Genomic DNA, 72,089 nt, shown 5'->3' with positions numbered 1-72,089 from the left:
TAAGTCGGAGAACTGGGTTTGATTCCCTGCTTCTCCACAAGAGCAGAAGCCTCTTATCTGAAGAATTGGGTTTGTTTTCCCTGCTCCTCCACAAGAAGCCTGCTTGAGCTACTCACAATTCTCTTCAATTCTCTCGGCCTCGCCTACCTCACAAGATGCCTGTTGTGGAGACGAGAAGAGATTGGCGATTGTAAGCCACTTTGAGCCTCCTTACAGGAGAGAAAAGTGGGGTATAAAAAACAACTCTTCTTCTTCTGATTCTTGAATAATTTTGATTGTGTATTTTGTGTGTGTGCGTTTTGTACAAAGACAAGTTTTCTTTTGCAAATTAAGACAAAAGGGGAGATGTGTAGTAGTCATCCTGGAAATACACCACTAAGACACATGGCTGAAAAGGAAATGAATCTTACCTAGCAAACACAAGACAGACAATTGAGGCAGTTCATCCCCTAAAAATGTAAAACTGTCTTACACTGAATCAGCTATTGGTTCATCTAATGCAGTGTGGCCTTCTCTTACTGGCGCCAACTCTCAGGCAAAGAAAGGGATTTCCCAATATCTGATACCTGAGGCCCCTCTAGGGTTGTCAGCAACCTGGAAAAAAAATACTGTGCCCCTTGAACCAAATGTTTAATGGGCTGTTATTTGCCTCTATGCCTTGTCAAGCTTCAACTCCACACGTCCAGCCTCTGTTAAAGCAACAAGACATTTTTTCTCCAGTTTGTTGGCAACTCTGGCCCCTTCTGCACATGCAGAATAATCCACTTTCAATCCACTTTCAATCCACTTTGAAGCTGAATTTTGCTGTGCGGAATAGCAAAATCTACTTCCAAACCATTGTGAAAGTGGATTGAATGTGCCTTATTCTGCATGTGCGGAAGGGGCCTCTATCCTTCCGCATATGCAGAATACTGCACATTCAATCCACTTTCACAATGTTTTCAAAGTGGATTTTGCTATTCTGCACAGTAAAATCCAGCTTCTAAGTGGATTGAAAGTGGATTGAAAGTGCATTATTCAGCATGTGCGGTAGGGGCCAACGCTTATCCTTTACAAGAGGCCATGGCTTTTGAGAACTGTTTTACAAATAAAAATCTTAGGCCCCCCTCCCTTCTACATATAGAAGCTGCCTTAAATCAAATGAGCCTTGATGTTTCTTGCTCTGTCCTGACATCCACTGAGTCCAGTGATTGACCAGGTGGGCTTCTCTATCCTGTTAGAGCACTGTGACCACATAAGCTTCTGCAGCATATGTTGTGTTTGAGAGGTGACCCAAGACGTATACCCAGGCATACACAATTCTTCCCTTTTGGGGGGAGGAGGGGAATCTCAGGCTAAGCTGTCGGTCAGGGGTGGCCAACCTATGGTGCTCCAGATGTTCATGGACTACAATTCCCATCAGCCCCTGCCAGCATGGCCAGCTGCCAGGGGCTGATGGGGATTGTAGCCCATGAACATCTGGAGCACCATAGGTTGGCCACCCCTACTGTAGGTGAGTATAAATAACAGAGTTGAACTTACTTATAGCTGTTGTTCATTGAATGTCTTCTGTAAAGGCATGCATAGGCCTGCACCTTTGCAGGACTGCACAGAAGACTCAAAAATGAAAAACAGTGTTGCACTTATAAGGTGATGCTTACTTTTACATAATTGCTTTTCAAAATTTGCTCTAGTTCAAATCCTGTCTCTTTCTTATCTTTCTCAAATATGTCTTTTAATTGTCTGTACAGCCACTGGTTGCATTTCCTTCCTTTTAATATCATCTTCTCCTGGGGTTTCAATTTACAGTCTTTCTTTTGTTCTGCAATTCACATTTACTTAAACCAATTATGTGAGATATTAAATTGTTTCTTCAATCAGGTTTAATCTGTGGAAACCCAAAGGGGTATTTTTGAATATCTCTTATGTTTATAGGTGTTCCATATGCTCAGTATGGCCCTTCTTATCACATGATCCTTAAATTGCTTATTTACCTTATCCTTGCCAAACTATAAGTAACCGTGCCAACTATATCTTGTATTTGTACCATCTAAATTTAATAATCTTTCATTTTTAAGGTTATCCAATTCTTAAGCCAAACTATACATGAAGCTTCAAAATATATTTTTTAATTAGGCAGTGACAAGCCATCTCTTTCTTTAGAGTCACATAATTTAACCCTTGGGGGTTTTTTTGCCCTACCACACAAAATCTGCAAAGTCTTTCTGCCATTGCGTAAATGGGTAACTTGTATCTATTATAGGTAAATAGGTATAGAATGTTTGAAAAGATGTTCATTTCTATTACTGATATTCTTCCTAAGACGGACAGTTTTAAATTACCCCAATTTTGTAGCTTACCTTTTATTTATTTACATGTTTTTACATAATTATTTGCATACAGAGTTGTATTTCTATCAGACATTTCTATACCCAAATACTTGACTCTTATAACAATCTGAAAGCCAATGTTTCTTTTGAAACTCATTTGAGTATTTGATCCTTATTCTTAACAATTACTTTTGATTTCTCTTCATTTATATTCAATCCAGCAACTTCTCCATTTTTAAAAAGTTTTTGCATTACACTATCAATACTTCCTAGTAAATCCTCAAATAAATTGCCTGCATAAGCTCTTAATGTGTGATATATGATGACCCCATTGGGTTCTCAATGCAAGAGATGTTCAGAGATGGTTTGTCATTGCCCGGCTGCTTCTCATAATTGTGGTATTCCTTGGAGGTCTCCCATCCAAATACTAGCCAGGGCCAACCCTGCTTAGACTTGGGCTATGCAGGTGAGGGCACTTTTGGAACAGGACATTTTAATGTTACTAGACATTAAAGTAAGACTTGAATTTGCTAAGGATGCTACACTCTTTAACGTTGGTTCCAGTGAAATCAAATCAAATCAAAGACCCTTTAATGGCATTTTACAAATAATATAAGGAGAATATAAAAATCCATGTGTAGATTAAAAGATTGTTTACAACAAGGGAGCAGCTTATGTCTTTGGCTTGATGGTAGAATAGGTGTAGTGGGATCTGTCAGCCATTATGGTAGGTAGAAAATAAGCCACCCTAGAGTTTATTGTTTCCTTCCTGTCCATCAACAGAAGCTTCACCCGATCCTTGTCTGAAAGACCATTCTGATTTTCAAGCAGTTGTCCAAGGATAGGTGTTCGGACTTCTTTGTGTAAGGGGCAGTGAAGAATAATATGGATGAGTGTATCCAGTTTGTTGACATCACAAGAACACAATTGGGCAGAATATGGAGTTTGTGGAAAAATCTCCCTAGGGTGACTGTGGAAGGGAAGACATTTAGTCTTGCTAGGGAGAACGCTCTGCAGGTTCCAGAAAACAGCTCCTGGTAGAAGTGATTATTTATTTGCTTACTTCATTTGTACCCTGCTGCCTTTTTCCCCAGCGGGTACCCAAATCAGCTTACATCTTTCTCCACTCCTCCATTTTATCCCCACAACAACCCTGTGACATAAATTAAGCTGAGAGTGTGTGACTGGCCCAAGGTCACCATGGGAGCGTCCATGGCACAAGCCATGAGCCTGGATCTCCCAGAGACTAATCCAAGGCGGATTCTGCATGGACCAAAAACAGTGGTGTAAAATGGTTTAAAACGGTGTAAAAGGACTCACACCATTTTCACACTGTTGTCATGCTGCTGTTTTTGGCCCATGCGGAATCCGGCCAACACTCTTAATTGCCATACCATAGTGGCTCTCCAAATTTTATTATTTTATTTCAAATTTCAAATTTTCCTTTAAACCATTCAGAGAAAAAAACAAACCAAGACACTCCCAGCAATTATTGCAAATTAAATCAGCAATAATGTGTTTAGGGGAATGCAATGCAATTCTACAGACAAGAGTTTTGGAAAGCAGCAATTATTCAGGTGACAAACTTTTTCTGGTGTATTATTCATACTACAGATGCTAAACATGGAGTGACAGAAAGCAGTTCAGCAAGGAAGCTCAGTAGCTGTGGGACAAAACAGACAGTAATAACTTTTAGAAACCTGCAAGCTTCACCTACTTGTTTCTGAAATGAGAAACAGACATTACCCAAGCAGCCATAATTTGCTAAATTCAACTAGGAAACTCTACAAATGAAAGGCTATGAATGAGCATAGACAGTGCACAAGTATATTGCCTGACATGGAAGAATGTACTCTCTCTGCTTCCGTTCCACAGGTCAGTGTACAATGATCTGTATGCCATAATCAGAGAGGAAGGGTCATCACAAAGGTCATAGGTTTTGAAGGGTGCTACTTCAAAGACATTTATCTCCTTTACAAGACCATTAAGCCTCTGGTAATGGTCTATTGTCTTTCATCATCTCAACCTCTTCACCTGCTTGTTTACTTTTACCCTAACTTCAAAATGCAAGGGAGAGCATAAGCAGGTGCTTGCCGGCGCATGTCTGAATGCCCAAACACACCGCATTATTTTAATGAAAGCTATTCAAAATAATTGATTGGGACTGATTTAGTGTTTTATCCTCAGGCAATTTAAGCATGCTAGAATAATATGGCAATACGTTCAAAATGTGCTGAATAACTCACATTCTTATGAGAGCGTACTTATATTGTGCTGAATAACTCACATTCTTATGAGAGCGTACTTATATTGTGTTGTAGGGTACAAAGAACATCACATACATTATCTACATAATTCATGAGATCAAGCCGTAAAGCATTTTGATGGAATTACACCCACTTTGCAGATTGGGGAGCTGTGGATGGGAGAGAGTGGTTGCTTAAGTTCATCTGATGTGGTCATGACAGAATCAAATCAGAGACTTTTTGAAATACAGACTTTTCATCACCACTCTGCACTGGTTCTCTGTTTCAGATCCACAACCTGTCAGATCAGCTCATGTTCTGTTCATCAGTCCCTAAACAAGGTATCATTTTTTTCATCCATCATCCATCTGTTAGCAAGATGGTCAAACTCATTTAGGTTAATTTTTGCACATTCAAATAGTATGGTGTAATTGGTAGTGTTTCACATGTATGTGTTCTCAGACAAACCTGATAAAAGTTATTGCTCCCCTCCTCTCCCACAGACCTGTTCCCATCGCATGCCACTTGGCAATCAGTTGTATAAATAACTGAGCATATCAGTTAGCCAGTCATTATTTTAAAAAAAAAACCACAAGACAGACAGCATGAAGACAAGTCATGTTCTGACAACAGGTCATGTCTTGCATGAGCCCAGGTTAGTCACCAAGTTCATTATGGAATTCCACATGGAGTTCAGCAGCAGAGCAGTGTCAGGGTTAGTAACTGATTCATAACTGATGCATCCATCCAAGCATGTGATCAGGGAGGAATAAGGAGCAGAATGCAATCACAGTTGGAGAACCAAGAAAGATTGAAGAACGCAAAGAGCAGAGGATAAACCTTCCTAAACAGCAATATCTCCAGACCAGGAGTGTTGACTCTTATGGGGGTGGTTCATCCCCTTCTGAAGAGGCACTTCCTAGATCCTATGATCCTGCACAATTATCATCCAGAAGCCAGAGTCCCCTTCTTAGGGAAGGTACCGGAAACAGTGGTGGCTGCCCAACTCCAGACATACCTGGAAGAAGCTAATTATTTAGATCCATCAATCCATTTTCAGATAGAGTTTTGGCACAAAAACAACCTTGGTCTCCCTGATGTATGGCTGTACCTGGAGAGGGTCAGGGGGAATGCCTCTCTGTTGATTCTCCTGGATCTCTTCACAGCTGGATCTCTCAGCGGCTCTTGATACCATCAACCATGGTTTCCTCTGGAGCTGCTCTGTAGATTCTGTCTGGGGGCACTGTTCTTCAGTGGCTCTCATCCTTTCTCCGGGACAGACTCCAGAGAGTGGCAGTGGGAGATTCATGCTCCCAGCCCTGGGAGATTCATTGTGGGGTGCTTCCAGGCATGGTGCTGTTCCCCTGCTATTTAATATCTGTATGAAACCACTGAGTGAGGTCATCAGGGGGTTTGGAGTTGGGTGCCATCAGTATGCTGATAACACCCAGCTCTGTCTCTCTATTGAATAGAGTCTATTCCATGCTAAATGAATCCTGCAGCCAGAATGGAGTCAAGAAACCCGAAGAACCTCACCAAGAGTGAAGTGTAAAGCTTGTAACAATACATATATATGTATGTATGTATTTTACCTCAGCTGCGTTGTTTTACAAGTTTTGTATGTCAATATATTTAATTTTCAACATGGCCCCCCATCTGCGGATACTGAAATCTAGAGAGTTTAACCAGGGGCAAACAAGATATATCTTAATTCAAACCTGAAAAAAAGAATACATTGTTCTTAGTTAGCAAAATTAATTACTATTTTTTCTCAGTGGTGAGAAAAATGACTTTTCAAAAATAAAAGGATTTCCCTGTTTTGAAAGCACTGCTCTGAATAGACTTTCCTCACTTTCCTGATTGACTAGTCACTCCGGTGGCCACAGCGGGTCACATGCCCTCACCTTCAATCAGTTTGGTATGCCCTCAATGATGTCGGCATGTAACCCAATGCCTGTGGTTAGCACTGCTCAGTCACATACCCAATATAATCCCTGATTGGCTGGGACAACTATAGATCAAATCAAGAGAGAAAATATGATGTTGAAGTAGCAGCTATAGACTGGAGAAGCAGTGAACAGACACAAGGACATTTTGAGCTAAAGGAATCTTTAGGGAAATATTTCTGCAACCTTGATACCCTGTTTCTCCGAAAATAAGACAGTGTCTTATATTAATTTTTGCTCCCAAAGATGTGCTACGTCTTATTTTCAGGGGATGTCTTATTTTTCCATGAAGAAGAATTCACATTTATTGTTGAACAAAAAGATGAACATTTATGATATACTGTACAGTCGTTGTCATCACAAACCAGTCTGTGGGGGTGGGGCCAGGTGAGGCAGGAAGGGGGAGGGGTTTGGGGGCGCACATGCTTCCAAACAAAAACTTTGCTACCGGTACGTCTTACTTTCGGGGGATGCCTTCTATTTAGCACTTCAGCAAAACCTCTGGTATGTTTTATTTTCACGGGATGTCTTATTTTCAGAGAAACAAGGTAAGTACTATTTTCCCTTCCTCCCGCTGACACAGATGAACATTCAATACAACCCATCTTATCAGCACTAGAGCACTTTTCAGTGTCAAAGGCTACAGTCCTAAGTACACTTACAAGGGAGTAAATCCCATTGAACTTAACTGGGCTTACTTCTGAGGACTGCACTATAAGTGGTTTAACAATATTGTCTCCTACTGAAGATAAGGCTGAGAACCAGTGGTTTGCCTGGGGTCCAGCCAATAAGTTCAGAAGACAATTGTACCTGATATCCCTATGTCCAAACCAACCTCCATGTCCTCACACAGGCATAACAATCACTGCGTATGCAATTTCAAAGACATTTTTTCCCAAGAGTAAGCTGCACTAAATAGTATGGGCCATATTTCTGAGTAGACCTGCTCAGATAGACCTTGTGAATATGCTGAGGAACCTCACAGTGTGGAAATGATCCATACATTTTTCAATAGATCCTTTTCCCTTGACATAGAAGCAATTATTTTTCAGATTGATATCCCATTTTTCCTCCAAGGACGTCAGGGAAGTATACATGGGGATTTCTCATTTTATCTTCATAATGACTAAGCTCTCTGAATGTTGTCCATACAGGGCTTAAACACAGATCTCCCCCAGTGGCTAAGCCACAAGGGGGAGGGGGGGTGCGCCGTACACCAGGCGCACACTTGGGGGCGTGGAAAATTGCCCCCAGGCCCCTCCCCTTTTTTCCTCCCCCCTTTTCAGGCTGCAAAATGCCTGTTCACAGTAAAAACGCCCTGAGGAACTACAGTTCCCCGGAGACCTTGGGGCTCACAAGATCTCCTGGAAAGTATAGTTCTCATCAAGCCGTTTTTACTGAGAACAGACCTTTTGCATCCTGAAAACGTTCTCAAAAAGGAAAGGAACTCAGGTAAGTGTGGGAAGAGGGGTGCCGTGGCGGGGGCGGAAAATATAAAATGCGCACTGGGCGCACTTTGGCCCAGCTATGCCTCTGATCTCCCCTGTTCAAATCCAAAATGCTACTCTCTGCACTAAGTTGGGTCAGGCTTTCTATGGTCTGCTTTCTAGGCAGACAAATAAATAGAAAGCTTTGACATTGCACTTACTGCTTTCGTTAAGATACTGTTCCTTTTAGCCTCAATTCTTTACCCATATATTTTTGCTATTTTCCCCAGGGCTGGGCACTGAGGGAGGGGGGGGGGGCGGTGAGTGAACAGGCATGCCTAGCTAAGGGATGTTTAGTTCTGGAATTTGGCCCCTCCCCAAGTTGGACAAACCTCAGCTCTGAGTCATTTATTCACTGCTTTTTTCTCCCTTTCTAATTAGGACCTGCCACATGCTGCTTGTATCAGAAAGCAGAGAAAGTTACTAGCCTGGAATTGCTGCGTCTGGTATTAGACACCTGCTAGCAACAGTTGTTTTTATTAATTGCTATTCATGTGCCTCATTCAATACCATTGGTAGCCAAATATAAAGGTCTGAAAGATGAAACATTGTCTAGTACTACAAGTCTCTGGAGCCTACCATAGGTGGTTTTAGCTGTGGGGCAACTGGGGCAGTTTCCCAAGCCCCGACTCGGAGGCCCCCACACAGGAGAGAGGGGTAACTTCCACACAACTTTGACTGGCAACATCTCTCCAGAATCTTAGGCAGAGATGTTTTTGCTTCACCTACTATCTGATCCTTTTAACGGAAGATGCAGGAAACTGAACCTTGGGCCATTTGCATGCTGAGCCACAGACCCGCCCTGACTCTGTGTGAACAAAGAAAAAGCAAGCCCATGTGTGTGCAGGACTACTGAGTGAGTCTACTGAGATTAGTGTTAGTCTGTAAGCAGGCATTACAATGTTGGTGCTCCTGCCCTGTGTACCGAGATAGGGAAGTGCCTTCTCTTCGCCACCACATCCTCCTCCACCCATCTGGCCATGACTTGCCTGGCCTTGTACCTCCTTGGTTGCAGCCCCTGGGTGGGCTACGATCCACACAACCCTCATGATAAAGATGCTCGCCATTTTGTGTGACTGAAATAATGTGGATGGTTTCCTGCTTTAATGAATGCAAACACATCTCTTCAAAAATCTGTGTTTCCCAAAATATATACATTTTCCTATTCATGCAAAATGTCAAATAAAGAGATTTGGAGGGTCACTCATATTACAGCCTCCTGGTACAAGAGGCAGGAGTGCTAAGATTGTAACTGTTGAAAAGGATTATGGTCTACTCTGGCAACAACTTTCCAGAGTCTATGGCAGCAATCTTTCACATCACATACCTTTTTTTTTTAGCAGAAAACTTTGGTTCTACATGCAAAGCAGATGCTTTACTGCTGATCTAAAGCACTACCCTGAAAGTGGCCAGAAAGTGGTTGAAGATCTACATTTTGTGATGTTGAAAGACTGTGGACTTTTTCTGGAATGGGAACCTACATGTTTGTAAAGAATATATTAGTCCACTTCCCTATGTAGGATCAGGCTATACCCTCCTTATGAATACCAGACATACAGGAAGGGATATAAAAGGAGCATTCTGATAATACAGATACAGCTTGGTCAGCTTTATTTAGACAATCACATTGCAAAGACACTTCTTCATTGCTTGAGCTTGTATCATGGGTTGTAAACCAAGTCAGCTTCCAGACTGCATTGTGAGTTTGAAGGACACAATTTATTAGCCAATATATAAAGCAGGTTTAAGGACACAGAAGATCATTCAAACATCAAGCTTGTTCATCAATACTGAATAAGCAATTGTCAACTCTAAAAGAAACTCTTCTTCAAGATGTACATCCTAGATTATATTACCGTGTTTCCCCGAAAATAAGACAGTGTCTTATATTAATTTTTGCTCCCAAAGATGCACTATGTCTTATTTTCAGGGGGTGTCTTATTTTTCTGTGTTCTGTTCATCGGGCATGCTTCCAAACAAAAACTTTGCTACGTCTTACTTTCAGGGGATGCCTTATATTTCGCACTTCAGCAAAACCTCTACTACGTCTTATTTTCTGGGGATGTCTTCTATTCGGGGAAACAGTGTAATTGCGATGTGCTCTGTGTGGGGCTGCCCTTGAAGATGATCTGGAAGTTACAGTTGATAAAGGATTCTGGCTGCAGCCATAATTACTGGAGTGGGTCATAGGAACTATATAATGCTAGTCTTGTTTCATCTATACTGGTTCCCAATTTGCTTCCAGGCTCAATTCAGTGTATCAATGTTGACCTTTAAATCCCTATATGGCTTTGAGCCAGCATATCACCTTCTCCCATATGCACCTACCCATCCACTTCATTATTCTTTAGAGGCCACTGCTTTGGGTGTCTCTGCCATTTCGGGCAACCCAATAAATGGTTTCCTCAGTTGGGGCACCAAAGTTTAGGAATTCCCTCACTTTTAGAACTCCCTGTTTCCCTCTACTGTTGTCTTCCACCAGCAGGTGAAAACTTCTTTTCCTCCTTGGTTGTGTTGCTATATGTGTTGTATGTCTACATGTTTTAATAGAATCGTTTCAATATTTTATATATACCTAATTTTAAATTTTGTATTAAGTTTTTTAATGTTTTGATTTTTGCTGCCTCGGGGACCGTATTTGTGTAGAAAGGAAGCAGGATAGAAGTGTTTTAATTAAATACATATACAAATAACAAGTCTAGCTGACAAATACTGTTGTATTTCCTTGGAACAAGCTAGCTTCATTTAGCCAAAGAGAATCCTTTTTAGGGGACCCCAAACCCAGAATACTGATATCAAGAATCCACGGAAGAAATACTCTCTGTCGAGAAGTTTTGTAAAAGATAAATGTTGCAATTCATACCAGGGCCATGCAAGAAGGAAAGAAGTGATTTAGCAGGACAGAAAACTGAGTTATGATAAATGAAAATTTGTGGGACTTGAAGGGTAAGATCCTCTTTTGGCGTCTTCAAATCACCGCTAAGTAGTTATGCAATTTATTTATTACAGATGGAATGAGATTTGGGATTTTTCTTTGTTATGCCTGTTTTGGCTCTTACTAGCCAACTGATTCTGCTATTAAATACCAAGGTTGAGCTTTTATTGTAAGTGATATGAATGTAAGGCAATTTATATGCACCCAGACTACATGGATGCCATGAAAGAACTTCCTTATGTGGGCACTCCATGGAGATGATGTATCTTTTTAAAGACTTATATATCCCATGTGACAGCAGTGAATGGGCAGCAGCCATGAATGGCCCAGAACATGTCCACGCTGGTGAGCAGATGTTGCATGCATGTGGACTAACAGCTTTTCAAATGTTACATCTCCCAAACAAATACGTTCTTTTAGTCAACCTCTGTTTTGCCAGTTACATCTAATTTGGCCATTGGCTGCTCCCCAGCAACATGCATACACTTCTTGACAGTAAATAAACAGCACTGAGATCTGATTCCTTTGTTCTAGTTTTCTAAGCACGATGTTAACTGGTGCAACCAAAATAATCATAAAACTGGAACAGTAAACCATATGGGTGGCATTATACAGCTTTGCAATTCATGAGTAACATTGTTTACTTTAGGAAAATCTGAAGTGGATTATTCAGACTCTGTGTTTGTTCCCTGGTGCATTTTAAGTTTGCTTTCATTGACTTTTGCAATAGATTTTCCAATTTAATTGTCTAAAATACTTAGGGCAAATACTACTTCTAGCCTCTGTGCTACCTCCCCATCCCTCCTTCATCATCCAGTTAAATGGAAACGTTGTCTTTCTGGTACATAGGAAAAGTGGAAGAAGTAGAAAAGGACAGAAATAGGGCACATTGCCACCTGTACAATCACAAGGGCTGTATTCTATTAAGAACCAACACTTGGGATCTGAATCCAAATCAGCCCATGAAGCTTACTAAGAGGTTGATCTTCCAAAGATTTGGCACAAGGCAAATAACTGAGGGAAGGTGGCCCAGTTCTGAGACAGCTCTACGCCCAATGTTAACTCATCAAAACTAAAAAAAAAACAAAACCCAAGGGGAGGCAAAGCAGGACCTCCAAATGCAGTCTTAACAGTTAAGTTATCCTAGGGATAGGAGTAGATCATCCCATTTCCAGCCTGGGTAAGGACACTGAATTGGGCCTGGAAGCAAAATGGCAACCATGAAGTACCAGTTAATTGTCCTGTTCTGCACTGACTGATGTTTCTAAAAATTTGATAAATAAATAAAAGCTAATCAAAGAAAAACTTGCCAGGAATCTACTTGTGAAACTCTCTAACATGGAAGTGGACATGGCATTCTCCATTCTAGGCTTCCAGAAGCAGGCAAAACCCCTTGTTTCCAGGATCTCTCAAATAGTTTAGTTTTTTTGGTTTGTTTTTTAAAAAAACTTGAGTTTTGGTCTTCAATTCCTTGTTTTGATGTTCGTTTTTTGTCTTTGTTTACATTCTGCTGTAAATGCTCAGAGAGCCAAGCCTTTGTCTGGAGCAAAGCTTATTGTTTATTAATCACACAGGTCCCTGTCTGAGGAAAGGGCATCCCGTGCATCTTCTTTCTTTTTTGCCTAAACTGTTGCTGATTGCCTCCAGATCAAAGAGGACACATTCTGCTCCTCAAACTGAGGAGTTTCTCAATAGGAAATGCCTTTTAGTCTTGGATACATGGGTGGGTGGGTAAGACAACTCCCCTGCCCCCTCCCTCCTAGCTTGTTTTACACCCAGAAAACCATGTGCAGCACACTGAGGTAAAATGGAGCCTCGTGGATTTGGCCTGCGCATCAAGCAGATAAAATATGGAATGTGCCACAGAAACATGAAGGGTCACTTTAAACCAGGCTGAGGAAGCTGAACATGTATTTACGACTGTTCTTTCTAATCACGGATACATTTGGATATATTTAGCATTGGAGGCTTATTGGCAAACATGTTCACAACAAGACTCAACTTGAGTGGAGATACAATGACAAAAATGAACCAGGCGTCTCCTTCTCAGCCTCTCTAGCCGAGTACAAATACTTTCCTTCTCCTCTTCCTTCATCCCCCTCCCTTCCCATATGCCCTTGTCTGTGGCATAAAATATGAATATTTTCATATATGAATTTACTCACATAAAAAAAAAAAAATCTTTCTTATATTGCAGTCTTTCCCCCAGATTCTGTCCACTAAAATCAGTACAGATTTTCTCCCTGATTTCAACAGAGGTGCGTCTTGGATAAACTAGCTTTAACCAAATTTGTTTTCATGATGCACAAGCATGTATATGCTAAATATGTGTTGACTAAAGAGAACGTTATGTAATGGTTAATTTAATACTGTTTGTAGAGACACACACACACACACACACACACGACACCGTACACCTTCTTATCACTGTGAGGCAGATTTTTCCACCTTTTCCTTGGGACTGAGTAGTCTTTCTGGTAGCATGTGATGATTTCAGGCCACAGTTCTAATATTGTCCCACCCTAAGGAGTAGAATGACTTTTTTCCCCAAACCAATTCCCTTACAAATGGCACTGTAGAATTGAGGCAAGTTCAAACAAATTAAAAGGAAAAGTTATTCAACAAACAAAGATGGAATTATGAAGAAAATCAGCAGATGAAAATCAGGCAGGAGTAAGTACCGTATGTACTCGTGTATAAGTCGACCTGCATATAAGTTGAGGCACCTAATTTTACCACAAAAATCTGGGAAAACTTATTGACTCACGTATAAGTCGAGGATGGAAAATGCAGCCGCTACTGGTAAGCCCTGATTCTCCATATAAATCCACTCAGAAGGGGGGGGGGGGTGATTTGGGTGCCTGTAAGGGGAGGAATGTTTATGTTAGCAGCACCAACATTTCAGAGTATCTTTAGGAGACCCCCTCCCCCCGATGATACCACCCAGGTTTGGTGAAGGTTGGTTCAGGGGGTCCAAAGTTATGGACCCTCAAAAGGGTAGCCCCATCTACTATTAGCTTCCATTGGAAATAATGAGGGATGGGAGCACCACTTTGCAGATCCATAACTTTGGACTCCCTGAACCAAACATCACCAAACCTGGCTGGTATCAGCAAGAGATTATCCTGATGATACCACCCAGGCTTAGTGAAGTTTGGTTCAAGGGATCCAAAGTTATGGACCCTCAAAATGTACTCCCATCTACTATTAGCTCCCATTGGAAACAATGGGGGCATCCCTTTTGGGGGTCCATAACTTTGGACCCCCTGAACCAAACTTTACCAAACCTGGCTGGTATCATCAGAAGTGTCACCTGATGATATCCCGAACTTTTGGTGCCACTAGCCTAAAAACTGCGCCCCCTGGAGGCTGACAAAATAAAAACCCTAAAATATTTTTTAAAATACACCTCACTCGCATATAAGTTGAGGGGGGCTTTTTCAGCACAAAAAATGTGCTGAAAAAGTCGACTTATATGCGAGTATATATGGTATATACAATCTTAGGTTTCTGTCACAGGCACAGGATTTTATCAAGCTTTCTTAGTTTCTTGGATATATTTCTCATGAAGGTGCAGTTTTATCTTGAGTTACTCTTAGGTGGTACTGACTTATAGATTCAAAGAGACTCTGGGTTCTTTTCGCATCTTTTCGCATCTTTTTATTTCTTGACAGACATCTTGCACACACCTGACTGCCCACAGTGCAAATAAAAAATATCCCTATGTCCCTTTGCCATAATTGCATGTTTCTGCAAAAAAAAATCCAACCCCAATATTTCAATTTTTCTTTTCAAAATTTCACTTCTTTGCCTCTTTTCCCAATTGTAAGTGGAAAACTTGTGTTTTTCTGATGTGGGACGAGTTCTACAAGAACATGCAGTGTGATTTTCTGTACCCAAGCAATGACATGGGAAAAGACTAGTGTTGATACAAAAAAGAACAGCAATGCTGCAGGGCAAAGAAGCAGTTCACGAGAGGGATGGTTTGTTTGTTGGAAGGCTCCATGGCAAAAGAATAAAAATACAGGCTTGAAATAAAGAAAAATGGGCTATAGGAATAAAAAAAGTTTACTGTAGACAGCAGAAGATGTAGTCTCACTGAGGTTTAACAGTACGTGAAATCTGATGACATTGGTGGGAAACAAATTTACTGGGTGGGAACTGTGTCAGACAGAATGATGGACAAGATGAACCAAGATCTGCTCCATCAGGACACCGTTTACATTCTTATGTTCAAACTTCTCTAGCTGGCAAACCAGATAACAGATAACGCATTTAAATGTGTTTTTAGTTGATGAAATAGCATGGAGAAAAGTTCTAATAATCACCAGTGACATCATGGCCAATAGCCAGTTTGTCCATAGCACTTGTTCCAAACTGAAATAAACGAACTGGGGAAAAGCAAGGGATTGCAGGATCCCTGGGGCACAACTTTCCTAGCAGTTCAACTGCTAGGAAAATGTGATTTCTTGCAACAAATGTGCCATTTTTATAATGAGAGAGACTACATGCAGTTGTGCAGCCCCATGCAAGGGCTGGGCGGCGGGCGCTTAGCTGTGGCACTGTGACCACTCCAGGCCACCGCTCCCATGAAGGCTTTCTGGTGGCATGGGGAGGCTGGCAGTGCGAAAAGCCTCATTGCTACCGGGAAGCACCTTTTGGGCTTAATGGACTTACGTCACCTTATTGTAAGTCTCAGGCCTGGGCTGCTGGCTCCTCCCCCAGTCATGCCCTGCTATGCCAGTGGCAGCAACGGAAGCACAGGGATGATGGCGCCATGTCTGGTGTTACATCCCACTGCCAGGGAGGGCCATGACGGCCACATGCTGGTGCATTACCCCAGGAAGGGTGTCAGCCACATGCTGCACTCACCAGCAAATTCACCCTCCACCCTTTTGGATAAGGTTGATACTCAAGCAACCACGATAGCAGGATATGGTTTGGATCCCTTCAACAACCAAACAACCATGTGGTTATAGTGAAATAAGACAAGGATCGGGAGTTTCCTCAAATGCAACACAAGGTTGTTGTTACAGTTATGCCTTTAAAAAGGTCATCTTGCATTCACATGGATGTTATGTCCAATAATAATTTGTGGGTGTGGGTGGATGTGTTTGCATAATATTTGTAAGGATGTCATCTTACATTCAGAGTTGTCTTCCTTTTCAATAAATATGTACTTATCACAGGACATGCTGTTTATATGATACTCTGGCTTTCATGTACAGTCAATAGCTTTGTTGTCTTGCAGTGAACCCTCTGTGTGGACCCATGCGTCTATGCCACCAAAACAGAGCTCTTGACTGAACTGTCAAAAATGGGAAAGTCAGTAGGATTCATCTCAGTTGGATCAATAAGGTTCCTGCTTGAGTGGGTTGTAGGTTAAGTACAGTAGTGGCCCTTTATCTTACAGGGAAACTTCCCAGTGGGCAGCCAGCAGCAAGCTAAACCAAACCCATGGATTCTCAGTTCAGACCCAGCTAGCAATGCTGATGGTGGGCATTGACTACTGCCATCATTGTCGCTAGCCAGGCTTGAGTGACAGACCCCTGCAAGCATGCCAGCCACACTGGAGCTCCTTGGCTCAGCTTGTTCCTTGGCTAAGCCCAATTTTAATGTCTCCCTCTACCCCTGCTTAAGCAACTGGTGAAATTCTGCTCAGACGCTAAAGTGCTTTTGTACACGTACACTAGTATTAGCCCAGGGCTGACCTGCATCTGAACTGCCAAGCAAAAGGTGCTTTTCTGCAAGGAATCAAAAGTTCGCCACAAACCTGCCTCAAGACAAAAGCAGAGCGACGTTTTGCATGGGCAGATGAAAAGCGAATGCGGCTCATCTTTGTCACAGAGATTCTTCTCGGAGTGTGGTGCACTTCATGACAGTGGGAGGCGGGTAAGGTAAGATGACTGGGGCTGTCATGGAAGAGTGCTGTAAGCAAACAACATTCTCTGGGGCTATTCAGGAGGACTCAGGTTCCTTGCATGACTTTTGTACTTCGCTCCTTTCTGCTTGCTGCCTGACAGAGCTTACAAGGCTAAAAGATCAAGTTAAAAAACTGCTCTCCTAATACACCATGCCGAAGAGATAGGTGACCCTTGACTCCCGCCCATTAAGGTAGTTGCTCGGCTTTTCACTTTTTAATCTAACCACTTCTCTAGGACCTTTGGGAGGATCCAGTTATTAAACATACAAAAATCCTTTCTCAACTACTTTTCTGCTTTGCAATGCCAAAAGCCTGTTTGGAAGAAACTGAGTGTTCTTTTTTCTCCTGTGTGGGAAAGGTAACATTTTTTCTTTAAAAAAAATCCTTTTTGGGATTATTAAATTAATGGAAATAGGAATAGCTACAAAGGAAAAAATATTGAATTTCAGTAGGGCACCAGGAAATCTCAATCTACAAAAATCTCAATGCCTTATTCACACATTTCTTCTCCCACCAAAAAGGTATGAAATTGCAGGAATCAGGCAACTGGGCCCACGTGGGGAGTTGCTTCATATGAACTGTTATCCATAAGGTGGAGAGTTGTGAACACACTGAGCTAATGAAATGCACTAATGAAATGCTGGCTGGTAAATGCATCAGAAGATAAACCAAGTTCACCTTATTGTAGTATCTTATTAGGAGCATAGGTTAGGTGTAATTTGTTCCCTCCTTAGCATACTGTTAGGGAGTGTAGGTTAGATAGGTGTAGCCAGCTCCTCTTTGGAATAAACTGGGTAGTACTGTTAGATTTATTTTTACAGCAGTTATAGCTTAGTGTAGAGTAGTTCTTAACACTATTGTTATGTGTTAATATAGTGTTAATGAATTGATTTATATTGTTAAAATGATATTAATGTGTTGATATATATTGATATATTGTTATTGTATTGTTTTAATGCATTGATATATTGTTAATGTATTGATGTAGTATGGATTTAGTATTGATATGTACTGATATGTATTGATGTAGTGCTGCTGTTATTGTTATTGACTAATTGCTAGGTCTGATATGTTTAAGTCGCCATCTGTAATTTGTTTCTTATTTTATAGTTCTTATGTATTTTATTGGTATTTAGTCTGTTTAATGTATACTTTGTGTTATGCTATTTGCCGCCCTGAGCTCTACGGGGATGGGTGGGGTATAAATAGAAAAATACAATACAATACAAATACAATTAAAAACATTTAATGTTTTAAGGTCCCAGTGAAGTATGGGGCCCAATCCACAGAGGGCAAGACCCACTAAAATGATAACTTCCTGTTTGAATGGATCTGTAATGACTGTATTTTTAAATAGTTCTGCCTTCTGCAGGTTGTTAAATGTTTGGCAGGTTTGTACATTAGAGGAATCTCTTTGTAAGTCTCTTAGCCAATAACATTTGCCACACATCTTCATTTCTGTTGTGCAATTTCACTGACTTCTAAATGGTTTTCATACCAAAAAAGGCCTGACCCCTGGATTCCAAGTGACAAGTGAAATGTACTAATGGGGCATTTTAAGAGTTCCACTGCTACAGATATATCTTTCCACACACTGTTTGTAGGTCATAAGTATGAACATGTAATCTCTCAAAAACTACATTCTCTAAACAAGGCCATAAATTAAGTAGGTCAATGCATACCGTGAAAAGGCGACATTATATATCTGTAGCAGAGATCTGAAAGAATATTCTTTGAAGAAGTTGTTGATTTTATAGAAAATAGAACTTGGCAGATTTCTGCAACAAAGTCTTGGGTCCTCAATCATTCTTTAGTTTAACGTATGGAGTATGAGAATAACACAGAGCTAAATTTCATTTTTCCCTCCTTCACTTATAAATATGTGTCTTACCAAAGTGGATCCTGTAAGAGCACCCAAAATTAACAGTAACTGGCATTACTGGGGGAAAGTATTTCTTCTTCCAATAATCGTTTGAAAAAAAATATTTTCCAACTGTCTTCTTTCTTTTAGCATAGGCAACATTAGAAAGTTTTACCATATTCAAAACATCCCACACTTCATAATACCAAAGAGAGATGCTACTTTTCTTCCAACAATTACATAGGATTTTGGCTGTCATTAATAAATCCATGTTCATTTGGAAATCATCTGCTGATACCAAAGACCAAGTAACAAGAATTTATTCTTAACAAAGCCAGACACTCACTGGCGTAATGCCCATTGGGCAAGGTGGGCAGCTGCCCAGGGCATCACCTTGTGGGGGGGCATCAAAATGCTGGGTTCGTTTTTGGGTATTTTAGTGGTTTTCCATTTTTGGCCTGCAGGGGGCGCTGTTTTGGGCTAGCGGCACCAAAATTCCAGGAGACTGTCCTTATGCTACTCTCCAAGTTTGGTGAGGTTTGGTTCAGGGAGTCCAAAGTTATGGACTCCCAAAGGGGGTGCCCCTATCCCCCATTGTTTCCAATGGGAGCTAATAGGAGATGGGGGCTACAGTTTTGAGGGTCCATAATTTTGGCCCCCCTGAACCAAACTGCACCAAACTTGGGAGGTATCATTAGGGAAGTCTCCTGATGAGACCCTGAAAGTTTTGAGACTGTGCCTTCAGAAATGTGCCCCCCACAGCCTGCAACCCCCATTGACAGCAATGCAGAAAACTCAATGCAGAACAAAGATTCTTGGGCAAATTTCTAGGATGTTCCTGCAGGGGGTGCATTTTTGGATGTATCGGCACCAAAATTTCAGGGTATTATCTGGAGATGATGGCACCCCCCAAATTTGGTGCAGTCTGGTTCAGGGGGGCCAAAGTTATGGACCCTCAAAACTGTAGCCCCCATCTCCTATTAGCTCCCATTGGAAACAATAGGGGATAGGGGCACCCCCTTTGGGAGCCCATAACTTTGGACTCCTTGAACCAAACTTTACCAAACATGGGGAGTAGCATAAGGACAGTCTCCTGATGATATGCTGAAATTTTGGTGCTGATATGTCTAAAAATGCACCCCCTGCAGGCCCCAATGTCCTGGTGCAAAAAAAATTTGGTCGTGGTGGAGTGGCCGCCCATGGGGGGGGGGGCATCCAACTCAGGTTTTGCCCAGGGCTACAGTTTGCCCAGGGTTGCCTCGTTACGCCCCTGCAGACACTGGTTTAGGAAAGTCTCACACATGCAAGGCACTTGACCCTTCAATAGGCCCCTCCCTCAATACTGCCATATTTTCACCATCATTGCTGCAAGCTTCTACTACTACTCCACTATTTCTGCCATCCCTCTCTTGCCACAGTGAAGCTATAACCAAGGAGGAAGTGGCAGCTGTAACTCTTTTTCCACACTGCCATTCCAGCTCAGTTCCTCAGTCTCTCTTGGCCTGGGGGGAAGGTCAGGTGAGCAAGTGAGGAACAGATGGAGTGAGGACTCTTGTGGTAGATTCTCAATCAGGGCTTGTAGCGTAGTACTCTCAGTACTCTTAGTACCAGGTTCAGTATTAAATCTGCCTGGAAATAACACCATTGGCTGGGGGAATCATTTGTCTTCCACACCTCTGGAAAGGTCAGGGATTTATTTATTTGTCACATTTTCATCCCACCCTTTCTCTAACAAGTTTGGGGTAGCTAGCACCATTCTCCCTCATCCTTTTAATCTCAAAAACACTCATTTGGAATAGATTAGACTAAGGCTGTTTCCGCACGGGCAGAAAATGACGGCCTGGAGCACGGGGGGCGCAGCTGCAGCGCAGCCGCGCCGCCCTCGCGCCGCCCGGCTGGCCCGCAGCTGGCGTATTCCCAGAACGCTGGGAAGCGTTCTTTTTGGGAATACGCCGCCGTGAAGCCGCTGCCGAGCGAACAGCGGCTTCACGCCGCCTCCCGCACCCGGCACTTACCTTGTCCCTGGGCCTCCGGCGCGTCGCCGAGGCCTGGGGACACGCCCCCCTGGCCTGCTTTCGAGCAGGCGGCTGGAGCCAGGGGCGTATCCCAGGAGGCTCGATGATGTGCCGGAGGCCCAGGAATACGCCAATCGACCGACCGGCGCTCCACGGCGCCGGCGTCCCGCCTCTTCCCGGGACCGTCCGTGCAGACGGTCCCAGCGTCTTCGGGTCGGCGCGAAATGCACCGACCCAGCTGTTTCCGCCGCCGTGCGGAAACGGCCTAAGAGACAATGACTAATCTGAAGTCAGCCAGTGAATTTCCATGGCAGAGTGGGAATTCAAATTTGGATCTTCCAGCTTCATACTCTTCACCACAATCACTATTTAACAGGGTACTTTAAGTATTAAACAATGAAGAAATTAAATAATGGTTTCAGCAGAAAATAAGGTTTGTTGAAATATACTTTTCTTTTTCTCATAAAAGGCTAAGTGCGGTGGTTAAGAGTAGGTGGAATCTAATCTGAAGAAAAGGGTTTGATTCCCCACTCTTTTACATGAGTGGCAGACTCTTATTTGGTGAAATGGATTTGTTTCCCCTCTCCTCCACATGAAGCCTGCTGGGTGATCGTGGGCTAGTCACAGTTCTTTAGAACACTCTCAGCCTCACCTGTCTCACAACCTGTCTGTTGTGGGGAGAGGAAGGGGGAAAGAGTTTGTAAGCCATCTTGGACCCCTTAAATATAAACTCCACTTATTTTCCTTCCTCCTGCCCCCATCTAATCACAGTGCACCTGTGCAGATTCTTCTTAAATTGCAGTACACAGAAGAACTGTAAATCTATCTAGGGTGCTATAATAATCAAAATCCTCTCATACATCGGTTAAGTAAAATGTAATAAATGAGGGCGTGCCATCTTCAAGGGGTTTTCCTGTGGGGATTTTGGATGTGATCTCTGCATACTGTTCCTGAAAAGTAGACTCCAGATGAATAGCTGCATACTGGTAACTGGGGTGAGGTTTCCTCAGTTGTCTGCACAAACAAGAACACACCCAGACACTGGAGAAGTGCATGTGCTTTACTAAAAGATTTGGGTTTTTACTGGAAACAAATCAGAATTAATCTTCTTTATGGGAGGCGATTTGGATTCATAAATATGAACATGTGTTCTCATGTTTTTGATGCAAGAATTATGAAAGGGCAAAATAGGATCACAGGGCAGGCAGGTTATATTTTCCTTCATTTATTTAAAACACTTTTATGCCACCTTTCTACCCTATCAGGGTCCCTAAGGTAGCAAACATAAATATATTAAACATTTGAACAGTTAAAAAATACATATAACATTAGAATTCAATTAAAACAATACTGGGGAAGGGCCAATAACTGTTACTGGGGGTATGCTGAATAAAATAAAATAAAAACTTCAACTGCAGGCAGAAGACACTGATGGGAGAGACAGACAAATCTCCCTAGGAAGGGAGTTTCATATTTTTGGTACCAAGACCCTTTCTTGGGTTGCTGCTTGTCCAGTCTCAGATGGTGGTTGCAACACAGAGTCTCCAATGATAATTGAAGTGACTGGATAGGTTTATATCAGAGAAGGGAGAAGTAGATTACTTCTCTGAACAGGAGATTTTCAGTTAGCAGTAAATCCCACAAATACTCTTGCACGGAACCTGATATGAACTCCTCTTCTAGTGATAGATTGTTCAAGAAAATACATCACTCAGAGCAGAAATTAAATGTGCAAGGAAACTGGATGAGACAACATATAAACTATGCCTGAGCCATAAATTTATTTATTAAAATATTTATACCCAACTTTTTATCTTGGCTCAAGGCTCAAGGCTGAGTTCCCAGAGAAGGGATGTAAAATTCATGTGTTGGATCCATCTCTGACCAGTCTGATAATGTGAATATATGCTGCTGTTGCCAATCTCATCTCTTTTCCATATTTGTATGTTAAAGATGAAAAGAGGACCACATCTTGTTGCAAACTGAGCTTAAAAGAGCCAACACAATGTAATGGATCAAGTGTCTGGGAGACACAAGAGCTGACTCCCCAATCTGCTATAGAAGGCTACTGGGTAACTTTGGGCCAGTTACTGTCTCTCTCAACCTAACCAATCTCAGATGGCTGTTGTGAAAAGGGTTTACACCGTTTTCACACCACTGTTTTTGGCCCATACGGAATCCACCTTAAAGGTAGAAACAAAGCATTAAGTTAGTTCTGTTCTGCTTTGGGGGGAAACAGATCTCTTTTTCTTCTTTATATTCCACTTTGATTTGCCTCTCTCTCCTTTTGATATTCCTTAAATCTTGATGTCCAGAACTCCAAAACTGAAAAGAACTTTTATGTAACTTACAATGGAACAGAATAGAAACCCATTATTTCAAAGCCTGTGCTGAACCAGAATCTCTGTGACTTTGTATTTTAGCTATTCATAAAATTCTTGTCATAAGTATCTTTGTGACCTCAGGAGGGGATTTTGTTTTATTGTCATGCCAACTATTTTTTTTTTGCTGTCAAGGCACAGCAGACTTATGGTGAACCCATGGGGTTTCCAAGGCAACATGTCCAGAGATGGTTTGCCATTGCTTGCCTTTACTTCATGACCCTGGATTTCCTTGGTGGCCTCCCATCCAAATACTAACCAGGGCCTACCCTGCCTCGGTTCTGAGATCTGACAACATTGGGGTAACTTGGGCTATCCAAGTCAGGGCATAGCAAGTCTAGAAGAGATGACATATTCCCCCTCCCCCTCCCATTTTACAAGCAGGAGGAGAGAAGGCCAAGAGGCTGTTAAATGAAGCCCATATCCCTTCTGATTTTTGCTTATCCTGCTTCTCATCTCTCATTGACGTTATATCTCTCTTCCCCACTGTGTGATGTCTCCCCTCACTGCTGACATTATTTATTTAAATGTTTTAATCATGCTTTTTCAACAAACTGTTTCCAAGGCAGATTACAGAGAACCAATAAAAACAGAACTAAAACTCAGACTCGCAATAAAAGAACAAAAACAGCAGTACAAGGAACAGGAAAGCATAAAAATAGTAAGCAGCACCACAATAAGAGCCTGCAGAACCTTTATGAAGTTGAATTGCAAATTTCGAGGTGTAGGGACCTATCTTTTTGTTAACTGAGCGGTGCAATTCTTCATGTACAACAGACCCATATAAATATATAAAAGATTCCACGTGGGAAATATTTGGCTGCAGCAGGCTATAAACACAGGTGGATCTTGTGTGTCCAACTGCAGCTCTCTATTCACTAAACCAGAATGATTCCAGCTTTGCTCCACCTCCCACCCCCACACACACCTTGCCAGATTTCCTGCAAGCTTCGTGTGAGCATCTTCAGCTAGAAACAGTTAATGGATATGAGTATGTAAGGATAAATATTTAGCTTTCTGTGCTACTAGAGGGCAACCGGTCTAAGTACATTTTCCATTGATTCAGTCAGTTTGGAAAAGACATCACAGGAAGTGTTTGTATCCTATGTCATCCTATCACAGGGCTTCAAATGACTTTATGCAAGAAAAGTACCCTCCTTCTCCCCCACCACCACCAAAAATAAGACAATAAAGCACTGTACAGTGTAACAGAAAACAACAGTTAACATTTCATGGAATCAAGTTATTTTTGGATCTGAGGCTGATAATCAATTTGGGGAGCAGTCTGGCAAGTATCCGATGCAAACGTATCCAACATTTTGTAGCCAACTGGGAGCAGTCAAGAAATGCAGATAACTTAAAGTGCACTATCAATGAACCATTCATGAACTCAGATAGTGCCCTGCTTGTGTACAAAGTAGACACAGGCGAACTTTTCTGCCTGTCATTCTGGATTCTTTTTTTAATGAGCAGTTGTGAATCATGCTTATACAGTGTGTCAGATACGGGGAAGAGAGCCCCATGTATTGTACCAATCGACATAAAGTCTATTTAAGAGAGAAATTCACTGAAACACAGGAAGGACCCTGGCTATCATTCCATCTGCAAATAACTGAATTCCATCCAAATGATAATCTGAACCCTTCACATAATTCAATCCATTAAAAACTAAAACATTGAAAGTCAAGCCGCAATTGGGCTGCTATTTGAAACAGCTGCGAGAGCAGAGTCTCCCCTCCTTTTGCTTTTAAAATTAATCTAAGCTTTGTGACTTGCTAGAGGTTGACAGCCTGGACCCTTTCCAGGGTTATACCATGGCTCAAGAAAGGCCCTTTTAAAGACTGAAATGCCTGCAGATTTGATCCTGCGCTCGTAACCTCCAAAGAAAACCGCAGGCATGTCACTAGCCAATCTTATCTGAATGTGTATTTCCCTTGTTGCATTGCATGTATTTGTTTGGTAAATACGGCATTCATAAGAACATGAGGCTAAAGAAAAATGGGCATAATTGGGTTAAAGCAGAAGGCCATCAGGGCATAAGTCTCATCCTAACAGCAAGCAAAACCAGATGTTTTAAAGGAAGTCTCAAACACTCCAAGATTTATGGGAAGAGCCTCACTCTGCTCTGGACTTGTGACAGGACTCAAAAACCATAGAATGGGAAAAACCTCAGGATGCAAAATTTTGGCAATGCACCTGTGTGTGTGTGTCTATGTGTGTGTGTGTGTGCGTGTAAAGTGCCATCAAGTCACAGCCAACTTACAGAGGTAGTTTGTCATTGCCTTCCTCTGCATAGCACCCCTGGTATTCCTGGGTGGTGTCCCATCCAAATACTAACTAGGCTCATTCTGCTAAGCTTCTGAGGTCTGACAAGCCTTAGCTAGCCCAGGCTATGCAGGTTAAGGTAATGCACAAATAGACTACCCAAAACCAGAAGACTATAAATGAACTCAGGACCGAACTACAAGTCTGGGTTTTTCGCAAATTGGGTTCAGGTTCTCCACAGCCGTACAACAGCTGCAGGGAATGGCTTTTGTCACTCTGGCAGGAGGGCATCTTGATCGTTGGGTTATTCCCGCTGGCTACTCAGGGAGGCAGGGCTAAACTCATTATTTTCCTTTCTCCCCCATGAGAAACCTTAGAGTTCAGTGTTGTGTCCTGCCTAGGTAGGGAGTGCAGAAGAGAAAGATACCTCCTCAGAAGCCTTATGTCCTTCTGCCCTAACTATAAAAATCTCACCCTTAATCTAAATTCCTCTCAATCTTTCAGCTCCTTCAACCCCTTTTTCCCTTCACACATCTTCACATATTTTCCTTTGATCCTCCCCGCCCCCCCCCCCCCCGGAGGTCTTTGTTGAGTTCAAAGAACACAGTGGGGACTGATTCCTCTCAAAGAAGGATGTATACATACCTGATGCTGATATCCTCAGCCGCTGCAGGGAAGCATCCTGAGCACGAAAACAGCAGAGAGGAGAAAGATGCAGGACAAAGCAATGGCATGACGACAAAAGTGCCAAACTGCACAGTCAGAAAATGGTGCGAAAAGTGCTTCAGGAGGAACACAGGCCCGAACGGTCGCCAGTTCAGTCAAGAGTGGCTACAGTGATGAGCCTGTCCCCTCAGAGGACACCTGTCCAGCCCAGATGCCAACATCAGAGCTACAGAGGTAATGTACAGCTCCCCCACCCACCCCCTCAACCCCCCCCACACACACACACACACACTGGGGCTGTAGGTGGGCTGATATCTTGCTCATCCAAATTAGTGGAGGTGGTTAGACAGGCCTCAAGGGAACAGCGACAGCAAGCTGAAGGGCACTCTTCGACATATTCGACAAGGGAGTCCTATCACTCCCCAGCAAGATCCCCCCTGAATGTCTTCACGGCAAAGTCCAGACCAGGAAAGGGACAAACACTTTTTATAGGACGATTCCCATCAGTGGCCCACCAAAGGAGCCAAAAAGGACCTGTTTGTCCACACTAGCCACCATTCAGGCAATGAGACATCCTCTTAATTGTCAGACAATGCAAGAGAGAAAGGGGCATTTTCCTCTGAGAAGGAACCCATTGTAGAAGAGCAACAAAGCCACCTTTTTAACAGGGGGATGACTACCAGTCTTTATTGGTTAAGGCCATTACAGCACTGGACCTTTTTGGGGAGCCTGACCTGGAAGAGGATTCGAAAGGGGGCAGATCCCATCCAAAAGGGATCAAGGAATTCTTTTTTAGTCTATCTTTGAGAGAGAGAAATCAGTTCTCTTCCCAGAGTATTTCAAGACGCTAGTGAAGGCAGAACAGGCCAAGTCATTATTTAACAGGCAGTTTTCTAACACTACAAAAAAGCTGTACTCCTCAGCCCCGCAAGCCATGGAAATGCTGCAGGCTCTCAGAGGATGGTCTAGGGAACACTGAAGATTTCTAAGATAGAAAAGTAGACTATGTTTCAAGAAAGGCTGATGAGGCCACAGCAGTGACCATTAGAGTAGTGGCAGTCACAGTCTTGACTTCTAGAGCTCCATTGTGTATGCCAGGAATTCATCCGTGTACTTATTTCCTGTCCATCACTGAAGTCCCTGATTGAGCCTGCTAATTCCCAATGTCAACAAAAGAGCATTGGAAGGAACCAACAGATGCCTCCTCTGACACTATAGTAATCAACCTCTACTCCAAATCCATTGTGAGATTACCTATCTCTTCCAAGGTGGAAGATTATTTGGAGGTAGACTGGACAAGATCCTGGTGGAGACCACAGAGAAGGCCATGACTAAAAATCCACAGAAGGACAACAGGAAGGCCTTTTCCCTTCACTTCTTTCACCCCATCATACGCTGCCACAGTCCAGAAAAAATCATCAGACCAGAAGGAACCCTCACGGTGAGTATCCAAAGTTCTGTTTTTGAAATAAAAGAGAATCTAAACAGACACAGAATGTCTATCTCTCTACTTTTATTTATTATTCTAAATAAAAATGTATTATTTAAATGTCCCTTGCCTTCTCCCATTTCTGGAAATGCAGTAATATGTCTAACCCACTTATACAAGGTTTAAAAGTTCCCAAAGAAACACAGACTTTTTTACACTCCCATCTAATGTGGGAGGCCAGATCCACCACTGAAGGCAGTGTGGGGCAGTGGCAGAGGATTTGCCCTCCACAGGGCACTTACCCCAGTAGAAGAGTGGGTCCAGGGTCCACAGGCGGGTGGCTGCTGCAGCCCTCCACAGCAGTTGAATGCACTGCATAGCACCACCACTGGACCAGCATCCCTCCACCCCCAGGCACCCCCAGAGTAGTGGGGGTGTTGTGGGGTGTGTGGCTGAGGGAGGAGCCAACATTAGTTTGCTTCCATCCAGTCATTGCTCCACCTACACTAGCACACAGGGCTGTAGACTTACGCCCCCAGTCAAGGCCAGTGGGGGCTTTTCTGTGGCCGGGATGCATTGCTGTGTTTCCTGCCTCCCCATGCTGCCAGAAAGCCCCCTTGGGAATGGCAGGGTAGCACCACTGCAGACTGCATCGATATGCCCAGCCTTGCGGATGCATCTGTGTGCCCAGCCCAGTGCAAGTAAAAAAGTTTGTACCCATATACAGCGTAGGGCTGGGGCTTTCAGGACTTTCCCCAGTGGTCTTAATGGCCAACCCAACCCTACCAACTACTTTGGAGAAAGAGAAATATAAAACTGTACTGAATACATTTCGCTGGACATACTTTTTCTTAAACCACCATTAATGCTGATATTGGAAATGACAACCATATGAAGCTGTGCCTTCCATTCAAATATTCAACATATGTATAATGAAAATTAAGGGACAGAACATGAGAGGTTACTGAAACGTGATTTTTTAAAACATACTTTTTTGCAAAAGTTACTTTATCATGTTAGTTTATTAATTTAAAAAAATTGTTAACCTGTAAGAAGATATAGTATTTACATATGTAAGTTAAATTTGATAATTTAATTATAAATGAGAATGTCTATAAGCTTCCACGTAACAAGGAGTCCTTATTCATTCAGTATCCACACCTCCATGTAACCACAGAATTATTCATTTTCCTTGCTATACAATTTTTGCAAGAACAAAACCAGCTGCTGAAATATGTCCATAATTATTGACACATTAACGCCTTGTGAATTAACAACATTAACACCTACCAAATCATCTTTTTACACCCATTAATAGAGGAAAGTGGGGTTATAACAGTTAGTACAGTAAAACAACATGCAGTTACCAGCTTACTTGCTTCCTGATCTGAGAAGTTTGTTAAGAACGTTAAAGTGGCTGGCAAAATGAAGAAAGAATTATTCTGTCTTCACAGTAGTCAGGGGACTCTTGCTAAAACAATGCAACTTTCTGGATCATAAATGCCCCCAGGGGTGCTATTTGCCCAGTTCAGGAAACCACGAGTACACATACAGCCAGTGGTGGGATTCAGCAGGTTTGCACCACTTTGGCAGAACCGGTTATTAAAATGGTGCTTGTAAACAACCAATTGTAAAATTATTTGAACACCACCACCAGAACCTGTTGTTAAATTATTTGAATCCCACCACTGCCCCAGGGGTGCTGCTTGCCCAATTCAGGAAACCTACATACACCCACAAGTACACATACAGCCCCCAATTGTTGCAGACTACAAGCTCTTCACTCATCCTCTACAGCAGTGGTGGCGAACCTTTGGCACTCCAGATGTTATGGACTACAATTCCCATCAGCCCCTGCCAGCATGGCCAATTGGCCATCCTGGCAGGGGCTGATGGGAATTGTAGTCCATAACATCTGGAGTGCCAAAGGTTCGCCACCACGGCTCTACAGCCTAAAATGCTCCATATATCTGCTCCTGGAACTACCAGGAATAGAATGGTATGGATTAAGACATTTATTGCAGGAATGGGGAATAGGCAAAAATAAATAGATAGATAGATAGATAAAAGCAAACTTCTCTACACACAAAAAATGCTACATCAGGTGTCCCAGCATTTTGGAGCCTGTGTCCCTTCGTAAAATTCTGAGAACATCTTCAGGATACCAGCCACAGATGCAGGTGAAACGTCAGGAGAAAATGCTACTGGAACACAGCCATACAGCCCGGAAACCCCACAACACCCCTGTGAACCTGATTCTTTGTCATTTTATCCTTAGAACCACCCTGTGTTGGGCTACATGCACAAGGTGACCCAATAAACTGCAAAACAGATAAGATCTGTACTAGGTCTCCCTGTTCCTAGCTGGCTGCTAGATGGAAGGAAATGCCACCTGTTTGCCCCAGAGGTTAGGAGCTTTCCCACTTCCTCCTATAATCTGCTGTTTGCCTCAGTGCAGTGACACACAATGCACCACAATGAACTTATGAATCTTCTCAATAATTTTTTTCAGAGATCTGTCATGTTGGTCTGCAGTAAAACAGCTAGAATCACGTTTGATGGCACCTTAGAGACTATCAAGATTTTCTGGGTATAGACTTTCAAGAGTCAAAGTTTCATCAGATCTGGTATCAGATGAGGAGAGTTTTGACTCTCAAATACCCATACCTTGAAAATCTTGTTGGTCCCTAAGATGCTATTGAACTCAATTCTAGCTTTTCAATAGAAATTAGGAATCTAGCCATCTTGACTATACTAAACTGACTTAAATCACTATTTCTGAATGCTTTCTTGTTTCACTGAAGAAAAATAATTTGCTTTATTTGTCTTTCTGAATTCTATTTAGCAGATCCTACAAGGCTTCCCAGATTTTTCTAGCGAGCGGAAAGTTTATTGGGTAATCCATGGAGGTCTCTCAGGGCCTTGCAACTTGAAGGCAGAGCTTATGAAATAAAATGAAGTCACCTCACATTAATAAAGTTACCTTACCATCATTAAGGTTTTGCCACTTTCATGTTTATACAAAAGAGAGTCTATGCAGATTAGTTGATTGATGTTATTATCTGAAACTATACTTCCTTTCCAACAAATAATCACTTTCTCAAGTCATATGTTTAACTGGAGGCAGTAGAACATCCAACATTGAATGTGGGAAGTTGGTGGAGCTCCATTCTGAGTTTGATGTTTTATTTCATAAAAATATAAATATGACTAATAAATATCACAGTTCTTACCAGCTAAACCTTCCCATAAATTGTATCTTATCAACTAAAAACATTAACCACTTGCTGACTGTAGAGGAAATAGTAATTTGCATGAGCAAATTAGAAATGTTTACTCTAATTATTTAAGAACCTTGTTTGTTCCTCATTATCGTAGGCTTTTTACAAAAGCAAGGTTAAATGTATTCCCTTCTGAATATCTGAGTGGTAGATTCAAAGGTGTTCCATTCTCACTTAGAGTGTGTCCCTGTAACTTTCATTCTTTTAGACTGTAAATTGTACCATCTTGAGTGCCCCAGTAAGGATTTTTTCCCCTATTGTCTAACTGGAGAGGAAGCTCAGCTCCGTCCCGTGTACACTTTCTGTTAGAAGATAAAAGTGGCAGGATTTCATTGGAGGTAGCAAAAAAATTTGATGGAGGTATTTAGATTAAAAAAACCAGGGAACCTTGGATGCTGATTCTTACTGTAAATTGTTTTGTATAAATAGTTTGTCTCTTGTGTAAGTTTATAATATTTTATCGGCTGTTCGGCTATTCAACTGGTATTGTATTTCAGATTTGTACAAGGTTATTTTTTACTGGTTTAGGTCAATAGACTATAACAAATAGTTCAGTAATGTGTGTGCAGTTTTCAATGGCTAATGTTTTACATGTATCAAGAGGAGCTATGTATGGCTGGGAAGCTCCTGGTGTGTGCAGATATAACATCTGGGAAGATCTTTGGTGACAAGGTCCACACATTTCCGCAAAAGCAAGGACTTCCTATACATGCAGTCACCACAGTGTCCAACAAAAGCCGTGCTTAGATTTGTGCAAACTGGTCAGTGAATTTTTCAGAGGTTTCGTTTCGCATAGCGAAGCAGGACAGTCATGAAAGTCATATTCATTATCCTAAGCAGACAACATGGCAACCACATCTATTTTGCTACATGATTGGTAGCACAAGGTGCTGAAGCACATTGGTTTTTTTGGCCTCTCAGTACATGCAAATATAACGTCTGGAAGGACTATATTCAAGTGTGAGTCATCATCTGTAAAGCAGACATTGTTCAGCACTTCCAGAGCTCTCAGAAGCAGTTTAACTGTACTATGAAAAGATGGTTGACAAAAGTGTAATGGTTCCCAAATTGAGCAACATGCATTCTAAGTACCTCAGGCACTATGGCCATTGTTTCAAGAAGCCAGTACAACTGGAAAAAAGAAACACTGAGGAATATAGCTGTGGCTGAGAGTTTCCTGTCTCAAAAATGAGGAGCGCTGAATGAAACTTATCCAGAAAACAAAACCAACCCAAACTCCATAAAACAATCATAACAACAAACACATCTTAATAACACCTCAAATCATGTCAGAAATTCCTGTCTGTTTTCTCTAATTGTTTTAGGAACCATTGCCCATTTACAGCATGCAGTTATTGGGATATTTGCACAGAATATCACTTTAAGGCCAATTGTTTGGGGGTGACATTATATGTTTTGTTCCATCCGTCTTTGAGAAAACAACTTGCAAAAGGCATATAAATGGCTCTTGTCTCAAACACTAGCTTAAAGGCTGATTTACATTACTATTTTTAATATAACTTGTCTGATGAAGTAACTGTGAGTGATTTTTTAGAGAAATATCAGGGAAAGGAAACAGGTTGTCAGAACCTACAGAAAAAATATCTTGACGTGTCACTAAATATCATAAAAGTTCATAAAAATTCTAAAAATGAAGTTATACTGGAGAGGAAATGACACAATCTGGACTTTTGGTGACGGTACTCACTGGTAAAAAGTATTGGCACCTTTTGTGGGGGAGGTTCACAATTCCTGGTGGCAGAATTGTGGGAAATCAATGCAATGAGATGACAGACAGACAGACAGACAGACAGACAGACAGACAGACAGACAGACAGACAGACAGACAGACAGACAGACAGACAGACAGACAGACAGACAGACAGACAGATAGATAGATAGATAGATAGATAGATAGATAGATAGATAGATAGATAGATAGATAGATAGATAGATATGCACCTTTTAAAGCAAAAAAAGCACTAGACACAATCAATAGAAGCAGCATTTCTATAGGTTGTGGACTGTTAGTTCACATAATACAATGATTTGCACACCAAACATACAAGGTAGGTCATCATTATTACTTCCATACTGTAGATAGGAACTGAGGAGAGAAAGGGAGCAAGTTTTCCCAAGGTACCCTAGAGAGCTTATCTCTCAGATAACATTTGAACTAGGGATTGCAAAGATGCATTAATAGTAAAACTTGAAAAAAACCATCAGGTAAATCCACTGGAAAGGCTGCCTCTGTTTCCCCTATCATTCAATAAAATAGACACAGAATGTGATTGCAAAGTGCCATAGCATCAAATACACATTTTTTAAAAGTGGAAGGTCAGAGAACTTTAATTCCTAGCTACAGCCAATTCCACAGCTCCTATTTAAATGTCCAAATGCTAAAAATGTGCACTTCATGTCAAAAGATATAGCACTTCATAATGCGAGTTATTCCCATAAAGTTAAAATGAAGCAGCACACCAATCACAAACATTGCACGTCATAGCTGTATATTGACATTGGCAGAGTCAAACTAGTCCATCAGAAGAAACAGGGGGGAAACTGATGACATCACTAAGCCTTCACCCTTACACAGTGACCCACATCAAAGGCATTTTAATCACTGCCCAGAGGAATGGACATTCTAGAACATGAAATGAATCATATTTCAAAGTCCTCAGAGGTCAGACACAGCTTCTGGCAAATCCAGAGGAGAGACGTGATGTGGACAACCGCTCTTTACTGGCAACCCCAGAGAGACTGTAATACTGACAATTCTCATGAAGGACTGCCCCAAAGGGGTTAACCAGAGTCCTTCATGATGACTGATTAATGAGATGTGATCAATGGCTCCCCAGAGATACCAATACATAGATTATCTTACTGTTAACATGCCCAACCAAGAAGAAAATTTGTTATAAGAATCCTTAGTTAAAAATGGGTTAGGGCAGCATGAACGCTCGAGCTGATTTCTTAACTATGCTAGCAGTGTATGGCCTCAGGAGCTTTCTGTGAAATGGAGAGCAGTAGAGCACAAGAGGTGGGGGTGGGGAGGTGGGACAGAAACTTGCTTTGCCTTCATACAACATAATGGGAGAACCCTGTTCCTACAAGTCCTTGTATTCTTAATCTAGCATTTGCACATTGATAATCTCAACATAAAAGAGAAGACATATGTACATTACAAAAAAATACACTTGGTTGGCTTCTATGGATTTGTCCCACCAGCTGTAGCATCTTCCTCCAAACCAAGGTGTCTTTCCTGAAGCAAGAGGTTCTGAGGGATTATTTCATCATAGAGCATGAGAAATCAGTCAAGATTGTCATAGTCTGGAAAGCAACATCAGTTCCCCCAGAGGTGAGGAATAACCTCTTTCATCCCCAAAGCATGATGATGACAAGTGCTGTCAAGTCACAACTGACTTACGGTGATACCTCAAGAAGTTTTCAAGGCTAAATATGAGCAGAGGTGGTTTGCCATTGTTTTCCTCTGCTTGTCTCCCATCCAAACTCTAGTCAACCCTGCTTAGCTTCCAAGGTCCAAAGAGTTTGGGCTAGTTTCGGCATCCTCCCAGTACCCAATGGAAAACTCAGAGGACTTGATTCTATATACCATGAACAGAAGGATTTCACGGATTTGACCTCTGTTCTTTTTCTCTTGCAGTCTCCTGCAGCCTCTAAAAAAATTGCTCTAGAGGTTTAGGGGACCTTCAGGAACAGACTAGGCAACATAATAAAGAAAGCAGCTGAACCAAATTGATAGAAATGGCCTTTCTTACAAGACCACTTGCTTAGGAGGTAGATCTAAGATCTGTTCTTTAAACTTGTTGCATTTACAGTTGCTAAGCTCTAACCCTAGTATCTTTCTTCTTCATCGGCTGCCTTCCCGCTCGCCATTATTTTGCCTCTAATCTGCAATAGGGTTGCCAGATCCAGGTAGGGAAATTCCTAAAGATTTTGGGAGGGAATCTGGGGAAGAAGTTTAAATAGGGGTGAGACCTCAGCAGGATACAATGCTACACAGACTTCCTTCCAAAGTAGCCATTTTCTCCAGGGGAACTGGTCTCTATAATTCTGAGAGATCTCCGGGCCCCATAACCCTACAATCCTTTCAGGTGTGTCACAGCAAATAATCACCAATCATCACTGTTTAATGAAACATCCGTTAGCAATCAAAAACTATTTCACAATTGTTTTTCCTAACCCTAGAGCCAACAGTTAGTCATCAGTGCGTGTTAGCTAGCAATCAAGTTATACCAAAAATGGCCATTTCTTCACAACATACAATACAATAGAACACTAATTTATTAAACACTGGCCAATTACGCACAATGTGCTTGCTGCATGACGGGGGCAAATGTCCATCACAACAAAATTTCTTGTACAGTCTTGTTTCCTCAAATTCCACTTTCATTTTCCACTCTCTCTGCACAACTTTTAATCTGCTCCATAGCCAGAGCAAGGAAATTTGCCAATGAGCACAGCTTTCCCCTGGAGTTCCCTCCACTCACAGCCAACCTACCCTCTCCCTCAAGCTGCTTTGCCCATCTCCCCCCATACCCCCTTCCTTATTGTAGTCTGCTTCAAATAACAGAAAAGAAGCTCACTCACACAACACTGACCTCTAATTCTCTTCTATTTCAGGATATTGATATAAAGAGAGCTTGAAATAGTGCTTCTGTCCTCCGGTGGTGGCAGCATCAGCAGCAGGAAGTGTTGTGTGAAGGGGACGGGGAGAGAATATCTGCTCTAGAATGGTCCCCTTCTTTAACAGCCCATGTTCCAGGGAACTGCTTTGCTTCTTTCATTTGGGAGGGGGATTTACTTTTGGAACAGAAATATGGATATAAGTGCAACTTAAAGGGCTAAGCCAGCAGTCTTTACAGGGTGTAATTAAAAATCACTTGATGGGTGGAATTAAGAGAGCCAGGCCTGGAGAGCTCTCTGCAGAAAAACTCTGAAAAAAGGAGTAAGTGCCTCCTTGAGTATAAACAGAAAATGTGAGGAGAGCCCTCTGCAAGCCCACTGTGCAGAGAAGAGTCCTGAGGTAAGTGTTCCATGCAAAATGAGCCTCTGAGACTTGCCTGGCATCAGAACAAACAGTAAGAATAAGTCACTAAAGATACCAATCAGAAGAGCAGGATTTCATGGCCTCAAAGTTAATTTGCAATTCCAGAGGAGATTAATTGTCATAAAATTGTCTGGCCATTTTCAAATCCAGTCATGGTATTTGACTGTAAGACCTTGTGTTGTAGCACATTCCTCAGGTTGGCTACATGCTGGATGAAAGTGATAATTCCATGTATTTCTTCTCTCTTCATTTACTGGCCATTAATTTCTACCCTTTAGGAAATTAGAAATATGCATCATCATGTGCAAGATTCTGGTTTTAATTATAACTTTGCCAGAAAGTAGAGTAGATCACATGTTTAATGAAGGTCCAGATTGGATTGTTTTTGACACGAGTGACAAGAGTTACAAAATAGTTCAGAAATGAGTTGGAAGGGTAGGAGAGCGGATGCCAGGTGTTAAACGAACAGGCAAAAGGCAGAAAAGCAGTGCATACAAATCTGATTCCTACACCAACATAAACATTTGAATAATTGAACAATTGTACACAATACTTTTCAAAAGTATTGTAATTAATGTTTCTAGTAAAGGTCAGATTTCACAAATAAAAAATATATCAGAAAGTCAGTCACAGTCAACTAAACGATCTAATGATCATTATTATTCCAGTATCTAATACATCAGTATTTTTTTCAAATATATATATATTTTTGAAAAAAATACTGATTTATTAGATACTGGAATAATATATATATATTGGAATAATACTGGAATAATATATACTGGAATAATATATATATATTGTCGTTATTGAGTAGTTCACCCATTCTGTCAATATTTCCAACTTCTTGTTGGACTTCTTGCTTCTTGGATCTAAAAGCACTTCAAGATTTAGTACAGTATTACCTATAAAAATTCCCTAATTCCTTCCATCTCCAAATCTATCCCCTCAACACTGATTATATCCTAGGACTGCGTGTGTGCCTCTGCTGCTTTGATTATTTTGTGCTTGTACTTTTATTATTTTCTTTTATTTGCTCTCCTGCAGTTATCTGCAGGAGCAATTCTCCGTAAAAGTTCACAACCAAGATTCGGAGCTTGCCCGACCTCTTGCTAAGCCCTCTGCTGTTACTAATTCCCCAACTCTAAAAGAGTCAGACCCCCCCTCCATTTTGGATAACAGAAGCACTTGGTAGTTTTTGTTCTTTTCATCCTTCAATTGTTAGGGTATCCTGAAGTCACTCTGAGACACATGTGAACTGCAAATATTTCACATACAAAATGGATTCTGTTAAAAGAATATGCTGTTATTATAAACCAGACAGTCCAGCAAGGAGGATATTGCTGCTTCCATTATTTCTAGTAAAGTCCTTCAGTTTAATTTTTCTGACACGCACTATTTTACCGCTAGCATGTTTTGTACATGCCTTGGTTTGCAAGGGTTGTTTGAAACACGTTTTCAAACAATTATCCTGCATAGCACTCTGTTATTCTGGGACATTTGACTGTAATGGCATCATCCTGTTTTAAAACTTGCAATGTTAAGTAAACTTGACCTGCAGCACTGAAGCATTCAATTTTTCTTTCTTTGCGTCACAGCACTGAAATGTGAAGGGACGTATTTAGTACTCTGCATTCCCCAGCTGAAAGACAAATGAAAAGTCCACTTTACTAATAATAAGGCCATATAACTTTGCCTCCTGTAAAGCACAGCAGTGGCAGCTGATATGGAAAGGCTAACAAAATGAACACTGTATAAATTGCTGTATAAAAAAAGAGATTTAAATGTGAAGGTTAGTGGAGTAATAAAGATGATTGCAAGGGTAATGCAAATCCCACCTCTGTGAGCATTAGCCCTGAAGCCTTCTCCTTGGCAGCCCCATCTCCGTTTAACAGCGCTCTTTCAACATGGGTAAGAAAACTGCGTTCCACATTTATTGGTTAAAACATTTAGAATGGTGCTACCTGTAACCCACCAACTTAAATACAGTCCATGATAATGATGGTTTCACAAAAGCTCTGCTTTAGTTGCCAGGCTATGAAATACTTGATGGGACATTTATACATGTACCTGACATGCAAGGTCATAAGAGAAGAAGAATAGTTTGGATTTATACTGCACTTTTCTCAACTGAAAGGCTTCCAAACTCCTTCCCTTCCTTTCTCCACAACAGACACCTTGTGAGCTAGATGGGGCTGAGAGAGTTCTGAATGAACTGTGACTAGCCCAAGGTTACCCAGCAGTCTTCATGTGTAGGAGTAGAGAATCAAACCCAGTTCTCCGGATTAGTGTCTGCCACTCTTAACCACAATACCACACTGGCACTGAATTAGGTTCTGAAAGAATTGCTTTCAGTGCCCAAGTTTTGGACTGGAGGTGGCTGACCAGAGATAATTGTAGTACTGCATGGTATCATCCAGGCTCCTTTTGTTTCTTTCCCCAAAAAGAGTTTGTGTGGCATAGCAGTTAGAGTGTTGGACACAGCCTGGGAGAACTGAGTCTGAACCCCACTTTGCCATGAAAGCTCACCAGGTGGCATCTTTCTCAGTCTATGGGGTCTGCAACCTGTGGCTCTCCAGATGTTCATGGACTACAAATCTCATCAGGCCCTGCCAGCATGGCCGATTGGCCATGCTGGCAGGGGCTGTTGGGATTTGTAGTTCATAAACATTTGGAGAGCCGCAGGTTGCAGAACCCACTCTAAAATATTTGTGAGAATGGAGGGGAGAACAATGGGATAAGCCATTGTGCAAGCCTGTTAGTTTTGGAGAAGAAGCAGTATGGTATAATGGTTAGACTAAAGAGACCTAGGTTCAATTAGCCATTCCCCTGTGAAGCTCACTGGCTGGACCAATTGGCTGTGCTGGCAGGGGCTGATGGGAATTGTAGTCTATAAACATCTGGAGAGCCACAGGTTGCAGACCCCTGGGCTGGACTCTCTCAGCCTGAACTTCTTTATAGGTTTCTTGTGATGATCAAATTATAAAAGGTGCCACTTTAACAATCAGTGGTCAAAAAAAATTAAGCATTGGGTCATTGCCCCAATTTGTCTCAGGGAAAGAAGAAAAAAGTTCAAATCAGTTACGCAAATCAAGCAGCTGTGTTGCAAGGGCCAAAGGAAAACACTCTTTGAAAAAAACTCACCAAAAAACTATTAGCTGTTGGCCGAAAGCCAACAATCCATTAATGACAGTCTGATATCTCTCCAGGAATGTAAAACGTTTAACTGAATAAACATTAAAGCAGGAAGCATTCGGCTTCTGTCACTAAGCAAGAACTTGAGTGTGATCCTGCCCCGAAAAGCTTAGAAGTGGCCAAGAAAACTTTGTTAAGCTGATAAAAGAGCTATTTGGTACCAGGAGAAACCAGTGAGGTGTATTCTTTCTCTGTCTTGCAAAGCATGATATATGAAGTATGATACCTTTATTGGATCAAATCACTGGTGATACATAAAAGGAGAAGAAAGAAAGATTTCAGCTGAGAACTCGCAACTGATAATTCTTAGTAATTAAACCACAGGATTCCTGCACATTTTCAAGACTGTGAGCAAAGGGAGCAGAAGCAGGAAAGCAGTAAGTGAAAATATCGGTAAGAGAAAGAGTGGAAAAGGTTTATTCCTTTTGAAAACTAATGTTAGAAGAAATTTAGTTAACTGTAGGATATCAGAACTGACCAAAAACACTTTTAATCAAGTTAAAACACCAGCCTTCCATCTGCATTCAACTAATCATGTTTAAATAAATCTGAATATTTGCAGAATTTTGAAATAAGTACCTTTGTTGAGTTTGCAAAGAGAGTATGAGGCAATTCATTTTTAAAATGTGCCTCTAACTTGCAGCCCCAGTGATTAAAATTTATTTTTTTCAGACTATATCTGGGCTGATTTGCCCTCATAATAAAACAGACATCTGAGACACATTTGGAATTGCTGACAAAATTGAGAAAAACAGTTTGAAATAAACAGCTTTTCAGATATGTTGATTTTGATGGGAATTCCCAAGCAACATTCTGTAGTTCCTGTGTTCATTTCATCTCCTTCGTCTCTTGAATGGTAGTTGTGTTTTTAGGATTGCAAAATAACTCTTCAGCCACATTGTTTCACAATGAGAAGAAAATTAGAACAGATTTATGAACTACATTCAGAAAGCATCTAGAAATATCATGTATGACATCAGAATTCATAGTTCCCTTCATCCAGATCTAAGCTCCTTCAAAATTCCCCATAGTTAAGAACATGGTGGGATAGATTATTTTTCCCTTGCTGTTCAACCTCAAATATTTCATGGCCCCTTGTTTTCATTTTATCTGAAAAGTAAACCACTAGTCCTCATACTTATGGAGACATAGTCTACTCAATTGTTCAGCAAATTAACCTTTTCCAAACTCCGTGCCAATAGATGCAAAGGCGCTGGTATGATTGAAAGGGCAGAAAGCACTGGGAGTCTTGCTTCATATCCTGTATTGCATATTGACTACTGTCACTTGTGTAGCTCCTATTTATTCCAATGAGTCTTGCATGGGAAGGATGCTACTGAACTGTGCTGAATATAAGAAACAGAATGAAGAATGCAGCAAAGGGGAGGGGAAAGAGTCTTCATACTTGGTACTCGTAGCTATAAAGGGCTGCAGGTCCAGTTGCCGTCCCCTTGGGTGAAGTCCCTATCCAATAATCACACCACACTTTTGGCTGGGGTAAATCAATTTGCCATAGCCATTCTTTATTAATCAAGCAGAAGCATGAGGCGCAGGGTGGGTCTTGATCTGGTCATATAAACATCACAGCGAAGCTCCTGCGGGCAGATGCCCCGTAGTGGAGCTTCGCTCTGCTGTGGGGCTCTGCCAGGCGGACGCTCCTGACAAGAGGTGCTCCCCAGACACCCTGTTCGGCAGGGCGGTTGCCCCTTGCCACTGACAGCCACTCCCGAGGGGAAGAACTAGCTCCCTAGCTCCCCTCCCCTGGCCCTTCCAGATCAATACCCATATGCCAAAAACTGCCTATGGCTATGACAAGGTGGCATGCATTCGAAAAGTCTTGCAAAGATAGGAAGAGGTGGGTGGGCAAATCGCTAGCTGGCCCAAGCACATGACTGGCACAAAGGAGGGCTTGGCCTTTTAAAGGCTTGGGCTAACCTTCCCCTTCCCTGACGTGGCCAGCAGGCAGCTGGTGCGCAGGTGTAACCTCAGCTTGTGGGTTCTGTGGGGCAGTACTTGGAATGAGTTGCAACAACAATTTTTAAACAACAAAATGGTTTACTTTTCTTTACAATTAACACTTTTAAAACATCAACATTTAACGTTACAATTCAAGGTCCTGTTCAGGTTGCATTTCAAGTCCTTCTATTTACAGTCTACTGATATTGCCAAGTCCAAATTCTTCTTTGCAAGTTGGCTGGCTCCTGAAGACTCCAAGGGCTTGATGAACAGGTTGCAACATGATGAAGGTCTCCAGGAGAACTCTCACCCATTACAACCACAAAAGAAAACCCTGAAACAATAAACTCCAACATTTACAACATAGCAAAAACAACTACCTTCCCAGTAGTTCCCAACAATATTGCAATTACCTTAACAAGGTGTTAAGGGCTTATAGAAATCAAGGTCCGAGTCTGGTAGCCTTGTCTTCTGCAAAGAGCTCTTTCAGCCTTTCTGCTGCTCTGAGTCTCCACCCCCTTACTGGGTCAACCCATTCTGGGCCAATCCATTCTGGGCATGGGGGTTACACAGGCACTTGCCGTGGCCCAACATGGCCACCTGTCTGCTTTCGCCCTTGCTGAGGTCAGAATCAGAAACTCCACCTTGCCCACCCCAAGTGGCAATGTTCTGCCCTCTGGTAAGAGCAGCTCATTGGCATATCATGGAAAGACTTAACCATTTATGTTCTTTATAGTGAAACCAGGAAGTTTTGCTTACCTAAAACAATCCTTGCCTGCAGTCTATATATGCAGGGATATGTTTTTCTCAATTATTTTAGATGTTTGGGTTGTTGTGTGGTTTCTGGGCTGTATGGCCGTATTCCACTAGCATTTTCTCCTGACGTTTCGCTTGCATCTGTGGCTGACATCTTCAGAGGATCTGAATTTTAGATTTTGTATGCTGTCGTAAGGAGCCTTTTCACATAGCCAATTTCATTATTTATTTGTTTGCTTCTTCTCACTATTTTTGCATATGTGAAGCTGCATACATTTGGCTTGGAAAACAGAAAATGGTATTAAATATGCGAATTGCAAAAGCAAGAAACAGGGATTGTTGACAACAGGGGGATTTTTAACAGCAGACATAGGAAATCCAAATCATCTCTGTTAGCCAGTACTAAGAACTGAACACCACTTAAAAAATCCGATCACATTTTTCATACATTCTACAAGAAATTCATATTTTTACATCTCAGTGACCAAAGGCAACAAACGTTTTCTAGGTGTGCCCTAAATATTTATTACAGTCGGTTTTAATAGGAATTTAGTGATATGCAAGCCTTAAACAGCAGCACAATCTGTCCTTGCACCACCCTATGACTTTACCAGAATTTATAACAGAAACCTGCTTTCAAAATGGACACCAGCTGTTTATTTCTGAATCATGCTGTAACTCTCTCTCTCTAGCCTTACATCACAGTGCAGCTGCACAGAGCCCAACAATGCATAAAATAACGTGTCTAATCATTTGGCACCTTTGGTGAAACAGTAAAAAGGTTCCCCGCCCAGCGGCCTTGCACCAATATTGCGAGGCTTCTGGGCCTGGCAACTCTTTTCAGACCTCCTGCCTTTGTATGCTACTATTCTATCGCAGTACAGGAAAAGGCACTGGAAGCAAAATCTTCTATGTTCCTAAGAATCTCATCTTGTTTAACATTTTTTTTTAAAAAAAAAACAAGTTTCTGTGCCTTATGCCTGCAATTGTATACTTGCTAATGCGAGCAGAAACCTAGGAAGGTGGAAATGGAAAGAGAGAATTTCATATACCGGTAATTCCAAGTGGATAGAGATGGGGCTTTAGTTACCTGGTCTCTCCTCCCCATAACAAATAAAACTAGAGCAATTATGCAAAGGAATAAAAATTGCAGGAAAGGGGATGCAAATTTGCTGAGTTGTCCTAATTTATAAAGGTCACTGAATTCAAATTACCTGGGCATTAAGTGCCCAAGCTTTGGCTTAGCGTACCTTAAATGAAGTCTGCTTCACACAATCAATAACCACAACCTATGATTTCACATAGTTTTACACTCTTCACCATCCCTGTCCCTTACCCTGGCCCCCGGGATGTTATGATTGACTCACAAGTAAACATAGATATAAATCATTCCCATATTACAATTTGTGTAATAGGACCAATTTGCAAAATTACTTTCATAAACAAAATCCATAACACAGAAGAATGTTGAATGTCAGACACATGTCAGCATAAGAACAGGCATTAGAACCTCTGATTTCTGGAAATCCACAGTTCTGGATGATGAACCACCCAATAATTGGTAATCAAGAAGTAGGCCATAAAAGCAAAGCAGATGTACAGGCCAAGCATACTAGGAATAAGCAAATTGAATAATGGTTAATGTGTAAGAACAAAAGCAGAGCCCTGCTGGATCAGACCATCTAGTCCAGAGGTGTCCAACTCTGGCAACACAGGTGTTCATGGGGCTGATGGGAATCGTAGTCCATGAACATCTGAGGCACCAGAGTTTGATACCCCTGATCTAATCCATCACCCTGGCTTGTATAGAAGAAGAAGAGAAGAAGAGTTTTGGATTCATATCCCCCCTTTCTCTCCTGCAGGAGACTCAAAGGGGCTTACAATCTCCTTGCCCTTCCCCCCTCACAACAAACACCCCGTGAGGTGGGTGGGGCTGAGAGAGCTCCGAGAAGCTGTGACTAGCCCAAGGTCACCCAGCTGGCATGAGTGGTATAGTAGCCTGCCCCTCCCCTTCCCCTAAGGTGAGTGGGCTTCAACCAGCTGGCCGGCCCCATCTCCTTCTCCCTCCCCTTTCCCCGGAATGGGTCGGCCTTGACCAGATGAGGGGGCCCCTCCCCTTTCCCTCAGGATGGGCGGGCATGATCAGATGAAAGGCCAACAACACAGCATAGAGGTCGAGGCCTTCCCTGAATGCTTGCTCCAGGCTAAGGTTGCCAACCTCCAGGTATAGCTGGAGATCTCCTGGAATGACAACATCCCCACACTACAGTTCCTCTGAGGAAAATGGCCGCCTTGCAAGGTGGACTCAATAGCGTTAAACCCCTACCTAAACCCTGCCACCCCCAGGCTCCCCCCTCCAAATCTCCAGGAATTTCTAAACCCAAAGCTAACAACCCAGATCCTGGCACTGGTATTTAGAGATCTATTATCTCAGAATCTAGAGGTTCCCTTTAGTGTCAGACTAGGATCCAGAGACTCAGGATCAATTTTTTATACTGCCTTGAAAGACTTTGGGTGAGTCACCCTTCCTCAGCCTAGCCTACTTTCCAGGGTATCTACAAGGATAAAATGGAGGATAGGAGAATTATGAAGACAGACCCTGAACGCTTAAAGGAAGAACAGGATGACAATATACTATTAAATAAAGAGGATGGATGGCAAAGGTATCTTTCACAAGTAGAGAACTCAACAGAGATTAGGAATAATGATTGAAAGTTCTATAAAATTTTACACAGGAAAGATTGACCGGTTTCATAAAAATGTAGGAAATTTTGAACTTATCAGTGATACTCATTCTATGGCTGAGGGATTACACCTTGTATTTTCATATGCCACCGGTGGTTCCTCTGAGTACTATTGCCCAAATTTCAGGAAAGTGGGCAAAGCCTGGGAGGTGTGGTTGGCAGGTGGCTCACACCATGAAAGACTCACACGAAGAACAGGTAAGCTGAGCAACTCCCTGAAATAAAAGTCATGTGACTCTTTTTGCTTGATGGCTCTTGGTTGATGGTACTTGCAATTGTGGCTCTCTGAGCTGCAGAGTGAGAACCAGCCATATATATTTGCTTATCTGGGGCCAAACGACTCTTGAGATCCATGGCTGATTCTTCCCATTTGTTTTTGAACCTATACAGCATTGGATTTTACCACACAGAGAAGTGGCTAACACACTGATTAAAAAAGTAAACTGTAAATGTTTATGAGGAACTAGGTTTAGGATAGGAAAGGGGGAAAGATAGCATGCTGCTATTTGGCTAGCTATTTCTGCCACTAATTTCTGAGAAGAAGGATATTGGAACCAAGAGTATCAGTCTAAGGACAGACAAGAGGTGACACAAAAGGACTGAGAGGTCACTCACCTTACAGCCCCTCCAGCTGACCATTTGCCTGCCCCCTGCTGGGTCTTTTTTCAGTTCCTTTGCACATTAGACATTGCTACATCCAACGTAAAGTTGTCAAGGGAAGAGCAAATTAAATCAGAATTGTAGTATGGGGGAAAGGGAAGGAGTATAACTCTTCCATGCACCCCCACATATACTTCGCTGACTGAAAATGGCTACAGAGGGTTAACATTACTGTCCTGGGGGAGGGAGGGGAAAGATCCTCACTGTGTTCCTGCTGGGGCTGCTTCTGGGATGGAGGATACATTAGGAGATCCATTCCCACCACTGTGATACCAGGAATAGTTTGGCCCACCTGTCGTATACAAACCACTACTCAGAACAAGGTAACTGGAATTTCATACATTAGGAACAGTCACTGAAATGAAATAGCAGCAATTCAAGAAAAGTGAATTAGCATGAAGGTTGAACAAAAAATATCCGACTTATTTCTCTCCCTCCCTTCTTTGTATTCATATTTAAGAGTAAGAATTCAGAAGAAACTAGAATAGTAGTGTATAGCAAAGTGAAACAAATACAGGCTACTTACGTCTACAGTTTAAATGGAAATGGACAGTAAATACAAACATTTCCCCACTAATATCAGTTAAAAGTTTAAATCCCTTTAAAACCTTAAGCACCACACACCAGTTCAACTGAAGCACTTAGATTTCATGATAATTTAAACCCACTGAATTGTGAGGAAGAAGTATGAGTAAAGCATGTGGCTTTTCAGAAGCACATTCTGTCAAATGTATCTGCCCTGGAAGAGAGTAATAGTTACACTCTACTCACAAAGTATGTGCACTGTCTCTTTCAAGTGGTGCAGGGAAAATAGCAGTAACTTGTCACAATGGTCATGTGTGAACTATACTAATGGGTGCAATCCTTAGCACAGATACACTTAAGCAGCTCGTTGCCTACATGTTGGTTTCAGTGAAATGGCTGAGTTGCAGAAACGTGGACCGAGGTGGGCCCTGGACGGTGCCGGTTACATCACATTGTGCAGCCATTTCTAAACCCAGAGCCTCCAGTTGCCAGCCTGACCTCACGCTGACTTCCCTCTTAAAATCTGCCCACCTAAGAATGGAAGGACAGCCATTTTTAATTTTTTTATGAATTGTGTTTGTTTGTTATGCTATAATTGAGGAAGGTGGTAATATTTTCTTTCCATGACCCAGCACATCTTGCTCCCCCTCCTGGCCAGCATTGCAGTGAAAAATATACTTTCAAAGGGAAAAGATGAATGGGGGGTTTCGAAGAGAATCTGGAAGAGTCCACTGCTTTACAAATCAGAGAAAAGAATGTAATAAGAGCTTTTCCACTGATTTTTTAAATTTATTCCACAACAGGAGAAATGTGATTTTTATGTGCCCCAGTCCAGTCCAGAACCTTTAATAGGCATATAATCAAGAAAATGTCAAACATTTCCAGATACATTAAAAAAAACACTCATTGTTACATTGCAAAACACACCTTAAAAATACGGCAACTGCTTCCGAAATTTCTACATTGGAACTATTCAGGAGCTTAAACATTTTTCTTTTATCGGAGAATAGTGTGAATCCTGTTGGTAACAGTGCCCACAAATCAGTTCTAAAGTTGTTAAACTTTGAACAATACAGCAAAATATGAGAAATTGAGTCCGATGTATAGGGACAGTGCCAGCAGCGACGTTCGTTGTATGGAACATTGAGAAAGCGCCCTTGGAGGTAAGCATTTTTATATGAATAGACTTTGAAGTAATTGCTGAATTTAAGTAATTTCTGTTTGAACTGAGGAGGGGGGGTTTTACAAGAGTTCTTATATTTTTCCACCTCCCATTTTCTAGAGGGAAAAAATGTTTATTTGCATCATCTTCTTTGAAAGGATATATTACCTTTTATGGAGGGAAGGGAGCACAGTATGGCCCCATCTCGTCAGATCTCAGAAATTAAGCACTTAGAAGTGAAAACACCAAGGGAGACTTTGCAGAAAAAGACAATGGCAACCTTCTTTTCACATACATTGAAAGCCCTTTGCTGGGATTGCCATAAGTCAGCCCCGACTTGACAGGAAAAATTAAAGCTCTTTAAACATTACTGCTGTGCTGAAACCAAAGAGCCTTTACAGTCCTAATCTTAGACTGATATGCCCAGGTTTTTAAGTGACTTAAATTTCTTACTGCTCTTGTCTGGAGGGGAGGGATGTTAAAACATGAGACATACCTCTTTCTTCACTGCTACTCTGTAACAGCAAGGTCCATTTGCTCTCACCTCTGTTTATGTCTGAACTGAGTGGAGACTTAGAGAATCAGGACCCATTCAAGATCCCCCATTGTCAATAGGATCCTGCCACCCAATCTATTTGCCTTCAATAGCAGCTTGTAGAATCAAAGTATTTGATGATGAGCATTGGCTTTGGTTTACTGGTTTGGGAGCAGACTTTGGACTTGCTTGTACTACACTGAATGAAGCATGCAATGAGGTGACCTTAAGCTTGCACAGATGTTAACATATGAAGCTAACTTAATCCAAGTCAGACCATCAGTCCATCCAAGTTCAGGGCTGTCTGTTCTAATTAACAGTGGTTCTCTGTGGTTTCAACAAATACTTTTTGGGATTCCGACTGCCAGATGTCTTTTATGTACACATGCACCATTAAGTCACAACTGACAGCAACCCCAACTTTCAAGCGAAAAGCAGAGGTGGTTTGCCATTCCCTTCTCATTATAATAGTCTTCCTTTGTCATCTCCCAATCAAGTACCTAGCCTGCTTTCCTCCAAGATCTGATGTGATCAGGCTGTCCCATGCTGCTTTGCCCCCCAGATATATTTTAGCAGGTGATATCTGGAACTGATCCTGAGATTTTATTGAACAAAGTGCATGCTCTGCCTGAGATATGCCCCCAAATGCACACAATACATACCTACATGCATCCGTAAATAGAGGCCCCACTCTGCCACAAAAGTTGAGTTTACTCTAACAGTAATGTTTGCCCAAACAATTCCAACTAAAATCACTAGACTGGCTAGGGCAGGGGTAGGGAACCTGCGGCTCTCCAGATGTTCAGGAACTACAATTCCCATCAGCCCCTACCAGCATGGCCAATTGGCCATGCTGACAGAGGCTGATGGGAATTGTAGTTCCTGAACATCTGGAGATCCGCAGGTTCCCTACCCCTGGGCTAGGGCATGACCTTTAAGCTCCCTTCCATATATATCTCACAGTGCACCAAATTGAGACAAAATTTCAAAAAAAAAGTGTAGTATCTATCTGTGAAGATACTGCTGTGCTGGTTAAAAAAATGGAGAGTCAGGGATTGTTCTTGGTCAAACAAGCTGGGAATAAGCCCAATCACTGTAGCGCTGCCACCATCTTAGAGATCTGCCTTGGATTCAGCTGGTGACTGTGCAGGTCTGGGAAGCAATGACAGGCATAAGACATGTTGGTTGCCTTCTTCCATATAGCTGGTCTCAGCAGTGCAGCCAAAGGCCTGGCTGCTTGGGGAGAAACTGGGCCCAAAGTGGCCAGCAAAACCGTCTGGTGTGCTTCTGTTGCCTGGCAGTGTGTGTGTGTGCGTGTGTGCCTACACCCCCATTTTTTAGTTTATTGTACTGGAATTCTCATTATTACCAGCTTATAAATGGCAGTTCCAGATGAAGTGAAACCCTGCAATCAGTTTATCCTGAAACAACAAATGTTTACCAAAAGAAAAACAAAAGCTATGAAAAAAAGCCTTTTGTGATAGAAACCCCATTGGAGAGTCAATTGTTTTCTGGATATATATCACAGTTTACTATGCCCCTTCCGCACATGCAGAATGATGCTCTTTCAATCCACTTTCAATTCACTTTGCAGCTGGATTTTACAGTCCGGAATAGCAAAATCCACTTGCAAACAATTGTGGAAGTGGATTAAAAGTGCATTATTCTGCATGTGCGGAAGGGGCCTAGAGGGAATGCATTTTATGAGTATCCAGTTTTCTCAGGGGGAGAATGCTATCTTTAAAAGATGTATAAAATAAGAAAGGGATTGCATAACTAGGAATAATTCAAGAACATCTTTGCCTACCCCAGCACTGAGGGCAAGTTACCCAGTACTGTAATATCCAGGAAAGGTACAAAAGTTTGTTACTCTTGTCATTGGCCTGTCACCTGTACAGTATATCCTGTTGGTTCCAGTGGGTATATAGACAGCACTAAACATGATTACATCCCATTGAAACTAATGTGTAAACAGGTGGCTGTTCAGTTGTGACCCGCTGACCACGTAGGACAAGGCATACCTATCTTTTTTCCACATTGTCTCTAAATCTCAAGGGCAGTCAAGAGACACTAGAGATCCTCAATTATTCACTCTGTTCCAGTCCCAGATTTAAAGAGAGAGAGAGAGAGAGAGAGAGAGAGAGTGTGTGTGTGTGTGTGTGAGAGAGAGAGAGAGAGAGAGAGAGAGAGAGAAAGAGAAAGAGAGAATGAATTTCTAAGTAAGAGAGAACAAACTCAGCAATACTTAACGAAACAGAAGAAATCTCTGTAGGAATTCAGATTCTGACACTTTAACCCTCGGCATAACTGAAAAAAATTATTTTCTGCAACAAGACAGTACTTGCTATAATTTCAAGACCATCAAAGAGTTAAAGGGAGCAAATTTTTTTTAGAAAAGTTTCTAGCTGTCATTGAAATCCCAGAATGGATGGACATTACACTAGTTGGTATTCCTTCATGGCAAATTGAGGCAAGTAGACTCTTTGGCTTCTTGGGCCCTCAGAGCACACATATATGGGATGCTCCGTACCTGTTGCAGCCCATGTTATCATATCACATTAATGAAACCTCCAGTGCTGGATAAGCAGAGGCGTAGCAAGGGGGGAAAGCACTTGGTGCACTGGTGTCCTCTGCCCCCTCCTGCCCCCACCACGCCCCCCAGAGCACACGCCCGGTGTGTTATGCACCCCCGTCCCCTTGGAGCTACGCCTCTGTGGATAAGGCACTTACCTCACCTGAGGGGGTCATGCTAATCAGAGGAAGCAGAAGCATATGCAATCTTTTGTGTGAGATGAACCACCTCCACTGAAACAACTGTACTGCAGCCTTTATGCACAAAATTTTCATGTGCATATAACAAAAAGATTGTGAATGTTAAATTATTTTTTCCTACTGCCCAGCTATTTATTTAATAAAACTGTTTTCCTGACTCTTTCATACAATATACAAATCAGCACTGTCTATAACCCATGTAGTTATTCACAGAATAAAACACATACAGAATATAATTTTTTAATCAATGATTTTCACATTTTTTTCTTGTTTATTGATATTTCCCTATTAGGTGAAAGTTGGCAAATTCATAATAAAGATTCCACTCTAATATTGTCCTTATGTCTCTTAATGTTGCCACTAAGAATGGTGTAAAGCAAGGGAGTTGAAAATTAGATTTTATAAGCAGTTCATGTTTCAAGCTGACAAACATTTCAGAATTATGGTCAACCTTCAGTTACGATAATATTACCAGTTAACCCATAACAGAGCGTAAAAAGCAGCTGGTGCTTTGGGGGAAAATGTTTAATAATACAGTTAATACATTTAGTATTAACTAATAAAAGTGTCCTGTAAAAATGTCCTGGATATTAAATTTAGCTCAGGTGAAGTCAGAGTTGTAAATATTTGGGGTACAACCTAGCAAATGCAGTCTCCTGCACAACCCTCGTTGAAATTAATGGAGCAGAATATGCAAAGCCTTCCGGCAGAACTGTGGCTTTACAATGCAGTGAGGTAGACAATAAAATATGAATTCTCCATTCTATCTTCGCATAACATTTTAAAAGAAAATGATATCATTACATACAAAATGAAATACGTGATTAATGCTTCAACCTGTACAACTCAAATATAACATTTATTTTTAAAAAAAAACATTAGACTTTTAAACGATATGAGTGCATAAAATGTTCTGGACATTAAGAAAAACAGAAATGCATGTTGTTCCCCTCCATTTTTTGCACTTCTCAGTCTGTTTAAATAAACAAATATTTACAGCTTCAATACGAACAACAGTGCATCCGAACCAAACCAAAAAAAATGTGCATTTTAATTTATTGCTCCTGGCCAAGGCTTTGCTTTATTATTAGCATTTTTATATTATTATTTTATTATTTATTATTACATCCATTCTTTTCCCCCCAGCCATTTTGCAGCTCTATGAAATCAGATAGTCTGAAAAGCTCTAAGAATTCACTAGAGGGGAGGAAACTCCTAATGGATCTCAGGAATGCTTAGAAGTGCATTTTCTTCATGTAAAGTCATATCCATAGAAAGCAGGGAAGGCAGGCACTGTAGTGTTCAGCGATGTGCTTTTTCAATTTTCAGCTTAACGTCTGCACACACAGTAATCATGCAGCCCTTTGCAGAGGTGCGTGTTTCTCTCCCCTGCCTTGTCTAAAGTTTATTAGCTTCCAGGAGGCTCCCTTCAAATTAAAAGATGCTCCCAAGCCCATCTGCACCCACTTCTGCGCTGGGTGCACGCACACTTTGTAGCACTTGACTCTTCGCTCAGCTTTTCATTACCAGGATTTAAAGCCCAACCTCGCTGATAATTACAACCTGCAATCCTGCTTTGTGCGTGCGGAGGAGGGTTGCTCAGGCTATTTTTAGGCTGGCCCTCTTGAAGGAGTCTAGAAAGGAAAATAGGCTTTTGTGAAGGAAAGCGTTCCGCCCTTGCGCGCGCGCTCTCCCCCACTCCTTCCCTTCAAGGGCGTCTAGATTCTGAGATAATGCTGAGAACAAACTAACTCAGCACTGAAATGGATGCCTTTTGCCTTCGTTTTTGCTGCTGCCCTCCCGTCTGAGTGCTTCTCTAGCCATAATATAGGCCTGTGGCCGAACAGGTGAGTTCTTCTCCCCGAAACACACTCCAGTGGATGGCACGAAAAGGATTAAAGGCCGGAATAGAAGTGGGCGACCCTCTCCCCTTCTTGGCGCGCACCCTGGAATCCACAAATGCAGCAGGGGATGGGGGTGCGCGCGCATCAGCGTCCCCTCTCTAAACGACCACTAAACCTGCACTGACCCTCCTCACCTGCCTCTTACTATTCGCTACAATGCTGAGGTGCTGTCCTGGGGAGGGAAAATCACACAGTGGTCTTCCTCCCCCCCCCACCCCACGTCCCCACCCGCCATGGGCACCCGGAATTGACATGTTGAAAGCGAAGGAGCCTGGAAGCGGCTTCTAACTGGCTACAAAAAAGCCCTTGCTCCGGGCTCCCGCGCCTCTTGCACCACTCCACGTGCTTCAGCACATATTTCGCCTCTGCCTTGTGTGCAACAGGCACGGGGTTATGCCCTGAAGTCAGGCGACGGCTCCTTCCTTTGTATCACTTGTGAGCTGAGAGTAACCACACCCTGAGGTCCAACCAGCCTTCCTCCACTCTAAGCAACGCGCGCCTTACGGGAACCCCCTCTCTCCTGGCTGAGGCGCACGCGCGCCCGGGTTGGCGCCAAACGCCCCGCCTCATCCCATAAGAGGAAGGGATTCGCCAGCTTTAGCTTATTTAAAGCCGCCCGCTCGTCAATGCAAGTTCCTGCCAGGAGGACGTAAAGCACGTAGGAACCTTTCAAGCAGCCCGAGCCTCCTGCCTCCCTCTTTGACAATATTCCCCAGGAGGAGGAGCCTAAACTATCGACACAATTGGACAGCGGGGGGAGGGAAATAGGGCGCAGGCGCATTTGTTGCTACCCCCCCTTCTCGGCCCGCACCCCGCGCGAGTTCTCCGTCGAGGCGCGCGCCTTCTCTGGCAAAGGCTTCCATAGGCGGCCTCTCCCGGCGCGCGCCCGCGTCTCTGCCCCGCGGCTGCGCTCTCCCTGCAGGGTGCGGGCCTCGTCGAGTCGGTCCGGCGCGCTCTGTCTGCCCGCCGCTGGTTGGCTTTCCCCTTCCCCAGTGGGGAGGCGAGCGGTGCGGGTGGCGCTACCTGCAGCCGCAGGACTCCACCACCATGTCCTCGTACTGCTTGTACACGACGTTGTTGCCGGCGTCGGTGTAGAGGATGCTGATGGGGGTCAGCTTGGTGGGCACGCAGCAGCTGGGCGGGGTGGAGCCCGGGTCCATGGAGTTCATGAGCGTCTGGATAATGGCATGGTTCGTGGGCTCGAGGTGCGAGCGCAAGGGGAAGTCGCACACGCCCTCGCAGTGGTAGGCTTCGTACTCCAAGGGGGCGATAATCCAGTCGTCCCAGCCCAGCTCCTTGAAGTTCACGTGCAGGGCCTTTTTACTGCAGCGCAGCCGGGCTTTCTTGCCGTGCCGCTTGCCGTGCCGGTTGTGATAGGCCGTGCGCCTTTGGCGACGGGTCTGGCGCTGCTGCCAACTTGCAGCCGCGGGCGACGCCGGGCTGGGCACCGGCTCTTTCTCCTGACTCTCTCGCTCCTCGCGTAACTCCGCGAAGAGGTTCTTCCCCCTCGACTTGGTGAAAACCACCAGCAGCGCCTTCTCCTGCTGCGCCCGCGCGCTTCGTCCCAGGCCCATGGCGCGCAGGTCCAGCCACTGCTGCTGGGCAGTTCGAGGCCCCTCGACGACTCGCAGCTCCAAGCACAGCGGACGGGGGCGCTGCCGCTTCCAGGGCTGGTGTTGCAGCAAAGCCTGCCACACGTCGAACACTTCCCAGCTGCCGGGCGCCTTGTGCAGCTCCAGGGTCCTGGAGTCCAGGAGGCGACCCGAGTGGCAAAGCGACAGCTGCAAGCGGGCCAGGCCTGTCTGAGCCTTGGAGAAATGATGGCCGGGGGCTCTGCGGAAGAGCCTCAGTTCGGCTCCCATCAGCTCCTCTTTGTCTGAGAGAGTCGATACATCAAACAAATATTTCTGTCTCCTTAAGGCGGTGGGCGAGAGATCGTCTGCAAGATAAAATGCATAATTGCAGTCAGCTTCACCTCGGGGGGGGGGGGAGACACGGATATTGGGGTGGGGGAGAGTGATATAGTCCCATGTGCACTGGAATGCTCTAGCAACGGAAAGACCCGCCCCCTGCACGAGGGAGGAAGGCGTGTATTCAGCTCCTGAGCCCCCAAGGTGGGGGACAGCAGGAGCCATTGAAATCAATGACACGTCCATCTACCCCCTTTGACATCAATGGTTAAGCATTAATTAACCATTACTGTACCTTACACTCACGAGGCTCATGCTACACTCAGTTGGCAAGACCTGAGCAAGGTTATTAAGGACAGCGTGTTTTGGAGAACACTGACCCAAAGGGGCCCCACCAGTACAAAGTGATTTGATGGCACTTTGCACCCATGCGCACATATTTTTTTGCCCCAAATCTGCCAATCTTCCTTTACTGAAAAGGAATACGGCAATCCGAAACCGAGTAGTTGTTACATTGTGAACCTTTGTGATTACACTTATTTTCTAGTAAAGAAAAATAGCAGACTTCGGGGAGAGGCTTATTCTGGGACTGCACATTTTCTTTGAAATCCCAGGTTGTTGTTTCCAAGCAAAGGAGGATATTAGTCTCTCCAATTTTTTTTTTTTAAAAAAATGTATATCCTTCCCGTCACCAAAATGTATATCCTGCCCATTACAATATATGCAATACAATACATGCAGGGACTTTGGTGACGGGCAGGATATAAATTTACAAAATTTTACTGAGCTACCAGGTAGAGAGAGTGTTGGGGGCGGGGTGGGGCAGGGGGCAGGGAGGACTTAAGTACAATATTTCCCATCTAAACTTCAGCCCCCTCACAATTTCACGAAAGTGAAACGAGTACTAAGAAGAGTGTAGCCAGTCAGTTAACTGGCTATTATCTACTTGCTGAACGTTAAATTAAAAATAAATAAAAGATTGTGTGAGTGGAGAGGCTTATATTCTCAAGGAGACAAATCTGGGTTTCTTTTTTTGACACATTTGGTGAAGGCTGCGAAAAGCAAACCACATTCTCCCCCCCCCCCCCCCACTTTAGCTGCTTTCCAATAAAGAAAAGGTTTACAAGCCAGCAAATACAAAAATTCCCCGAGCCTCTGGGTTTCCCCCCAAGAGCTAGTAAAAGTCAGTATATATTTCAACAGTAAAAATGTCACCACAAGCCCTCGCCCATTCATTCCAATGCTGCAGTCCAGGCTGGGAGCGGGAGAGTGAAAGGGTTACAGCTCGAAGGCTAGCTCTTTATTGATTGCAAAAGTCACCAGGACTGGAGGGGGAGGCAGGTGCCCCAAGCTGCGGGCAGAGGAAGGGCATCAGCAGGAGGTGGGGTGACTGAATTGCCCATTAGAGATGGCTGTTTCTGCAGGGGGGTTGCACCTTTCTCTGGATTAGGCTGCTGCTAGGAGCTGGGAGCAACACACTGAAGAACTATACAGAAGAAATGAAAGGATGGCAGATTCCTTCCCAGAAGAGTCTTTTGAAGAAAAGCCTACATTTTTAGAAAGTGAAATCAACTGAGAGTAACAAACCTCCAGGAGCAGATGTGATATCAACAGAGCTATTCCAAGCCACAGAAATAGAGTCCATCAAAATCAAGACAAGAATATGATGACAAAAATGGAAAACAAAACAATTGCCAACAGCACACAAAACAATCGCCCACAGTTAATTTGCATTCCAGTACCCTAAAAAGGAGACGTCAAAGATTGCAGCAACTATCAGACCATCACATTAGCTCCTCATGTGAGTTGATGCACAAAATCTTACAACAAAGACTGTTACCATTTATGTAATGAGAAATGACTGATGTTCAAGCTGGATTCAGAAAAGGAAGAGACACTAGAGATCATATTGCAAATTACCAAATTAGTAAATTCGTAAATTTACTAATGCAGGCTCATCAGCTGAGACCGCCATTGCTCCCCATTCTGATCTGGCTGGCAGTTCTGCTGTGGACTTGCCAGCTGAGGCAGCCATCTTCTCCCCCAGTGTTGGTCACTTCTCCCCAGGGTTTCCCAGCTAAGTTAGTAATCTCTTCCCCCAGCCTGGGCTGGTGAGCCTGCTGCTGCCTAGTCACCAGCAGAGACAGCCAACTCCCCTCTCCCCTCCTGCAAGCACTGGTCACATACCCCCAGTGTTGTTCTGGGCTCACAAATTGAAGTAGCCACCCCTAATGCCAGCTGAGCCAGCCACCCCCACCCCCAATGCCCACCACCTCCCCCAGTGCCATTCAGGGCTGGCAAGCCCACAGCATACTGGATAGCTGATGTTTCCCCCCACCCCATTCCTTGGAAGACTTTCCTTTTTCTTTAAAAAAAAAGATAAGGTAAGTCTTCAAATATTGGGGGGGGGGGTGTAAACTACGCCTTTGCAGTCTGGAGAGGTGCTCTATCACTTCCAGAGTCCATTCTACTGCATGAGTAGACCAGGCCTCTGGGTTGGCCTACTTGTACTGCAAGAGCCCTTCGCGGATGGGGAGGTATAAAAGAATAAATAAATAAATAAATAAGAGAGGCCGGCAAAATGGCCAGTACCATTTCAGAATCCATGTGGGGATTAACATGTAGAAATTCTCAGGTACATCACCGAATACAAATCCCAGCAAAGCCTTTCCCAGACCTTCTCCTGCTGCCTGCTCTATTCCAAGTATGCAGAGGAGGGGTGCTCAGACAAGGGATCCACCTCCCTTGAGGCAGCCTCTAGCAATTCCTATAGTTAGTATAATTGACCCAGCGATCAAACAGTCAGCTTCCGAGTTCCCTAGTGTGCTTCATCAAGTCGAATGTTTAGTACAAAATTGAAAGGTGGTGCTTGAGAAACAAAATTCGATTCAGCTGCGGCCCTCTGGCTGCTGTACCATTTCTGAAACGTCTTGCACCTGCTTCCCACTCCCTCTCCTTCACCCTTTGTGCCCAGTGCCCTGGTTCCAAAAGAAGGGGGGGACACGCTTCCTTCAGGGCAAAGACTGTGGAAACTGCTCCTTCCATGAATCCCCCGTAGATGGGCCCTCCCCAGTCCAGCACTTCAAAGGGGCTTGCTACTGGAGGCCTTGCCAAAATGCTAAAAGATCAGGGTTTGTGCAGGGGGCTGGCAAGCTGCATGTCTTTTCTTGCAAGAATCCTTAGATTCTACTTCGAAACTAAAGGTTGAAGCCCAACGTAGTCAGATGCAGGGACAGTCAACAGTCTGGGCTGTGTAAGGAGTACTTTGGAATGCAAGGAGTACTGTGGGCTGTGTAAGGGCTGTGTAAGGAGTACTTTGGAATCGAGACTATTTCCAAATAAATTTGGGTGTAAAGCTGAAGAGTGTTGGGTATATATAGCAGAGTAGAACAGAAAAGACAGATTCTCAGTTGCTTTTTTATAACTGAGTTTACTAACTATAAGGGAGGGTTTCATGGAAATAAAATAAGAAATCTTTTCTTTCCTGTTACACATCTACATTACTGTACATTTGGTTACATCTTGATACCTATCTGCTGTCTCATATGATGTCAGTTACCTCATGTCTCCTCTCTGGTGTCCTGTCTGCTCAAACAAAGAAAATAGAGTTAACTTTATAACTTCAGATGTAGCTACTCACTAACATGTAAGCAATGGCTATCTGACTGACCAACAGCTAATCAATAGACCAGGTCATAAACAGTGACTTCAGCAACTTGTTTACATACGGTTAACCCTTTTATGACTGAGTTGTGACAGACACTTGCAAAATCCCAACAAAGAGGCCTTGTTCCAAGTCAGTAAGTATTATAATAACCTATCGTCCTTGACCCGGCTTAAAATGTGGAGCGGAACTGGACCGGCAACACTCCAACAGCAGCTCCTCGCTACTACGATGATCCCTAATTCAGCTTTGATTGACTGACAGAGCCACCGTTAGTCCCACCCATGCACAATTAGGGAGGGATGTCTGAAATGATGTCGTGCCGGTGCCTTGCAAAGATGACGCCATTTTTACTTCTCCCGGGTATGCAGAGGCAGGGTTGTATATATTCCCGGGCAGTTTGCCGAGGGTGTGCTTGTCTGCACCTTTACTGGGAAGGCTGGCAGAGCATTTCTCCTTCGACTGCTTTTAAGCTGCTGAAGGGAGAGAACACGCAGCATAGCGTCAGCCGCGTTTTCTGCGCCTATCGCAATGGCACAGTAGGCAAAAAAATCAACAGGTGAGGCCCTTAAGGGAAAATCAGTTCATTTATAATGATTGCAACTCCTTATAAATATGCTGTGAGGAATCCCAGTGGACTCGAGGCTTATAGCCCCTAAAGTAGCATTGATGTTTCGCTACTCCTCTGCAAATCCACTGAATGGTGAGAGAGTTTCACTATCTGGCTGAGGCAACTTCGGGAGAGCGGCTGTGGCTCCACGCTAGCGCACATGCTTAGCACGCAAAATGTCCTGGGCTCAGTTCCAGGCATCTCCAGTTAAAACGCTCAAGCAGCAAGTGATGTGAAAAAGATCTCAGCCTGAGACCCTGCAGACCTCTGCTATTAGCCTAACTAGACCCAACAGAATTTGATGAACCTGTAGTTTGATTCCTGAGAAGGCAGTTTCAAACGCTCATGTTCTGCTCCTCCTCCAGCTTGCTTGCCGCCCCCTTCCACATTTTTGACCACACCCATTCTCTTAAGAAACAAACAGGGCTTTAAACAATAGGGGCATCTACCTGGGAGGCGTCCTTTTCAGAAATCAGGTGCTGCCTTCATCTTCCCTTGAAAGTCTTAGGAACAGAGTCTGAGCCTGCACTGTATCCTACCATCTGGATCCCAGTAGCACATCGAGGTTTTAGCAAACGGCCTCTTCTGCACATGCAGAATAATGCACTTTCAATCCACTGTCACACTTGTTTGCAAATGAATTTTGCTATTGCGCACAGTAAAATCCAGCTGCAAAGTGCATTGAAAGTAATTGAAAGTGCATTATTCTGCATGTGTGGAAGGGGTCTACAGCTGCATTCCGACCACCAAATGTGCTCACTTTCACCATGGACAAGAGGCTATTGGTCACAGCAGGTACTTGGAATCACATTGTTGGAGAGGTACGGCAGGATGCCAGAAAGTCAGATTTTGAGGATACCCAATGGAGGGGGAGCTCCCACCTTTCTATGGTCTTCCCAGAAGCCTGAGCTAGGAGAATTCTAGTGATCTAACCAGAGACCGTGCTCAAAAAAATGTCACGCTTTGTAAGGCATGCGAACTGCGGCCCCAAAGCCAGTCTAACTCCCACTTGATTCCTGACTTCCTCAAAAACACGCGAGAACATGAACTGTGAGATGGGGTATTCAGACATGGTGTGTAAGCAGCCCCGGTCCCAATCCCGAGGTTATGGCACGGTCTTGATCCATCACACTCTCAAATTGTCCTGGAAACGGAGCAATCGGATGTCTCCCTCTTAATTCTTAGGTGGAATCGGTCAAGCAATACGGTCCCCTTGAGTTAGCACAGTCTAACCCACAACAGCTGCCTGCTCGCTCAGCCTCCCCTTTTGCCTTGGGACAATGAAGGAACCCATCCGGACCTCTTGAAGCCCCACAGCTGTGATGCAAGGGCAGGTCTCCTCTGCTGCCAGTGGATGGATTCTGTCCCCAGGTGTTTGAACACCCCGCCCGCTGCCTGTCCAGCCTCTCACTGCTCCATGCACATCTGTACAGGGTTAGTGTGAAAAATCTCTCTTGCCCCTGCAACTTGTAGCTTGTGCTGCTGGATTCAGATTCAAGCCAAGGATCAATTTACATTGATTTACATACATTCAAATCCCAGTGGAATTTTTGTTCCTGAGTGGTTATAGATGTTCCCCTCCCTCCAGTTAGGAAACTGTGAAAACTGCAGCTGGACTTTGCCTCCATACAGCTGGACTGATTCTTCCTTGTGTGTGTCACGATGGACACAGGAGTCAGGAAAGTTCACCACTTGTTTCAAGGGCCAGACCTCACCTCAGGCCTCAGCCCTGCTTGGTTCAGCTTCAACCAGAAAGCTTTGAGGAAAGCTTTGAGGAAAGCTTTGAAGAAGAGAAGCAGAAGAAACTCTCGCCAGAGTGATGTTTCTGAGGCCCCTTCCACACCTATAGAATAATTCACTTTCACAATGGTTTGCAAGTTGAATTTGCTATTCCGCACAGTAAAATCCAGCTACAAAGTGGGTTGAAAGTGCATTATTCTGCATGTGTGGAAAGGGCCTCAGTCCATTCAAAACCAGATTTTCTTTATTAAATTTATTTATTTTATTACATTTATATAGATAGTTTCATGACAGCAGTATCAATAAGGATCATATGAATAACAATCTCTCTCTTGCATGATAAAGGCCATTGTCTTTAGGGGGTACATATCAACTCAAAATTAAAGGGTGGGGATACAAATAAATAATAAGAGCAGTAGAGACCAATCTGGAGGACTGGGTTTTATTTCCTTCTCCTCCACATGAAGCCTGATGGGTGATATTGGGCCAGTCACAGTTCTCTCAGAACTCTCTCAGCCCACAAGGAGGAAGGCAATGGCAAACTATCTCTGAACATCTCTTGGCTAGAAAATCCTACAGGGTCGCTATAAATTAGGTGTGACTTGAACACAAGTGTGCATAGAATGTCAGCTTAACGTTGCAGTTGTATGCAAAGTCACTAAGCCCTTCCAAATCCACAGCTTTCGACTGAAGTAACTAGTCTGTAGGGGCCTGTGCTGTAAATCGCATTGTGCTTTCACTCTTCCATCAGCTACATGGTGGGGGAAGGAGGGTGGGCTAGAAAAAAACAAGAAACAGCAGGAAACTCTTTGATATCTTCGAAGGTTGTTTGGAAACCTTCAGAAGCGGCAGGAATGTCTTTCTTTTAAAAAAAATAGCATTGTGCCTAAATTCAGCAGGATCTGGGGGCTAATAACTTTGCTGGTGGTTTATCTCTGCCACATTTTCTGAAGAGGGGCAGGGAGATGGGCGGCACTATATTCTCCAATAAGAACAGATTTGCTTATTTATATAACACCATGTTTAATTGGCTTTTCTCCCAAACGGGAACCAAAATGGCTTACATTATCTTCTTCCCTATTTTATCTTTACAACCCCAGTGTGAGGCAAGTTATGGTAAGTGTATGTGAGTGACTAGCCCTCAGGGGCCCTTCTGCACATGCAGAATAATGCACATTCAATCCACTTGCACAATTGTTTCAGCGTGGATTTTGCAATTCCACACAGCGAAATTCAGCTTCAAAGAGCATTGAAAGTGGATTGAAAGTGCATTATTCTGCATGTACGGAAGGGGCCTTGGTCAACCAGCAAACTTTCATGGCAGAAGGAGGGAGTTAAACCCTAGGCTCCTCTGATTGTAACCCCCACACTTGGCACCCAGTGCTGTTCAATAAATTAGAATGTACTAAATTTCTTGACTCCCTAGCATAAGCCTTATTCTCTGCAATCCAATTGACTTTTGGGAAGAATGGTAACTGAGTGACCATAGGGCAATCATTCTTTTAACCTAGCATACAGTGCGGGGTTGCTGTGTAAATGATAAAAAATGAAGGTAAGAATTAAGGAGCTCTTCAGAAGAAGGGCTGGGCTGTTGTTTTTAATGTGCTAAATAAGTCAGCTGTCCCTTGGGTCACTTCCAAGGGGGTAGTATTTTAGCTAGCTTCTCGCTCATCCTGGCTTTCCGCTCTTCCCCAACACCAGGCGAGTGAAGGCATCACGGAAGGGTGCGGGAGCAGAGGGCAGGCAGCAACCCCTGCCTGGACAAACCTGCCTGTCGCTGGGGGAGAAAAAGGAGGCTTATACCGAAAGGCTGGGATCATTTCCGAAACACCGCCGGTGTCCTTGCTTTTATTCCCAGACCCTCCTCTCCTCGCCTTGCTTGTTTGCTGGAGTCCAGGCGGGCCCCTCCTCTGAATGGCAGGTCAAGTCCCGAGAGGCCAACCGCGTCCTGCGGGCTTTGCAGCCTGGCAAAATCCTCTCCCTCGGGGAGCCCGGAGGATTCCCTTTCCTTCCGTTCTCCCGGAACTAGAGCCCATTTGCGGTCCGGAAGCCCCTTGAAACCTCCCCTCCCAGAGTCCTCCCAGGCCCCTGGCCTGCACAGTAACAGCCCTGACAGCTCCCGGGTCGGAGGCCTGGCCTTTGCAGGCGCCCTGGGTGGCATTGGCGCCCAACCCCCCCCCCCAACCCCCACCCCAGGACTCCAGCAGGCGGAAGGGAGGCGCTGCAGGCCGGCCCTTGGCCCCTCTCGCTGGCCTCGGGAGGGAGAGCACAGAGCACTGCAGAGCTCACCCCCGGCAAAGGCAACCCACGAAGTCCTCCCTGCAAGCCCAGCTGCACAGCTCAACCCTCTGCAGCCTTCACTGAGAGTGGGGGGCCTTCATGGAAACGGTGGGACTTAATTCAGAGTCCGGGAAGGGGGTTGCAGCAGCGATTTTTACTCCGCTTTGGAGAACCCTGGGCTCATGCTGCGGAACGCTTCGGCTGGGTAGCTGCATGGAGACGCCCAGGCTCGAAGGCTCACAGCCTCTAGAGAGGAGACCGGCTGAGCAAATCCTGGGGCTGCCGCCTGCAAGCAAGCCTGCCTTGGAGGGGGGGGGGGGGCACAAAGAAACGCGGCCAAGGCCGGAGAAGGGGTCCTCCTGGTTCGGTGCTGAAGCCTCACGCCCGCCCTTCAAGAAGAGTCCCTGCCTTTACGCTGCCCAGAATGGCAATCGGGCCCAGCCACGTGCAGCGCCACCCCTCCGCTCCGGCCACCTCTAGGCCATCACCAGGACCAGATGGTGAAATGGGCTGCACCACCTTAGACTGGGGGGGGGGGGGAGTATCGTATCTAATGCTCCCTTATGGGAAAAGTCCCTGCAAATCAAGTAAAAAGACCACATTTCAGTAAGATGTGAAGCGTAGCCATTCTCAAGGAGTACTAATATTCTGATCGTGTTGTGAAAGTTGGAAAGATGTACCCGCTCCCCTCCAATCTGAAGTGGTACGGTCCACTTAACCCCTTGCTGCCTCATTGCCACCCCTTTCTGCCACAGGTCAACGGTAGAGCTGCGCGACCCGAGCCCCGCAGCGGTTTGTTGCAATAGCCGTCCAGAGGACTGAAAGGGGGGGGGGGGCGAAGGCTCAGACTCTCTCGTTGGCTTCTATCCCAATGAATTCCATTAAAGCTCCCCCCTGGGAACTACTCCACACATTAAAAGCAGGACGAGGGGGGAAAGTATCTGGGTGGTACCGTTTCAATTGCCAGTGATGTTTTTAAATGCTCGGATTTTTATCTCTGCACTGCACCAAGAAAACTAGCAAGTCAGGGAGCAGGCTTTGCTAAGGCTCTTTGCCAGGTTAATTTTATGCGCATAAAACAAAAATTACCTATCCCATCCAAAACCTCTTTGCAAGGTCCCCTCCTCGGTGAGCTAGTAGTCTTCCTGCAGATAGTTTCCGCGATCACCTCAATCCCCCACTCCACAAGTCTGAAGCGATGCAATTCCAGATCCGCCACCGTCTGACTCTCAGAAGTTCCGATCACTGAAATCGCGGGACAGACGGCAGGTGCCGGAGTCGCGTTCTTCAGGAATCCCACCCTCAACTCGCAACTACTGGGTTTCCAGCCAGATCCCTGCCCGCCTTCGATCTCTCCGGTGAAGATCACCAACCCAACAGAGAACAAGAGAGACCGGTGGAGGTCCTCAGCGCCTCCCTCCGTTTGCAACAACAACAACAACAAAAAAAGCCCTTCCCGGCTCCCACCAAGTCAACCCATTTGCAAAAAGGCCCGGGAACGGCTCGCTGGTCTCTGGGTGACCCATCCCGCAACGTCAAGAAACGAGAAGGAAGGCGAGGACAGAAACCGCTCAAGTCCTCATGCGCAAGTCCCGTTGCTGCGGGGGAGTCCTTTGGCCGCCGACTTCCAGGAATTGGCTGCGCGCCCAAGACCGGCCGCACGAACGGCAAACGCTGCTCCACCTCCCCAAAGCCAAGGAGATTCCTCGACTCTCACCCCATCCCCCACGCAGGACTACCCAGCTTCAGTGGATGAGTGGGTCAAGCTCCGGGCGCTGTGGGGAGGGAAAGGAGAGGCGAGCCCCACAAACCAGTTTGCGCGCGATCCCCATGCTGGTTAGGCCGGTGGATTTGCAGTTGTTCTCCGAATTTACGTCAAGGAAACAAAATGGGATTCCCCACCTTGCTATTCAAACAATCTGGCGCTTCTCTCTCTCTCTCCCCCCCCCCCCCCCCCAATAAAGAAAGGAAAATGCGAGTTCGGAACTCCTTTGATCAAAGTTCAGGCACTGCAGTTAAATAGAAGCGACTGGTTCAAAAAGGCTAGAGCAATCCTAAAACGTGTTTACTGAGAACTGGGTTCAATGGAGCCTACTCCGAAGTAAGTGTGCCTCGAATAAATCGAACCATTAAAGGGGCAGTCCTATTCACACTTGTGCCACAATAAAGTATTTTGGAACATATACCTTTACTTCCACGTGGACAAATTTGGGATGGCCATACACGTGTAGAGGCCTACCCAAAACAGGAATCCACATATTTACAAGCCTTCTCTTTTTGCCTTCAATAAGGGCTCCTCCAATTATTCTACGTCCACCCTGATCTCACTAATATTTACCTTTTATGCCTAATATTAGCGAGATCTGGGTGGACCTGGAACAATGAGACGCCCCCACTTAATGGGCAGGAATCGCATTTAAAACAGCTTTAGTCCGGTTTCCAGCCCACCCATTTGCTGGATTTGAAAGCTCCTTGCTCCTACCGGCCAAACACATTTGGAGGCACACCGTTTCTTTTCCGGGTTTTCCAAATACATTGGGAGGGAGCCGTGATTTTTCAGGCTAGCAAAACTAATTACATGTTAGTAGTAAGTTACTTAAAGTCTACTTTAGAGTAACCTTCTAAATGCAACAGAAAAGAGAACAAAGAGCCCCCCCCCCCAAGAAAGCCTTTGAAGACTGAAAGAAGAGGGGCAGAAGTGTCACCAGTTCTTTTCAGCTGCTTGATAAGAGCTTTGATTTCCCCAGAAAGTCCAGGTACAGCTTTGGGAAATCCGATGCAAAATTCTTTTGGCTTAAATTTCATAGAGTTTGGAGCATTCCCTCCAGCTCCTCAGTATCCCTGGGGAAAATCGCCTGGGGAGATTGGGGGGGGGGGGGTTAAACCTTTCATATGGAAGGCTGGGTTTTTTTTCCTGCAGACCTCCCCTCCGCTATCAAAGAGTACAACTTAGTAAGGGCCTCTGGCGAGGGCTTGTTGGGGGGGGGGGGATCTAAAAGGACTATGAAAGCGCTTCCGCACTAACAATTATACTTCGCACAGGACAAGAATACTTCGCACAGGACAAGACATCGAGTCCCTGCGTGAGAGCCAGGTTAAAATCCCCCATGACTGGGCAGTTACTCTCCCGGTGTACTTCATAAGGACCTACTCGAGAGTAAAGTGACCCTGAGATCCCCTTGCAGGGCACAAATTGTCTGAAGTAGCTACCAAGTCAGGTGATGCTGCGGTTCCCCCCCATAGGGCAGCATCGATCCCATCGGAATAAGCCCCACTGGAGGGAACGCGCCTGACTTTCCTAAATGAAGATCCTAACCGACGGAGGGGGGGGGGGGGTCGACAATAGGACACGCCGCCCAAGCGAGGGATTCAGAAGCCCAGCATTCATTGGCACGAGCCTCCATTCAACCGGACGTGGCGAGACGCAAGAGCTGCGTGCGCCAATCCTAAGCCAATGCCCATTCAACAAACCGCTTTTAGCTCAGGCGAGCAAGCCGGGATCCTTCTCCCTCTGATCCCAAGTTGGGACCAAGGAAATTCGGCCAGTCTAGGAGAAAACATGGGCGAGAAATCTGGCCCTGCGGATTGCTTCCCCAACCAGACTGCCTGCAGGCCGATCCTAAGATTCGTACGCGTGGGTAGGATGGGGGAAGAGGAGGAGGAGGAAGAGGCGGAGGAGGAGGGTGCTGGGGACGCAGCAGCTGCAGAGAATCCAGGCGAGGCTTTTGCGGGACCGATGCGGGCTCCCTCCAGGCTCCAGGCTGCTCGGAACAAGCGAGGGGGCCGTGCCCCCTCTCTCCCCCCCCCCCCGCACCTCTTCGCGCAGCGGGAACCAGATTGCAACCTTCTGCCAGCCTCCCGCGTCTGGTCCGCATTAGCGTTTTTACAACGGGGCTCCCCCGAATCAAATGCGAGGTCACCACATCATTAAGCGCGGGCGAGTCCCTCCTTCCCCGTTAAAATACTTCCCTGCTTGGGTTTCACTCGCCTGCCGCCAACGACAACAGCGCCCGGGCGGAGGCGATCCGCAAATACCGCAGCCGGTCCGCCTAGAAAGAAACCCGCAGCTTTGCGCAAACACGTCGCCCCGCAGAAGTAGGCCGGAGGAGGCCGCATTCCTGAGCTGCTGCAGCCACGGGACACGGCGGCCCAGCCCCGGCCACATTCTGGCCCCTCCACCCAAGGGAGGAAACCCACCCGCCCCACCCATCTGCCCCGAGGAGATACTGCAAGGCCAGCTTTTGCAAAGGCCAAGAGAAGCTGCAAGATTTTCCCCACAGGGATGTTCCTGCAGCTTCTCTTGGCCTCTGCAAAAGCTGGCCTTGCAGTATCTCTTGCTGGCACTCTTCCACAGGAGTGCCCTTCCGCACATGCAGAATAATACATTTTCAATCCACTTTTGCAATTGTTTGCAAGTGGATTTTGCTATTCCGCACAGCTGCAAAGTGCACTGAAAGTGGATTGAAAGTGCATGATTCTGCATGTGCGGAAAGGGCTCCAGCCCTTTCTCATTGCTCACATTCACCACTACAGCTTCGCTTGTGAAAGGCTCCCAGCGCACAGTGCCACCAGCATGGTGTGCGAAAGCGTCCGTCTCACCCTCTACATCGCCCCTACTCTAGATTATTCCTTGAGCCTGGGAGACTGAAAAACGTCTAGGGTCCCAGACGACCGCACCAAAACGCATCAGCTGCTGCTGACAGAGGGGGAAACCACAGGGATTGGATGCGGAGGCGAGGCTGGGATCAAAATCAAATCTGCATTCGCCAGTTTCGTTCAGATCGGTCCTCACAAAGTTCGCTGAACCCGTCAGGGCTCGCTTCCCTAGAGGCATGATGCGCTTAGGATCGCGCTGCGCACGGTGAGGCGGCGATCCTAAGCGTACTCGTGGCATGATCGTCCCCTCTAAAACGCCACCGAAGCCCCTTTAGGACCGCGCCGGTCGCCGAGCTTGCACGGATATCGACGGCACCACGTCCCGTCCGGGGCCTGGCTTTGGAGTCCGCTTTGAATGGCAGCTGCGACTTGCCCCTGGAAGCCCGAACCTCCCGCCCCCCTGAAACCCCAATAAAGGCAATGCCAGCGTTGAGCGTTCAGGCCCCACAGATCTTCCTCCCCCCCCCCCCCATTTGCGCTACTTATGAAGTTTGTAAATCTCAGCAGCTGACACCTGGGTTAGTCCCGGCGCCTGAAGAGGGGAATAAGTCCCCTCGGGAATCATGCGTATCCAAAGGAGGACCCCCGCCCAAAATAGGGCAGCCCCCCGGGGGGGGGCTGGCTGGGGCTACCTTTTGCGCGTCGCAGCCACACCGACTTGTCCCGCTTTGCTGTAGAGCAGGCTTGGGGGAGAAGGGGGGGCGAGCGTGGCGGGGGTGAGCCCTCCAGCCCCCCAGGTGCGCTCGAACGAATTCAGCGAAGTACTGTCTGATCTCGCCACCGTAACTGGGAGTGGGGGGGTATATTGGGTGGGGGTATATTGGGTGGGTGGGGGTAAAGCTCACTCCACCCCACACCCCTGTCCACTTTGCTTTTCAATCCCATGTTAAAAAAAAACAATAAACCGAGATTGCCGGGTTTGATAACCCGTCAGGGAATGATTTTGTGAGAGATCCGCGTGCAACCCAACCCAAATAAGCAGCTAGATTGGAGGCGGCGGGCAGCGGCCTATGTTTGGGCGGGTGGGGGTCGAGGAGGTCTTTGGGGGGGGAGTGGGGAAAATGGACACCCCTGGCAGGGACTGATGGGAATCGTAGTCCATGAACCTCTGGGGTGCCAGAGTTGGACACCCCCGGCAAGCAGAAGGGCTGATACGAAATTTGGGGGGGGGGGGGGGAATGTTGCAATGCAAGACAAACTGATTTCGACTCCTGTCCGGGATCTCATGGCAAGATGCATTCAGAAGAAGGTCACGTTGTCTGCAAAAGACTGGGTCGGGACCCCTCTGCGCTGAACTGAACCGTGGGCCGGGCACGCAGGCAGGGAGGTGGGCTGGATTCTCTCTCTCCCTCCTCCCCACTGGCCCCACCGGGTCTGAAAGGGGGCTGCCACTTCAGAAGGACGGAAGTCCTCTTGAAGTCCTGGCTGCTGCTGGCGCTGCGCGATTGGCCGACCGGTCCCCCTTCATTATGGGAGACTAGACAACGTTTGAAATGTTATGACAGGAGCCCTCAATTAGATCACTGAGTTGAACCACTCCAATCAGCGGCTTGATGCTAAGCAACCCTCCCAGGGTCCCGCACCAGGTCACAGCCTGTGACACATCAAATCAAAATCAGTGGGGGGAGAGAGGGGGGCAAAGGGGAAGGGGGCAGAGCCCTCCCGCTCACGGGCCCCCAACGACCCGCCCAGGAGGGAAGATCCCGGGAGAGGCTTCCCCGTTTAGGGTCGGGGAGAGCTCCGTTCCAAAATACCCCTCTCTGAAAAAAGAGGATATTTTAAAATGGGAATATTCTGAGGAAACCCCCCCCCCCCCCGCGTTCCTCTCAAACCAGTTCATCTGAAGGGTTCCACCAGAATACCCACTTTTCAGCTTTGCAGAGGAAGCAGCGCCAAGAACTAGTTCGTGGTGATGGGGGAAGCTACAGAAAGACCCACGCACTTCATCCTACCCAAGCAGTAGGCGTTGGGGGGGGGGGGGCTTCCCTCCTTTCTTCCGGCCCTTGCGGATTTCCTGGTGAATCTGATAAGAAATACATTGACCCAATTAAGGGAAAGTCTCGGGCATACCTCAAGGCCTCTCCAGCCCCCCCCCCCCCCAGTTCAAAAATAAGCTGGGGGGATTCTCTAGAGATCAGCGCCTGTGTTTCTGGGCGGGTTGGAGAGAGCCCCCCCCCCCCCCAGAACACGTAGGGTAGACGTGTTCCTGTACCTGTCTAGGATAGGGAGGGGACAAATACCCGCTATTCGGCCCAGAATCTGAACTGCACTGCAGGGTGGGTGTGCGCCCACGCCAAAGCGCTTTCAAATAAGCACAAGTGAGATTTCTTCTGGGTCTTCTCCCAGCGCATGAGATCGATCGCTCCTTTTTTCCTTCTCTCCCTTCACAGAAGTCAACACCGAATGAGACATTTGAGGGAGCTGATAGAAGCAGAAAGGAGCCACAAGCAGATTTTTCGGAAAGGTTTTTTTAAAAAATTTATTCTCTAATAAATAAATAAATAAAAAATAAAAAATATAATAAAATCAGTCTCAAATACAGCCAGATGATTGGAACACCCCCACCCACCCCCGTCCTCCCCGGTTTAAACAGGCTGGAACAGCAGCGGTGAAAGAGACGTGAACAGGACGGGGGAAGAGACTCCGGAGAGTCGGAGTGGAGGGGACGCAGCGAGAAAGAGCGCGTCTGCAACGCGACCGGAGAGAGAAGCCCAACCACCCTGATGCTGAGGGGCACATTTCGCGCGCAGTCCGGAGCGGGACTCCGAAACGAAGGGAAGCGAGTGAGCGGCAAGACGGGGCGGAGGGGGACCCGATTCCGCCGGGTTGTCTGTGCGGCGGCAGAACGGAGCGGCGTTTCCCTTGAGGCCGCGGGGAAGCGGGAAGGCGGGCGGAAACTTCCTATCTCTACTTTGGAGTAAATTCCCATTCACCAAAGGGCGGCAGGATACCCTGCGAACCGGTCCGGGCTGAGCGAGTAATGGAAGGTCACTGACGATGTTCATTAGGGACGCCTCAAACGTCGGTTCACGGACAGGGCTTGGTGGGCAGGGAGTCCCTTCTACCCCACCTCCCTCGGGGACAGCCAGCCTGAGCGAGGCAGAAGCGCCCCCCCCCCCGCCCTCTTGTTGCAAACCAGCCCCGATGGGGAAGGGCGGGGGCGCGTCCGGCTGGAGCAGCAGTCCTTTTGCCCTGCGCGCCCAGGTCCGTTTCCCGGAGCTCCTCCGGAGGCGCAGCCGGAGCTGGAGGAGGCAGCAGGCAAAGCGCGCAAAACCGCGCGCGCTCCCTGGATGCTCTTCCCGGCTGGCGGAAGCCGCCTGGCCGCTGTCGAGGGGGCGCCCCGAGGGAAGGGGCAGGGAGAGCTCCGGCCGGGCTTGCGACGCGCCGTCCGCGCGGGAGTGGAGGCGCCGTCCAGGAGGCGAAGGAGCCCAGCCTCGGCCCACCAGGCAGCCCCTGTTCCCGGCCGGTCTGAGGGAGCTTCGCCCGCGGGACCCCCTCGCCGAACCCTTGGGAGGCGCCCCCGCGAATAAAGGATCGGGGCCCTGATGAGATCCCAAAGGAGCGGGCGGCGTCGAGGGGCCGGAGCTGCTGCTTACCTCGCCCGCGGTCCACGAAGCTGGTGACGGTGTTGGCGGCGCGGGAGGCGTGCAGGAGGCTGGCGTTGATGCGCAGCTTGTGGGCCAGCGCGGAGGTCCGGTAGAGGGCCAGCATGTAGTCGGGCGGCTCCAGGAGGCGGGCGGGCGCCTTCAAGCCCTGGCGGCGGCTGCTGCTGTGCGGGGCCCGGGCCGGGTCCGGCGGCTCGATGGCGGCCTGCTGGCAGCCCGGCAGCTCCCCCCAGAAGAAGCAGCAGGCGAGGCAGGCGGCGGAGAGCAGGGCCCGCGGCGCATGCATAGCGAGCGAGCCGGCTGCTGCCCCCCCCGCAGCCACGCGCGCCGCCGCCGCCAGCCCAGCCCCGCTCCGCTCCCTCCGGCCGTCTGAGCCGCCGCGCCCCCCGCGCCGCAGGCCACAGCCCCGGCCAGCCCGCCCCTCCGCCGCCACGCCTCCCCCCGCCACGCCTCCCACCCCCACCCGTCCGTCCCCAGACCTCTTGCGCCGGAGCCCCTCCAGCCGAAGCCAGCCCTTCGAGCATGTGCAGAGTGCCTCCCACTACCCGCTTCCGGGCACCGCCTCCCGCTCGAGGGAGGTACCTCCCTAAGGAAAAGAGCACGGGCCTTACCAGCCCCCGAGTTACAGGCACAGGCTCGCATCGAAGGATAGAAGCCAAAGAGAGCTCCTTCGAGCATCTGCAGAGCGCCCAGTCAGCCCTATCCCAACCTGGAACTAGAAGGTTTAGACACCTTTCCCTGGGAACAGAAGGCAGAAGCTCGGGCCCTGGGACGGACGGGCGGGCGGGCAGGCGGGCGGGCAGGCGCTTCTGTTTTTTGAGGCACCCCAGAGGGCCTGAAATTGTCCATCCTTGTGGGGGATGTGGCCACAGAGTGCAGGAGGGAACCCCCCCCACACACACACACACACACCGAGTTTCTGCAGTGAAAGGAAGAGGGCGGTAGGCCACCCAGTCCCAAGATGCGCTGTCAAAAGGCATCCCAAATCAAGGAGGTGCAACCAGAAGGGATTCTCTGCACTGGAGCAGAGAGGGAGCAGGAGCCAAAGTCTGTGGCTGAAGCACCAGCCCTCTTGCCGGAAAAGGGATGGCCAAGAGGTTGATTGTAGGGAGTCCAGGTGCTCTGTGCATGCTCAAAGGCACCATTTTGCTTGCCTGCGTATTCCCTGGAAGAGCCTGCGCTTCATTCAATGTCTGGAATCAGAACAGCTGTCCCAGATTCAGGAGTGCATAAAAGCACAGGTTGCCACCTTCCCTTCCATCAGTCAAACCTCTGAGGCTGGCAAAGTGAAAAAGAGCCCCCCTCCCCCGCCCCATTCCCCTTAGATATTCTGTTCAACCCCTTCTTTCCCCAAGAACTGTGCCTGCACTCCCAAGTCTATCTTGGCATCTTTGAAAGCTGAACACTTGATGTCTTGCATTGGGGTCCCTCAAAAGCTGAGATGTTCAAAACACTGTCTTCCACACCCCTTATGGAAGTCCCATGCTTGTAAACACAGTGGCAGAACTGTAAAATACAGGCACAGACATTATTGTGGTTTTAATATTTGGAAACGTCGTGGTTTTCAAACTGGGATCTTATTTGTGACTGGCAAACTGAG

General features: G+C 45.1%; 1 protein-coding gene across 1 annotated transcript; it reads right to left on the bottom strand.

Annotated features, from left to right (window-relative positions):
* Positions 1–50,346: 50,346 nt before the first annotated feature.
* On the bottom strand, positions 50,347–70,845 carry GDF6 (growth differentiation factor 6). The gene is made up of 2 exons (XM_048508623.1): positions 70,481–70,845; positions 50,347–53,963 (listed from the first exon to the last, which is right to left on the bottom strand). The coding sequence occupies exons 1-2, from the start codon at positions 70,773–70,775 to the stop codon at positions 53,044–53,046; spliced, it is 1,215 nt and encodes a 404-aa protein (XP_048364580.1). The 5' UTR covers positions 70,776–70,845; the 3' UTR covers positions 50,347–53,043.
* Positions 70,846–72,089: the final 1,244 nt, after the last annotated feature.

This window comes from Sphaerodactylus townsendi, linkage group LG09, assembly GCF_021028975.2.
Source record: "Sphaerodactylus townsendi isolate TG3544 linkage group LG09, MPM_Stown_v2.3, whole genome shotgun sequence".
NCBI lineage: Eukaryota > Metazoa > Chordata > Lepidosauria > Squamata > Sphaerodactylidae > Sphaerodactylus > Sphaerodactylus townsendi.
The sequence above is the reverse complement of the archived record's forward strand: the minus strand, read 5'-3'. Positions and strand labels throughout refer to the sequence as shown.

What these genes read in the sequence shown, in the direction of transcription:
- GDF6 (XM_048508623.1), bottom strand. Translation starts at nt 70,775, where the DNA reads ATGCATGCGCCGCGGGCCCTGCTCTCCGCCGCCTGCCTCGCCTGCTGC. An exon ending in CTTCGTGGACCGCGGGCGAG is followed by an intron (nt 53,964 to 70,480) that starts GTAAGCAGCAGC and finishes TTTATCTTGCAG; the next exon opens with ACGATCTCTCGCCCACCGCC.